Source organism: Hibiscus syriacus, unplaced genomic scaffold (assembly GCF_006381635.1).
Source record: "Hibiscus syriacus cultivar Baekdansim isolate YM2019G1 unplaced genomic scaffold, ASM638163v2 tig00003041_pilon, whole genome shotgun sequence".
Classification (NCBI taxonomy): domain Eukaryota; kingdom Viridiplantae; phylum Streptophyta; class Magnoliopsida; order Malvales; family Malvaceae; genus Hibiscus; species Hibiscus syriacus.
In genome coordinates, this window is record NW_024061960.1 from 7,816,388 (window position 1) to 7,888,476 (window position 72,089).

Consider the following 72,089-nt stretch of genomic DNA (forward strand, 5'->3'; position numbering starts at 1 on the left):
CCGTAATTTAATACTATAGTACCACCCCAACCTTCCCGAGATAAAGGGACCCGACTGTTAAGACCGATATGCCAGAAAAATCCACTCCTTAACTTCGACAAAGCAGTGAAAATACTTCGCCAAGCAAAGGATGGTCGATTACCAAGTGCAAGAAGACAATCCGGGTTTTGGATACAACGCCAAATATTTTTTCCAAGCATCGCAACATTGAACACACGAAAATCATGGAAGCCAAGGCCACCCAAACGCTTCGGTCGATAAAGAGTGTTCCACGAAACTAAAGGCAACCCCCTATTAGCAGGATCACCCGACCACCAATAGGATCGGAGAACCGAAACCATGTCATCTATCACACGATCGGGGAGAAGGTAGAAAACCATAACATAAGTGGGTAGAGCCTGACCAACTGAATTAATGTACATAACACGACCACCATAGGACAGTAAATTCTTCGTCCACTCAAGAACCCAAGAAGCCACTTTATCACAGAGAAACCCAAAAGCAGTACTTCCATTGCGACCAACAATAAGAGGCATACCAAGATATGTCCCGGATCGGTAACACAAGAAATCCCCAGCCAAGCATTGAGACAAGTCTGAACTGGACCAGGTGTAGAAGAACTAAAATAAATGCTAGACTTCGCAAAATTAACCTTCTGAGGCACTTCCCGGACATGCTGAAATTCGACATCAGATGGGTGAAGAAACAACAAAGAATCATCAGCATAAAAAAGATGAGTAACCCTTGGTCCATTTCGGCAAGAGCGCAGACCCAAAATACGGTGATTGCGTTGTTCAGAATGGAGAAGCGAAGATAACCCCTGTGCACAAACAACAAAAAGAAATGGCGACAAAGGATCTCCCTGACAGAATCCACATGAAGGAGTAACCACCTCGGAAAGACAACTATTTATCCGTATTTGATAGGAAACTGACGAAACACATGACATGATCAAGTTGACCCAATTACTAGCAAAACCAAGTCGGAGGGCATCGCATTAAGAAAAAACCATTCAACATGATCATAGGCCTTTTCCATGTCCAATTTAAGAGCCGCGCCACGGCTATTAGCAGAATACCCATCCTTCAAATAATAAAACAATTCATGTACGATTAGAACATTGTCAGAAATTAGACGCCTTGCACAAAAGCCCCTTGATTATCATCAATGCAAACAGGAAGAAATGGTCGCAAACGATTAACTAATACTTTAGCAACAATTTTATAAATAACTGTACAAAGTGCAATGGGGTGAAATTGCTTTAAAAGCGTAGGATCTTTTATTTTAGGAAGAAGTACAAGTACTGTCCTATTAACCGATGAAATGGAATCACGACCCTCCAATAAAGCAAGACAAAGGGTGATTACATCTTCCCCAACCAAAGGCCAAAAAGATCTATAAAAACTACCCGGAAGACTTACGAGGATCAATTTGAAGGAAAGCACTACGGATCTTGTCCCTCGTGTATGCAGCAATCAATGTGCTATTCACAGCATTTGTCACGACCAGGAAGAGCTTTCAAACGTGCAAACTGCTGCAAATCTTGATCAGACATTGGGCCTTGAAGTAAACGGTCAACCTGCTGCCATAACAAAGCAAATTGACCTTTGTGAGCAGCATATTGTACTTGTTGCAAGTCACGTAGTGCATGTCCGATGTCGCTAATTTTAGCGAGAGTAGGAGTAGAAGAGCCTCGCCAAACTTGTTGCACTCGTTGAAGACAATTAGAATCGAAGCTCCAACACTCGTCAAAACGGAAGTAATCTCTGTTAGGACCAGATGGAGGAGGGCGAGAAGAAGTTGTGTCCAAAACAAGATAACAATGGTCCGAAGTAGCAACGAACTCACTGGTAGCAAGACTAAGAGGACATAAAGTGTGACAAGCGGGAGTGGACACAAATCGATGATCAAGACGTTCACAAATTTGTCTTGAAGAGGTGTCTTAACCGGTTTTCGCCCGATACGAATATTTACTTGGCAGGAAATGTAAGATGAATAAATAAAAGATTTTTATTTTTAAAAAATGTTTCAGGAGTCGCCATCGACCTTTTTGGGTTAGGTAAGTCAAATACCTAAAAATAATCTTTTAATTTTTTTTAAGAAAGCATAATTTAAAAGATAAAATGGTCTGCGTATAACAAAAAAAATTTAGTAATAAAAGGGATTCGTGGTACGTTTAAGGAATGATTAACACCCCTATAACGCCCAAAATTGATATCCATTAATTATAAATTATCTATATTATTGGAAATTTAGGAATTCAAAAATATATTTAATTTATAATCCTGTTATTTCAAATTAATTAGTATAATTTCAAGAAAATATATTAATATTTATATTTTTAATATATATATATTTAGGTTTTATAAATAAATTTCAAGAAAATATATTAATATTTATATTTTTAATATATATATATATATTTAGGTTTTTATAAATAAGATATTTATTTACTTAAGAATATCAGAAAAGGACATCTAGTTGCTTTAAGACATCCACTTTCTTAATATTAAAAAATAAATAAATATTAATAAAACATTTCCTTAAAAAATAATAAAAATAATAAAATTAAATTAATATACATAATTTATAAAAGTAAGATATTTATTTATTTAAAAATAACAGAAAATGACATCTAGTTGCTTTAAGACAACACATTTCTTAATATTTAAAAAATAAATAAATATTCAAAATATGATTATTTTCCCAAAAATAATTGATATAAAATTAAAGCAAATATATATATTTTATAAATATGATTTTTAATTAATATCAGAAAATGATATCTAGTTGCTTTAAGACAACCCATTTCTTAATATTAAAGTAAGTAAATAAATAAATATTATTATATATATATATATTTATATGACTAAATAATAATAATAATAATAAAATTACTAAATTAAATACATTGAAAATAAAAGGATAATAATAAAAATAAATTACAATTAAATAATGATAAAAACAAATAAAATTAAAATTATAGGGTCAAAATATAAAGTATTAAAATTAGGAATACTAATTCGAAATACTATGATAAATAATGGTTAACAGTGTAATTTAACCTAATTAATTATTCGTGACTAAATTATTAATTAATAAAATAACAGTGGCTAAATCGCTTATTCACCCTAAAATATATAAAAGCATAGTAGGGACTAAATTATAATAAATTAAAATTCGAATGTCAAATTAAAACATGTTTTTCGAGATTAAATTAAAATATTCTCAAATTACATGTACTACGGGAAGACTTAACCCCTGCGTGAAATTACGCAGAGGTCCCTACCTTAAACGAAGTCGTTCAAGGGAGGGGATTTATACCCTAAACTAATCGGCCTTAAGGCCATTTTTTTATTTCTCTCCTTCCTCATTCTCTCTCTAGAGAGAGAGATAACATTCTCTCTCGCTTCTCTCTAGGATTCCATCACCGAAGGGAATCCGTTTGTCGGTCGGCAGCCACACGCCGTCGGTGGCTGGAAAACACAAAAATTCCCCAAATGATAGATCCGAGCAATCTAAACCCAAATTCGACCCCCGTTTATCCTAAAAAGCCATGGATTTTTGCAAATCTAAAGAAATACCTTCGGTATCTCGACTTCGACGGTGGCGCGTATGGACGCGTGGAGACTTCGGTAGTAAAGCAGCTTCCTCTGTAAGTCTTTCTCTATTTTTTTGTTCTGATATTTGGTGGTTTTAGTTGCTGTTAGTTCTCTGGCTTCTTCTCTATATTTTATTTTGCAGATTCGGTGGTGGCTTTATAGGCCACCACGGTGCTTGCTTCGGACCGGATAATAGAGTCTCATTCGGTGAGTCACCAAACCTAAAGTGGTGACTCACTCTAAGGCCATAACGTGGACGGTCTTCTTTGATTCCTGTTGAAACGGCTGGGCGTGGAACGACAGTTGGCTGAGACGTGGAGCGGCGGCAACCGGCGTAGTCCCTATGGTATCATAATCCTAGGGTTCCTTCTGGTGCTTATGTGGACCGTTGGATCTCATCAGATCCAACGGTGGAAGGTTGATGGTGGTTGGGGATGAGATATAAACCTTAAACAAGTTTAGGGTTACACATTTAGGTCGGTTTGGGTTTCTGGGTTATGTAACTAGGCTGGGTTATGGTTTGGGATTTTGGGTACCCATTTGTAATTGGGTTCTAGTTTGGGCCTGTAATAATAATAATAAAATAATAATAATTAATAATAATAAATAAAATGGATAAAAAAACTGATGTCTACAAGAAGAAAAGCCTTTATGCCATGTAAACCAGCCCCGAAAAGGGCGATGGTACCAAAGATCATTGTGACGAAGAGCCTTCAGAAAAGCCAACATATCAGCTCGAACATGTTGCCGACCACCAGATTTTTCAGAGTTATTCAGGATTTCATTGAAATCACCCCCACAACCCATGGTAATGTGGATTTTTGACGGAGTTGATCAAGTAAAGACCGAGTATCACGATGTCATCGACGATCACTACACCCATGAATTCCTAAAAATCGAAAATGTTGATTATCGTCGGTCATCAAGACATCAATATGCAAGTCCGAATAAGTTAAAAATCTGAACAGAAATAGTAGAACGCCAAAACATTAAAAGCCATATACAAAAGTGACTACTATTTACAGAAAAACATATCGTCTTTCCAATGTATCAACTCGAGGGCGTTGAAGATGAGTTTCGTAGAGAAATATTAGATCAGGGTCCTTGCGAGCAATAAGTTGCTCTAATGCCTGAACTATCCGTGTGTTCCCAAGCCCACGAAAGTTCTAACATATGATTTTCATAATGCCCGAAACCAAAGCAGCATAAGTTTGGACATCCGTGTGATAAACAGTAGCAGTGGGCATAACAGAATTCGACCGGGCCTTCTTGGGAGAATGAACAGGAGGCTCTAAAATGACAAGCGAAACAGAGCGCTTACAAAGATAACCTCCTTTGGATCGTAGACCAATAATTCTACCAGGAATTGGGGGAGTAGACAGTGGTGGCTTGGTCGGATAGGTGGTCGAAGCTGGCAAGTCAGGAATAATTGGAGGAGACTCAAGACGCATTCTCATAGATTCCGAGCTTGAAGCAGATGTCAGGGAAACAATCCCCGAGCGTGGCCGCATGGGAATGCCAGTACTAGGAAGAGGAGGGACCCGATGCCAATCCCCAAATTAAGAAGGGCAGACCTATATGGCCCACATGGTAGCAGTTACATACCCATTTTCCTTTTAAAAAATACCAACACTTAATATATTATATTAAAACTTAAAATTCTGCACACCTTTTTATTTTACTTTTCTGCACACTTTGTTTGTTTTGTAGTTAAAATTTGTGCTCCTTTCTGCATATTTTGTTTTGTAGTTGATACACCACTAACAATGAATCTCCGTATATCTTGAGAAATTTAATTTTTCTTTCTATGTCTGCCTTCAATCCCATGACACAAGTTTTATATTCCGCCATATTATTGGTTTAAAAGAACTCCAATCTGCTTGTAAAAGGATAATAAATATTTTCTGGAGAAATTAACACTGCCCCAATTCCTCGTCCCAAGGCGTTGGATGCTCCATCAAAATAAAGCTTTCAGGATTCATAATTTTATTTTGACTTCTTCATATGTGGATATGCACAACAAATCCTCATATGAAAAATTAAAACTCAGAGACTAGTAATCATCTGATACACGACTGGCCAAAAAATCTGATATGAAACTTCCTTTATTGTTTTTTGGTTGACATATACGATATCAAACTCGGATAATAACATCTGCCATTTTGCCTGTCAAAGCTAGTGATTCCATTAAGAACTTTAAAGGATCAAGTCTAGATATCAGCCAAGTGGTATGATATAACATGTATTGTCTGAGTCTTCCAGTAGCCCACACCAAGGCACAACATAATTTTTGTATTGGTGGGTATCGAATTTCACAATCAGTAAACTTTTATACTCAGATAATAAATGGTTTTTTCTTTCCTTTCAGACTCATCATGTTGTCCCAGTACACATCCCATCTAATTTTCAAAGACTCTTAAGTAGAGAATTAACGATCTATCAGGCATTGGTGATACTAAAATGGGGGCATTGGATAAATATTTCTTAATAATATCCAATGTTTCTTGACATTCATTATTCCATACTTCAGGATTGTTCTTTCGAAGTAACTTGAACACTGGATCACATTTGTCAGTTAATTGAGAAATGAATCGAGATATGTAATTTAATCTTCCCAAAAAGCCTCAAACTTCTTTTTTTGTATTGGGTGGTGGAAGATCTTGAATTGCTTTTACTTTATCTGGATTAATCTCGATTCATTTTTGACTGACTACAAATCCCAAAAGCTTCCCTGACGTTACCCCAAAAGTGCATTTAGCGGGGTTAAGCTTTAATTGATACTTTCTCAATATTTGGAAAAGCTTTCTGAAATTTTGAATATGTTATTCTTCAGTTCGAGACTTGGCAATCATGTCATCCACATATACTTCAATCTCTTTATGCATCATGTCATTGAACAGAGTTACCATTGCTATCTGATACGTTGCCCCTGTATTTTTCAATCCAAATGGCATTACTTTGTAATAGAAAGAGCCCCACATGGTTACAAATGTTGTTTTTTCCATGTCCTTAGGATTCATTTTTTATCTGATTATACCCTGAAAAGCCATCCATGAAGGAAAACCATGCATGACTTGCAGTATTGTCCACTAATGTGTCTATATGAGGTAACAGAAAGCTATATTTCAGACTAGCTTTGTTAAGATCTCTGTAATCTACACACATTCTAACTTTCCCATTCTTCTTTGGTACTGGAACTATGTTGGCTACCCATTCTGGATATTTGGCTGCTTGTAGGAAACCTGCATTAATATGCTTCATCACTTCCTCTTTAATCTTCAACAACATTTCTGGCCTCATTCGTCTGAGTTTTTGTTGAACAGGTTTATATTCTGAACTGATCGAAAGTTTGTGCACCACTATATTTGTACTCAAACCAGGCATATCTTGGTAAGACCATGCGAAGATATCTTTGAACTCTTGGAGGAGATTTATCAATTCTCGTTTTATCTGGGCTAACAAAGTAGTACCAATTTTCAACTCTTTCATTTCTTCATTGGTTCCCAGATTTGCAATATCAATCTCTTCTTTGTGAGGTAAGATTTATTTATCTTCTTTTTCTACCAGTCTTAACAGTTCAGTAGGGATATCACATTCTACCTCATCCTCACACTCATTGATTTATTCCAAACATATGGGCTGCTCTAAATTTATCTCATGATTAAATTTAGGAATAATCATGATATTAACATTGTGACACTTGTAAATTTAAGTCGGATATATTTCCGAAAGAATATAGTAAATTTATGAAATAAATATAAAGAATGAGAAATAATGAATGTAAAAAATGTAAAGTATAAAGAATGATTGCCATTTGAGAATTTAAGAAAACTTCTTATATTTGATATTAAGTAAACTTAACATAACTGCCCTTACAAAAACTTTTCATATTCTTGGGCTAAAGCATAAAGGTTGGTTCTGGGTATTACTCCGAGTTAATATTAAAAACTACAGGGAGATCCTCATCAGTCCAATTGTTGAGTGTTTCCCCAGGAAGACAAGGGAGAATCCCAGCCATGTATTTGCCAGTCTTGTAGTCATTTGTCAGTCTTGTAGTCATTTGTGATCATGTTGATGAACAAGCCTTCTATAGCTTCTTCAACCATGCTTTGATATTTCGTTAATTTTTCTTCTTTAAGAGCATCAACTAGTTGTTGTTCCACATTAACCATTCCTCCAGATTTGAATGTGAACTTCAAATGAGGGAAAGACATACGTCCCCATGCAATTTCTTCTCATTTCAGTCTTGCTCTTCTATCTTCACCTCTTCTTTTCATCTCTTTGCTCCTTTGCTGAAAGTTGAGCTTAAATCTAAGCCTAGAACGATATTTTTTTCATCTTCACCGTTACAGGAACTGAACTTCCTTGAAGATTCTTACCCAAACCTATTTCAATTTTAGCTCATATGCCTAAAGTATGTCGTACAACCATTTTAGTGCAATCAGATAGTCTAGGGTATGGAATTGTACCTCCCTTAACAATAAAAGTTGCATTGACAAACTCCAAGGTTCGAAAAGAACACTCGAGAGCATCTTCATTTGTTTCAATATACGGAGCATCACTTGTCACAGAAGCAATGATTTCTTCCTTAGCTCCTACACATATCAGTTAACTTCAGTTTTTGATGTAACGAAGAATGAACAACTCATGCTGAATGAATCCATTGCCTCCCCCAATAAACAATTATATGTAGGGTGGATATCCATCACCATAAAGTCGACAGTGTATACTACTGGTCCTATTAATAGTGGTATTTCCATTTTTCCCAGTACCTCCTTTTGAGTGCCATCAAATGCTCTCACCACATTATGATAATTCTTCATATGTGATGTATCAACTGGCATTCTTTGAAGTGTGACCAATGGTATCAAGTTGAGGGCAGATCTATTATCAATCAATACTCCTGGCAAAACATGGTCATGACAATGCGTGGTTATATTCAAAGCTTTCACTGATCCCATTCCACCTTCAGGTATTTCATCATCAGTGAACGTTATATAGTTATCAGCGGTTATGTGCCCCACAATCCTGTCAAACTTATTGAGAGATATATCTTCAGGGATAAATGTTTGATTAAGCACTTTCATCAAAACATTTCGATGTATTTCTGAATTCATCAACAAATCAAGAATTGAAATTCGTGATTTCTATTTGTGTAGCTGCTCAACCACACTGTACTCGCTATGTTTTAAGAATTTCAAAAACTCCTGTGCTTGTTTTTCCGTTACGGGCTCATTGACTGTTGGCGGGGATTCATCATTAAATATTTTTTTGTGGTACTACTGTAGCTTTTCCCTTTGCTTTTGCTTGTTCTGATGCATTCGATGTCTCGAGAGAGTAACATCTCCCACTTCTTGTAAAAAACCCCACTTCACTTACTGCTTCAGATATTAAATCCACTCTCTGTGCTTTTTCTTCTGCTTTTTCCAGAGAAACATATCCTCCTACCATTGAAATATTGGTAGTATAATTCCAAGATACCTTGCAGGTATCCTTATATAGAAATGGTAAAGGAGTTGTGATAACCACTTTTGACTTTGTTGGTGCAGGATTCACTGCAGATGGTTTCACAGTGATAATCACATGCTCACTTGTTCTTTTCCTGGGTTTAGAATCTTCTTATGCGCAAACGTCATCTTCTCTTTTTCCTGGTTCTTCTTCAAATAATTCTATCTCTTTATCATTCATCAGTTTTTGTACTAGTCCCCTAAATTCAAGGCATAGTTGAATTACGTGTCCCTTTTCTTGATGGTATTCGCAATAATTTTCAGCCTTCATTAGGCTTTGGCTTGAATTCTTGCTGAATCATACCAGATAAGGAGAGTTGTTGAAATATCCAACCAAAGGGAGATTTAATTTCAGAAACATCAGTCTTTATTTTCCTTCTATCCTCTTCCTGGATTGCATTCACTCTTTTATCTCCATGATTTGGCAGTGGATGATTTGACGTAACTGGTGAATTGAATTCCAATTTCCAGTATTAATCAAATTTTGGACCACCATTTTGAATGCTAAACAATTTTCAATAGAATGACCTGTAATTCCGTCATGATAATCATAGTGCGCTTTTACATCATACAAGGGAGGGAATAGTGGTTGCATAGGAATCAAAGGATAAGGTCTTATTACATTTGCCTTTAACAACGAATCATAGATCTCAGCATAGGGTATTGGTAATGGTGTAAAGGAAAGCCTTCTATTTTTCCGTCGAGGTCCTCTGGATTCCGTTCGATTAGTGTTTGTTTCCTCATTCTTAACCCTTGGCTGGGTTATCGTAATACTTTTTGAGGTTTCCTTGTTGTAAGCATTCTCATTGTTAACTTCGCTCTCCTTCTTTCGATACATGGGCCTTTTGGAACTAGACCCCTCACCTGTTTCAATTTTGCCATTTTTCAAGACATTCTCAATGAGTTCTCCAGAAATGACCAAATCGGCAAAATTTCTGGTTGTGTTTCCCATTAAATGGCCAAAGTATGGAGCCTTTAAAGTGTGTACAAACATCATGGTGGCTTCTTTTTCTGATAGTGATGGCTGAACTTGTGTTGCTGTATCACGCCATCTCTAGGCGTACTGTCTGAATGTTTCATTGTTCTTTTTCTCTAAATTTTGGAGAGTCCATCTATCATGAACCATGTCAGTAACGTGGTGGTATTGCTCTAGAAATGCTTTTGCTAGATCCTTCCATGATCTAATATGAGCTTTAGTCAATTGAGTATACCACTTTAGGGCTGGTCCTACCAAACTATCTTAAAAATAGTGAATCAATAATTTCTCGTCTTTCACGTGACCGACCATTCTACGACAAAACATGGTAATATGGGACGAAGGGCATAGAGTACCATCATATCTTTCAAATTCAGAAACTTTGAACTTAATAAGGAGGATTAAGTCCGGGACTAAACTTAACTCACTGACGTTAAACCCATAGAATGATTCAGTTACCTCTACGGAATTTATTCTTTCCTCCAAGCTCTTGATCTGTCTATTCAATTCTTTATTGGATTTTTCTTTCTCATCCAACTCATTTAGATTTGGAATTAGATGCTCAGCATTAAATTCTCCTATCTTCACATCTGACATAAGCGAATTTTTGTTTGAAGAAGTATGATCACTGGTTGATTCTTATTAGGTTTGGTTTCTTGCAGTGCCGAAGTGCGAGCATGGATATGCACAGGTGTGATACCAGGATGATAAACCGATTCTGGTGTGAAACCTAAATGATATATAGGTTCCTGGTCATTAAATACATGATTTTCATGAATTTTTCCAATAGTAGCTTGCTTCTTGAGCATATCCTCTATTTTATACATCATATTTTCTTGTGAATTTGCAATACTGGCCTCAATCTTCTCTAATTTCATTCTCATTTCTGCTTGTTCTCTATTATCCTATTCCTCGACACATTCTATCTTATCTTCCATTCTTTTAGTCACTTTTCTAGTACCATAATGGTGTTGAGTTTCTTGTTTGGCCAGGATAACTGCGATTGAAAATCTTTTTTATATTATTATTTATTTAATGAATGTTTATTTTAATGTGAAATAAAAATTATACATAAATAAAATAATGCAATGATTATATGTAAAATGAATGTATGCAAAATGTATTGATCCTAAAAAGTTAACTGTCATAGAACAACTTCCATCGGCAAGCAAAAGTTTTCCATATAATAGTTCATAACTACAGATACGACATAGCTTTCCTATTAAGCTCTATGATTTCTTTCATCAGCCATGACATCTTCTTTCCAAACTTAGAAATTGGATCAACGTGATGTTCAATAACCTTTGCTTCAACAGCTAACTTCCCAATATACCTGGCAACTTCGCTCATTTGTATAATGACCTCGACAACCATACTTCTTCTATCTCATCTTCTTTCTTTATAGAAATCAGTCGAATTTTGCCATTGTTCATTACTTCCATCGAGAGTTTGCTATAACTCAGTGATTCTTACTTGACAACTGTGCAAAGTACTTTCAAGATCTCGGATTCGCCTTTGTAATGAAGTGTTCTCCTCATAACTCTCTTTAAGATCACTAGGTCCTAGATGAACCTTGTCTTGGAATAGTGATTCCTCAAGTTGCAAGATGTAAGCATTAAACTCTGTTTTTTTGTTTCTACATTGATCCAAATCCTCTTCAAGTTTTGTTCTTGTTTCTTGTGTCCTTTGATTAAGCTTCTAGATTTGCATATTCTTGTTTCTACATCGTTGCATCCAATTGTTGGCTACCTCTTGCTCTGCTTTGAGTCTGGTATTGAAATTCTTTCTCTCCAAATCCCATTTTTTTCTTTTCAACATCAAACTCTTCAATTCTTTGCCCCCTAACCTCGAGTTCGGAAATCATACTGTTCATTTCAATTTCAAATACTTTGAACATGATGTTCTTCTCGACCTAAAATCCTTCAAGAATACCATTCTTTATATCTTCTAATTCCTTTACTCGATCATCCTATTTCTTCATTTCCTCCATAATTTGGATTCTCTCGGCTTTGTTCTTTACAATTCGCTCCCTTTTGTCAACCTCAAGTTCTTCCATTTTCTGCTTCTCTTTTGTAAGGTTCTTGAGTAAACGATTATTTTTTGCTTTCAAATCTTCGACTCGACATTTCTCAATGTTCAACTCTTTGGTCATCTGTGCTGTTGCTTTGCTCGATCCTGATGCTCTCCGGGATTTTTGCAGCTCATAGTAATTTTTCTTTAACATTTTGAACTCATCATCTACTTTTTCTTTGTTTTCTCTCAGTATTGCACATTGTGCTGTATGAAAGTCAACACGCTCAACATAGCTTTATCTAGTCGCATTTGCTCTAATTCTTTCGACCAACCCTCTCTGCTTCAAACTCAGCTATTAGGATTTCTATCTCTGATGGGACTACTCGAATGCGATCTTCCATAGATATATCCTCATTTTGGTCTGGTAGAGGAATATTTTCATTTTTCTTAACGGACCTCCATTCCTCGTAATCAGGGGTTAACATTACTTTCGCTGCTTTGGCCTGAATACAGAAAGTTGTTTTCCATGCTTTAACTGTATTCAAGATGTTTCTTTTGTAATTGTTGCCATGAAATGCAAACTCAGATGAATGTAGCCCAGCAATAACTGGAAACCCTCGTACTGCCTTATAGCTAGAAGTGATGCATATCCAATTCCTCCCCATAAGCCGAGTAACATCACCCAGTTGTAGTCACCACATTTGTAAAGGAACTCCCTTTGTATTTTCCAAAGGACACGTTAAACGATGTCGTTGCTTTGCAGATTTTGAAGGGCATTCATCCACATGTCTTTTGTGACTTCTTTCGGTTATTCTTTCCCAATAAACTCATTCAAAGGCGAGTAGTATGTACTAAAGCAACGGTATGAGACCTTTTCTGTCCTCCAAAAATGGCTACGGATCCAGACATACAATAGTTGCACACATCCAGAAAATCTGTTCGCCTCCCAGCCTTCTACAAGCGCTCAAAGATTGAAAAGTCTCTGCTAGAATTACAGAAGCAGGATTGACCATTTTTTATAGATGCTCAAATAAATCTACTACTGCAGCTTCGATATACCCCAAAGCTTTTGGGAAGATGACTAGCCCATATATACCCCAAAAAAATAGATCAAATCGTACTTTATCATCTGGATGACTTTGAATGATTTCTTTGATGTTGGTCCAAGAAATTCCTTCACCCTCGCCTTTTTGTTTTGTACGAGATACCACCAATTCCTCACGTACTCCTGTAATCTTTGCTAATTTAACTCAGAAAGATTGAGTTTTGATTGACCTCGAATAAATTCGATTTTCCAACCCTTTCTATATGTATCAAAGTTTTATATTCTTCAATAGTAGGAACCATGTCCTCTTTATTGAAAGTGAAGCAATTATATCCTGGATTCCAGAATTGAATTAGGGCGTGGAGCAATTCATCGTCCACTTCAACATAAAGAAAATACGGAATGTCCCCGTAATACTGATAGAACTGCAGCTTTTTATTTGAATCCCAACTCTCCCAAATGCCTCACAAGTCTTGAATATCATTCTTTTTGAGAGAAACTGGAGCGTAACTGCTAAATCTGGTACATATTCATCTTGCAAACTGTCTCCCACCTGTCTTTGTAATTCTTCAGACCACTATCTTACTTCCGAGTTTGGAACTATTTGATTCGAATACTTTTTATCCATTGACGAATGTTTTCCAATGAGACGATTAACTCGAAGATCAATACCTTTAATCCTGTATGATGCTATACAAATAGCAAAAATAAAAAGAAAAAACGTAAAAAGAAATGAATTAGTTCAAATAATAAGGAAGGGAAAATTAATTTAATAATAATGTCTACCCAAATATTTTTATTTAAACATTCTTTTTATATAGCATACTTTAAATAATACTATAATCTAAATTCTCATGCACTTATTCAGAAGTGAAATAAGTAAATAAATAAATTAAAAGGCAAAAGTTAGAATTCATTTCTCCTTTGTATACACCTATTATGGACAAAATTTCGGCATGGCTTCAGATCGAAAGAGTTGCTAGGGTTTACTATATGCAGAGTTTCAGTTCTAGGAGTAAAGGTACTCGAATTGTCTTTGTTGGTGCCCCATTGGGCTGCCAAACCTTCAATCCTAGTCTATTACAGACTTAAGCGGATCGAGTTCAATTTGAGGGGACACATTTCTCTATGCCTGACACGGAGAATAAATTCTCACAAAGACATAGAGCATATGAACCCCGAAAGCTATTTCTAGGTCTGACACAGAGAATAAATTCTCACGAAGACGTCGCTTTCACTCCCACTTAAAAGGGGAAAAATCTCAAGTATAGAGATTATGTTTATGCAATGTACGTGTTATGTGTGAGGAGAAATATTCAAACCTTTGACAAACAAATAAAGAATGAAATTTAATATCTGAAAATAAAATAAAAACATTAATAAAGAAGAATATATAAAAAATATTATGAAAACCATAAGTAATAAAAAAATTTGAAAGAAAAGAATTATAAATTAAATAAATATGAATTTTTAATTTCTAATTGATAGAGACAATTTATAATTGATTTTAAAGCTTGACCAGTTCCCCAATAGAGTCGCCAAGCTGTCGTAACCGGTTTTCACCCGGGTGCGAATTTTTACTTGGCAGTAAAAGTAAGATGAATAAATAAATGATTTTTATTTTAAAAAAATGTTTTAGGAGTCGACATCGATATTTTTGGGTTAGGTAGGTCAAATACCTAAAAATAATCTTTTAAAAAAAGTTTTTAAGAAAACATAATTTAAAAAATAATCTGGTTTGCGTATAATCAAAAAAATTTAGTAATAAAAGGGATTCGTGGTCGGTTACGTTTAGGGAAGGATTAACACCCTTATAACGCCCAAAATTGGTACCCATTAATTATAAATTGTTTCTATTATTGGAAATTTAAGAATTCAAAAATATATTTAATTTATAATCATGTTATTTCAAATTAATTAGTATAATTTCAAGAAAATATATTAATATTTATATTTTTAATATATATATATATTTAGGTTTTTATAAATAAGATATTTATTTACTTAAGAATATTAGAAAATGACATCTAGTTGCTTTAAGACAACCCCTTTCTTAATATTAAAAAATAAAAAAATATTAATAAAAAAATTTCTTAAAAATAATAATTAAATTAAATTAATATACATAATTTATAAAATTAAGATATTTATTTATTTAAAAATATCAGAAAAGGACATCTAGTTGCTTTAAGACAACACATTTCTTAATATTTAAAAAATAAATAAATATTAAAAATATGATTATTTTCCCAAAAATAATTTATATAAAATTAAAGAAAATATATATATATTTTATAAATAGGATTTTTATTTAATATCAGAAAAGGATATCTAGTTGCTTTAAGACAACCACTTTCTTAATATTAAAAAAAATATTATTATTATATTTATATATTTATATGACTAAATAATAATAATAATAATAGAATTATTAAATTAAATACATTTAAAGTAAAAGGATAATAATAAAAATAAATTACAATTAAATAATGATAAAAACAATTAAAATTAAAATTATAGGGTCAAAATATAAAGTATTAAAATTAGGAATACTAATTCGAAATACTATGATAAATAATGGTTAACAGTGTAATTTAATCTAATTAATTATTCGGGACTAAAATATTAATTAATAAAATTACAGTGGCTAGATCGGTTATTCACCCTAAAATATATAAAAGCATACTAGGGACTAAATTAGAATAAATTAAAATTCGAATGCCAAATTAAAACATGCTTTTTCGGGATTAAATTGAAATATTCTCAAATTACACGTATTGCGGGAAGAGTTAACCCCTGCGTGAAATTACGCAGAGGTCCCTCCCTTAAACGACGTCGTTCAAGGGAGGGTATTTATACCCTAAACTAACCTGCCTTAAGGCCATTTTTTTATTTCTCTCCTTCCTCGTTCTCTCTCGCTTCTCTCTAGGATTCTGTTAAGTTAATCGATTGATGGAATAGGCCAAGAGGGGGTGAATTGGTAATTAAAATTTTGCTAAAAGCTTTTGCAGAAAACTGAAAAGATTTGCACAGCGATTTAGAGTGGTTCGACTTTCTCAACCAAAGTCTACGTCCACAACCTTAGCTATCCACACTAAGGATTTTCCAACAAATTCACTAATTTGTTCTTTCTTTTGAGGACAAAGAGTAACCTTACAACTCCCTCAAGAATTATACCCCAATTCTTGAGCACACTCTTTTTCAAAGAGAAATACACAAATTCGTAAACTTACAAGGAAAACCTCACAAGGCAATATGTTTGCACAATTCTAGAACAAGATAAGAACACTCAAAGATAATTACAATTGAGCACAAATTGTGTTCTTGAAAGAAAAATGAATATTGAAAGGAAATTTGGCTTGATTTGCACAAACTTGATGTTTGATGCTTTCTCTCTTGTTTCTCTATGATTTCTTCTTTCTTGTTTTTGATCAATGGCTTCTAAGCTTGTTTAAATACACCTTCAAATGATTCTGAACATTTGGGATGATTAGTGGGGTCAATAGAGCCGTTTAAGTGTGAAAACAATTAATTAAAGCAGTTGGGAGCGTCAGTGCATCGATGCATACCCTAGGTGCATCGGTGCATCAGTGTAAAATTCAAATATTTTGATCGTTGGACTCTCAGTGCATCGGTGCACTAAGAGTGCATCGATGCATCAAGTGCATTCGATGTTTCAAAATAGCCAGAGTGCATCGATGCATGGCTAGTGCATCGATGCATCAAATGCATTTGATGTTTTCATAAAATCCTCAGTGCATCAATGCATGGTATGTGCATCGATGCATGAAATACATTCGATGTTCAATTTAATTAATGGTGCATCGATGCATGGATTGGTGCATCGGTGCATCACTCTGAAAAATTGATTTTAGGCTTGATTTTGGTTCAAAATACTTTGTGAAAATTGTTTCAAAAATATATTAAGTATAAACACAATTTTACACATTTAGTAAGGTTTGAATTTGAACTTGAAAGACTTGGAGTAATAATTTGATATTCGATTAATTAAATCTAATAAACTTAGAAAATCATTTGTAAAATCTTAAAATTCATTTAAACTTAATTTGTTATATCAAAACATCAAAATGTTTTCAAAAATCTCCCCCTTTTTGATATAACAAAACATATGTGTTATTTTAAGATTTTCTAAAATTTTGAAAAATTATTCCCCCTTACTATAACACTTCTCTTCTCCCCCTTTTTGTTAAATCAAAAAGACTTTAAAACGTTGTGAAACAACTCTTTTTTGAAAAACATAGCCAATTGATTATAAGTAAATATAGCTTAAGCTGCTAAGATCACAATCAAAAGAGAGATTAGCCATTAGTTTCATAATCAATATTCATAAACAAATGTGAAATGGCATAATTGGTCATAATGTAACTAGTATGTAAATGATGCAAAAATAAAATTAATAAACATTAAATTCATGATGAAAATTCAAACCAAATATATATAAATATTAAGTTCAAAAATCCATAAAACAAATAAGTTCAAAACATCCAAAAAACATCAAGTTTAAACATTCAGAAACATCAAAATCAATCCAAGTTTGAAAATCCAAGAAATCATAACAAGGAAACAAATTCATTCCATCGGAGGATCGGGATGAGGAGGATAATGAGCTCGAACTTCAAGAGTGAGCGCGTCCATACGTTCATGCATCTATCGCTGAAACTCTGTAATCTGAGACTCCATGGAGGCAAACCGCAGATCAAACGACTCCAAGAAGGATCGAAAATATAGTGGCATTTGATCTTCTTGCCGTGCTGGTTCCGGTATAGGCTCATCGTCTGGTACGTGATCGTCGATATCTTGCATAAGTTGTTGAAACTCAGGATCATCGTCAGCAGCCGGGGTTTGCTTACCGGGTTGATAAACCGAAAGACTGGTTTCCTCATCTTGTTTCCAATTCGCTTTCTTCAAGGAAGTAAGATTGATTTGATTTTGGAGTGGGATAGGATTGTCGAGAGAGACATCTAGACCGAGTTTGATAAAGAGGTTACTCAGAAGACATCAATAAATCAATGTTTCAACATGTTTTGAAGGAACAATGTTTATGATGTCCACTAGTTAACTGAAAATAATGTGGGGCATATATTTTTTTTATTTTATTTTTAATACAATACATCCACCATAAATCCCTAGCACGAAGTGTGGAGTACCTATATTCGGATGGTGTAAACCACCAAGAGGTCATCAAATGGAGAAAACGATCATGATGAGATCGTAGAGTACTAACACTAGAGTTTGGAACATAGGGATATTCCACATTTCCACTCTCATTATATATCCCACTATCATCTAACCCAAATCGGAAAGCTATAGTCTCGGGGTCAATATTAATATATTGGCCTAAAAGATAGGATCTAATGGCTATAGTTCCACATTGAGTTTCGTTTTGAATACACACCGCATTGGAATAGAAAATGCTGACCAATTGTTGATAGACAATAGGTTTGAGATGAAACAATTTATCAAACTTCCAAGTTTTAAAAATCGGAAGGTATTCAAAGTCCATATCTATCATGGCTTGAAGAAAAGGAATACGCTCTTCACGAATTCTATAAGTTTGGAAAGAATTTCTGTACCTAGAGTACAATTCGTCTTTACGACGCTCAGACATGTTAAAACAAGATCCTAATAGGCTATTAGGAGGTTGAGGAACGGGATTAGGAGGTTGGTTTGAACGAGATCGACTCGATGAAGTTCTAGGGCGTTTGGGATTAGACATGGTTTAGGAATCGGAATAAGAAATATAACCTGCAAATTGAAACACATGTATGCAACTTAATCAATCTCAAAACTCAATTGAGTCTGCAATAATTCAAGGTTCTCTAAACCGAATCCTAATGGGCAAAGTTTTTGAAAACTATTTAAAAATAATTTTTGTAAAATCATAATATGTATAGTTTTCATGAAAACAACATAATTAAATCAAAAACATCAAATTTAAAAATTAAATTCAGATTTTCGATTTTTTTTATTATTTAGAAAATTTTAAAAAAATTCTTTGAAAATTTGTGAGTTTTTGATGAAATTAGTTGTAAAATCTAGTTTTTAATCATCAAACAATCAATGTATGATATAATGTTCATCCTAGAACTAATTAAAACTAGTCCTAAGATCAAAAATCAATAATATAGAGGTTTTTGAAATATTACCTTGAAAATTTCGAATTGATGAGAATGAGATGTTGTTTTGTACGATTTGATGATAAGAGCAGGATAAAAAGTTGAAAAAACTCGAAGATTCTGATAATTTTTTGTTGATTTGAGACAGATGGAGAGTTTAGAGAGAGAAGGGGGTGAACGACCATATGAAGAGAGAGTAGGGTTTTGAGAGAATGAAGGAAAATCAGAGTTTTTAACCAAAAACCCGACGGATGCATCGATGCATGGCCTTGTGCATCGATGCACATTCAAGGCGTGCATCGGTGCACCTTCATGGTGTATCGATGCACATTCAAGGATGCATCGATGCACTGCTAGGTGTATTCGATGCATGAAGTATAAAAATGTCAAAAATCTATTTTAAACACTCAAAATGCTAAATTAATTAGCTCTAGTGGTATTGACAACTCATATATTGAAAATTAATCATGTTCAATCAATCAAATTAATCTTTAAACTACTTTTGAACATAAAATTAATTTTCATCATGCAACATAAACTCCCCCTAACTATTAGCAAAGAATGCAATAAAAAATTATCATTATAAGCATTGTTCATTTATTCTTAAAAGTGCTAAAATTATTTTAAACACTAAGTGAAGATAGGTCAGTTAAACCTAATTCTATCCTAAGTGTCCAAAATTTTTCCTTGTCTAAAGGTTTTGTAAATATATCCGCTAATTGGTGCAAAATATCAACAAATTCTAGAACTACATCTTCCTTAGCGACATGGTCTCTAATGAAGTGATGTCTAATTTCAATATGCTTAGTTCTAGAGTGTTGGATGATATTTTTAGTGAGACAAATAGCACTAGTATTGTCACACTTGATAGGAATGGTACATACTTCAATTCCATAGTCAAAAAGTTGTTGTTTCATCCCTAAAACTTGTGCACAACAACTACCATCTGAAATGTATTCTGCTTCAGTAGAAGATAATGCTACACAATTTTGTTTCTTTGAAAACCAAGAAATCAACATATTTTCAAGGAATTGACAAGTACCGGAGGTGCTTTTCCTATCTAATTTGCATCCTCCATAATCTAATTTGCATCCTCCATAATCCGTATCAGAAAAGGCATGCAAGCTAAAGGTAGAGTCTCTAGGATACCAAAGTCCTAAACTAGGAGTGTCCTTGAGGTATCTAAAGATTCTCTTAACAGCTAGTAAATGTGATTCCTTAGGGCATGATTGAAATCTAGCACATAAGCAAACACTAAATATAATGTCTGGTCTACTTGGAGTTAGATAAAGCAAAGAACCAATCATTGACCTATGTAATTTAACATCCACACATTTACATCCTTCATCTATGTCAAGCTTTGTTGATGAGCTCATTGGAGTGTCATGAGGTTTCCCATTTTCCAGTCCAAACTTCTTGAGCATATCTTTGACGTACTTAGCTTGATTGATGAAGATGATATCTTTTCTTTGCTTGATTTGGAGTCCCAAGAAAAATGAGAGCTCCCCCGTCATGCTCATCTCGAATTCACTTTGCATTAGCTTAGAAAATTCTTGGCAAAGAACATCATTAGTAGAACCAAATATTATATCATCAACATAAATTTGAACTACTAATAAATCTTTACCTTTATGTTTTAAAAACAATGTAGTGTCAACCTTATTTCTCCTTTATAAAACCATTTAAAAACGCACTTTTAACATCCATTTGATATAATTTAAATTCATGAAAACATGCAAATGCTAATAACATTCTAATTGCTTCCATCCTAGATACGGGAGCGTATGTTTCATCATAGTCTATGCATTCTTCTTGAGTATACCCTTGAGCAACAAGTCTAGCCTTATTTCTCACTATATTACCACTCTCATCAAGTTTTTTCCTAAATACCCATCTAGTACCTACAGTAGATTTATTACTAGGCCTTTCAACTAATGTCCATACTTTTTTTCTCTCAAATTGATTTAACTCTTCTTGCATAGCCATAATCCAATGTTCATCATTTAATGCTTCTTTAATATTCTTAGGCTCTATGCATGAGATAAATGCAACATAATTACAAATATTTCTAAGAGAATATCGAGTTGTTACCCCTTTGGATGGATCACCTATGATTTCACCATCCACATAGTTGTACTCTCTTGGGTAAGATATTTTCCTTTCTTCAATGGTTGGATTCTCGAGAGGATCACGAGTTTCCTCATCTTTTGTTTCTTCCTTTGATGATGGTTATCTAACGTCATTTGTATTTATAATGCCTACATCATCATTCACACAAGAATCCTTCCTCGGAAGGAGATTATCATCGAAAACAACATGTATAGACTCTTCTACAACTAAAGTTCTTTTATTAAATACTCGATAAGCTTTAGAATTTAAGGAATAACCCAGAAAAATTCCTTCATCAATTTTAGCATCAAATTTGCCAAGATATTTACATCCAAAAGGATGAAAATAGCTAATGTTAGGCTTTTTATTTTTAAAAAGTTCATATGGAGTTTTCTTCAAAATAGGCCTAATCATTACTCGATTAATAACATAACAAGCGGTATTTGTGGCTTCTGCCCAAAAACATTTTGGCAAATTGTTTTCACAAAGCATGGTTCTAGCAATTTCTTGTGCTGAAAAATTATGGCTAATACCATTAGAATTACAAAACTCAGTAAATCCAAGATTTTCAAATTCAGTTCCATGATCACTCCTAACACTAGTTATAGAGTAACCTTTTTCGTTTTGGATTACTTTTGAAAACGTGATGAATTTTTCTAATGCTTCATCTTTAGTACTTAAGAATAGAACCCAAGTATATCTAGAATAGTCATCTACCAAGACAAATGCATATTGTTTTCCACCCAAGCTAGTAGTCCTAGCTGGCCCAAAAAGATCTATATGGATCAATTGTAATACTATACTAGTTGATACATCGTTAATGGATTTAAAAGAAACTCGCTTATGTTTTCCTTTAGCACAAGCATCACATATTTTATCATTATCAAATTTAAGCTTAGGCAAGCCTCGAACTAAATTTCCTTGAATTAGTCGTTGCAAAACACTCATACTAGCATGTCATAGTCTTCTATGCTATAACCAACTATCATGCTCATCCTTAGAAACTAGGCATAAATTAGTCATATCAATAGAGTCTAAATGCACCATGTAAATGTTTCCTATTCTATGACCAATAAGCATAATTCAATTAGATGCAATGTCAATGACTTTACAACCATTAGTTTCAAACATGAGATTGAATCCCTTATCACATAATTGACTAATGCTCAAAAGATTATGCTTTAATCCATTCACATATAAAACATTCTTAATTTGTATGGAAGAGGTATTACCTATTGTACCTATGCATTCAATGTGACCTTTTGAATTATCACCAAAAGTCACTTCTCCTCCATTTTTGGCGTTAAGCTCTATGAAACGGCTTTTGTCCCCTGTCATGTGTCTTGAGCATCCACTATCAAGGTACCATGAGTTTGAATTTGTTTCCCGTGCCCTGTAGCAATGCTCTTTTTCCTACAAACAAAGATTAATTTCTAATTTTTGGTACCCAAATTCTTTTGGGTCCATATTCATTAGTTTCCAAAATCCTAGTCCCCTTAGGTATTCATTTTTGCATAAAATTGAAAAGATTTGCACAACGATTTAGAGTGGTTCGACTTTCTCAACCAAAGTCTACGTCCATTACCTTAGCTATCTACACTAAGGATTTTCCAACAAATTCACTAATTTGTTTTTTCTTTTGAGGACAAAGAGTAACCTTACAACTCCCTCAAGAATTATACCCCAATTCTTGAGCACACTCTTTTTCAAAGAGAAATACACAAATTCGCAAACTTACAAGGAAAACCTCACAAGGCAATATATTTGCACAATTCTAGAACAAGATAAGAACACTCAAAGATAATTACAATTGAGCACAAATTGTGTTCTTGAAAGCAAAATGAATATTGAAAGGAAATTTGGCTTGATTTGCACAATCTTGATGTTTGATTCTTTCTCTCTTGTTTCTCTATGATTTCTTCTTTCTTGTTTTTGATCAATGGCTTCTAAGCTTGTTTAAATACACCTTCAAATGATTCTGAATGTTGGGGATGATTAGTGGAGTCAATAGAGCCGTTTAAGTGTGAAAACAATTAATTAAAGCAGTTGGGAGCGTCAGTGCATCGATGTATACCCTAGGTACATCGGTGCATCAGTGTAAAATTCAAATATTTTGACCGTTGGACTCTCAGTGCATCGGTGCACTAAGAGTGCATCGATGCATCAAGTGCATTCGATGTTTCAAAATAGCCAGAGTGCATCGATGCATGGCTGGTGCATCGATGCATCAAATGCATTCGATGTTTTCATAAAATCCTCAGTGCATCGATGCATGGTATGTGCATCGATGCATAAAATGCATTCGATGTTCAATTTAATTCATGGTGCATCGATGCATGGATTGGTACATCGGTGCATCACTCTGAAAAATTGATTTTAGGCTTGATTTTGGTTCAAAATACTTTGTGAAAATTGTTTCAAAAATATATTAAGTATAAAACACAATTTTACACATTTAGTAAGGTTTGAATTTGAATTTGAAAGACTTGGAGTAATAATTTGATATTCGATTAATTAAATCTAATATACTTAGAAAATCATTTGTAAAATCTTAAAATTCATTTAAACTTAATTTGTTATATTGAAACATCAAAATGTTTTCAACAGATTCCCTCATCGGAGGGAATCCGTTCACCGGTCGGCAGCCACACGCTGCCATTGACACCGCCGTCAGTGGCTGGAAAACACAAAATTCCCCAAATGATAGATCCGAGCAATCTAAACCCAAATCCGACCCCTGTTTATCCTAAAAAGCCATGGATTTTTGCAGATCTAAAGAAATACCTTCGGTATTTCGACTTCGACGGTGGCGCTTATGAGCGCGTGGAGACTTCGGTAGCAAAGCAGCTTCCTCGGTAAGTCTTTCTCTATTTTTTTGGTTATGATATTTGGTGGTTTTGGTTGTTGTTGGTTCTCTGGCTTCTTCTCTATATTTTATTTTGCAGATTCGGAGGTGGCTTTATAGGCCACCACGGTGCTTGCTTCAGACCAGATAATAGAGCCTCATTCGGTGAGTCACCAAACCTAAAGCGGTGACTCACTCTAAGGCCATAATGTGGACGATCTTCTTTGATTTCTGTTGAAATGGTTGGGAGTGGAACGGTAGTTGGCTGAGACGTGGAGCGGCGACGACCAACGTAGTCCCTAGGGTATCATAACCTTAGGGTTCCTTCTGGCGTTTATGTGGATCGTTGGATCTCATCAGATCCAACGGTGGATGATTGATGGCGGCTGGGGATGAGATACAAACTCTAAATAAGTTTAGGGTTATATATTTGGGTCGGTTTGGGTTTTTGGGTTATGTAACTGGGTCGGGTTCTGGTTTGGGCTTTTGGGTACCCATTTGTAATTAGGTTCTAGTTTGGGCCTGTAATAATAATAATAATAATAATATATTATTATTATTTTAATTATAATAATAATAATAATAATAGAATAAATAATAATAATAATAATAATAATAATAAATAAAATGGAGAAAAAACTGATGTCTATAAGAAGAAAAGCCTTTATGCCATGTAAACCAGCCCCGAAAAAGGCGATGGTACCAAAGATCATTGTGACGAAGAGCCTTCAGAAAAGCCAATATATCAGCTCGAACACGTTGCCGACCACCAACATTTTCAGAGTTATTCAGGATTTCATTGAAATCACCCCACGACCCATGGTACTGTGGATTGTTGACGGAGTCGATCAAGTAAAGACCGAGTATCATGATGTCGTCGACGATCACTATACCCATGAATTCCTAAAAATAAAAAATGTTGATTGTCGTCGGTCATCAAGACATCAATATGCAAGTCCGAAAAAGTTAAAAATCTAAACAGAAATAGTAGAACGCCAAAACATTAAAAGCCATGTACAAAAGTGACTACTATTTATACAAAAACATATCGTCTTTACAATGAATCAACTCGAGGGCGTTGAAGATGAGTTTCGTAGAGAAATATCATATCAGTGTCCTTGGGAGCAATAAGTTGCTCTAATGCCTGATTTATCCGTGTGTTCCCAAGCCCACGGCAGTTCTAACTTATGATTTTCATAATGCCCGAAACCAAAGCAGTAGAAGTTTGGCCATCCGTGTGCTAAACAGTAATAGTAGGCATAACAGAAGTCGACCGAGCCTTCTTGGGAGAATGAACATGAGGCTCTGAAATGACAAGCGAAACAGAGCGCTTACAAAGACGACCTCATTTGGATCGAGGACCAATAATTCTACCGGGAATTAGGGGAGTAGACGGTGGTGGCTTGGTCGGACCGGTGGTCGAAGCTGGCAAGTCAGGAATAACAGGAGGAAACTCAAGATGCATTCTCATAGATTCCAAGCTTGAAGCAGATGTCAGGTAAATAATCCCCGATCGTGGCCGCATGGGAATGCCAGTACCAGGAAGAGGAGAGACCCGATGCTAGTTGTAACATCCTCAATACCAGGTTAGTGACTAAATTATAAAGTTTCAGAAATTGGTGATTAAAGTAGTATAATTGAATAGTTCAATGATTTATTAGAAATATGATGAAGGTTATTAGTAATTATTAAAGGAAATAAAGGGTAAAATGATCATTTGACCAGAAAGATTTTTATCTTTCTTTTAAGGTTATAAAACATGTGGAAAGGGTGAGAAGAAAAGAAAAGTCTGGAGCTTGGGTTATCTCATTCCTCTTATCTTCCCGTAAGCTCCATGGCAAAGGTAAGTTTAATTTCAGTTGGTTAATTCTTGAGTTTTAAGCTTAGTTTTGATTCTTGGGGTGCTAAGAAAGATTATTTAGAGATTAAAGTATGTTGAAACTTCAAAATGGATGAGTTATGAAGGATTAAATATGAATAGTTTTTAAGTGAATTAGTGAAATAGAATGAGTTAATAGATTTTGAAGTTGAATTTGACTTTTCAATGGTTAAATTAAGGAATATGAAGTGCTAGAAGTAGATTTGGAATATGTTGAAAATTTAGTATAAATCTTGAATTACATATGGAGAATAGGATTTTGATGTTAGAAAGGTGATTAATGAATAGAAATGAGTTTGAATATGAGTATGTAAGTTAAGAATAAGAAATGGGATGATATATGAAGTAATTAAGCTGAAAAGAGTGGATTTTCGGGCATAAATTGGAATTATGGGCATCAAGGGTAAATTTCCAGAAATTGTTCAGTGTGTATCGATGCACAGGAAGTGCATCGATGCACCCATTAAAAATGGAAACATCGAATGTAATTAGTGCATCGATGCATAAGGAGTGCATCGATGCATAAGGAGTGCATCGATGCAACCCCTTAAAATGAAAACATCGAAGGTGATTTGTGTATTGATGCATGGGTAGTGCATCGATGCACTTCAAGGGAAATAGAATTATACTTTTCTTTTGGTCTAAGAAATGATAGATTAGTGTATATCAATTGGATACTAATATGTATCAATGAATGATTATATAGATATCGAGCACGAACAAGTCCCGGAACGATTATCAAGTTATGATTCGATCGCAAGAGAGGAAATTATAAAACTGGATTAGAACTTAGTGAGGCCAAGATGAGTGCGTATTATTTTATATATGATGTTTAATAGGAAATACGACTTGTGACAAGTTTATTTTCTATAGTATTGTGCATGAAGTATGAACATGAACATGTGTTTGTTATGAGTGTATGAGTTATATGTTATGGTATGTGTTGACATATTATTGTATATGTATTTTATGGTTGATGTGAATATTTACTATGTTATGATGATATAAACTATATGATATGATAAAAAAATATATGAATATAAAAGAGAAGTTATGTGATAAGATCTTTGAGATATATATAGAAATGGAATATAAGACTACGCGAATACATGATATGGGATAAATTAGGTAATAATATGGGAATATGGTAAAAAGCGAGTTTAGAAGAAATGATAGAAATGAAGTAATCAAATGTAAAGGTTATATAAATAATAAGAATGTGAGTTGGGCAAGTGATAGTGGTATGAACATTTATGTGAAATAGTAAAATAGAATTATATCATTGAATGAGAATTGAAACAAGATAGATAATATTGACCTATATGATGATATGAGAATAATTGATCAAATAGGAGACTTGAACATAAGTGATAATAGGAACATATAAGATGAGCTAGATGGGAAAGATACATATGCTTAAATAAAATTATGATATATGGGTTGAATGATGGATTATATAAACAGGTGAATATATATATATATATATATATATATATATATAATAAGACATAAAAATAAGATATAAACAATGTGACAATAAATGTGAAATAGTATGAAAAGTGGATATGAGCTATGTGATATGTGAAAGTGATTTACGTGTTTATACGTATATGTGATTCAACTTAAGTGACATAATCTACGTGCTATGTGAAAGTGAACTACATGTTTATGTGAAAATGTGAAATGACATAAATGATGATGCCCATGTTATGTGTCATGAGAGATAGGGTATAGTTAGCAAGCCAAGAGTCGAGGGTCTACGAGGTCCTTCGGGACATATATGTATTCTTTGGAACATGTGTGAGGTCTTTTGAGACACATACTTGATCCTTGGCATATGTATATGATTTTTAAGGAATTTTCTACGTGGTCCTTAGGGACAACCTTATATGGCACTTCAGTGCATTTCTACGCGGCAATTCGGTGCATTTCTACGCGGCACTACGGTGCAATTCTATGTGGCACTTCGGTGCATTTATACGAGCTGTGGTGACAACATTAGTGCACAACCTCTATAGACTCACATATCTATAGTTCTCACATGTGTACATGGGCTAATAAAGAAAAAACAACAAATATATTACATGTGACTTGTATGCTTTTGTGCTGTGAATGGTATTATATGATTTATATGATGATATGTGGATTGTATGATTAAATGAGTCAAATGTTGGTTAAAATGCTAGGTATAAGAGGATATGTATTAAGTGATATAAACGATAATAATATTGATAATGAAATAAGGTTAATGATGAACATGATGAGTGATGAATATATGTGTTTATATGTACTTATATGTAATGATATATTGTCTATGTGTTATAGGGATTTGTTACATGAATAAGGGTATGAGTGATAGTAGTAATTGTTCACGCATGATTACAAGCTATAGTTTATATTTTATGTTTATTGCCTCACTAAGTCATAGACTTAGCGTGTGATTGTTTCACACGTAGGTTACCGAAGTGAGAAGAGTAAAGAGCAATGTGGAGCAAGAAATGTCAGTTCTCCTTACCAAAGGCCATATCAGAAGAAAGGTGAATAATATGTATTTTAATACATAAAGTTCTAGTTGACATGTATTCAAAATAATATATTGTATAAGCTCTGAATAGTTCGGTTAAGGTTTTGAATAAGTTATATATAATAATAAATTTTAAATTACTCACTATTTTATACAAGTAAAGGTTTTGAAAAGTCAATGTGACACTTCGGACTCAGATTCGGGTCGGATACGGGTTGGGGGTGTTACACCAGTCCCCAAATTGAGAAGCAACCCTAGAAGCAGGGGCGGACCTATGTGGCCCACGAGGTAGCAGTTACATACCCATTTTCCTTAAAAAATACCAACACTTAATATACTATATTAAAACTTAAAATTCTGCACAACTTTTTTTTTTACTTTTTTGCACACTTTGTTTGTTTTGTAGTTAAAATTTGTGCTCCTTTCTGCACACTTTATTTTGTAGTTGAAATTTATGCTCGTGAGTGAGTAAGAAACTGTCAATCTATTCCATATTTTCAATTAAAACATTATTGATTAAAATAATATATATAATTTAAAAACCTTTCATTTCAACTATTACTAATACTAAGGCTTTTGTTTTGCATTCAAACCACATACTCCAACCCCACTACTACCTAATTCTCATTTCTCAGTCTTTTGTTTGTGCCTAAACCACTCGCCACGAGCCCACGATGCCGTTCACCGGTGAGCTTCCTCAACCAAGTCGCCGGTAAGTTGTTGCTCATTTATTTTCCTCAGATAGTTAGGTTCTTCACTCATTCTTTTACCCTCTTAAATTTAGTTAAATTTATATTTGAGTTTTTAAGTTTTGAAATTTATTTTTTTAATTTGAGTGAGTTAAAATTAAGAGATAAAATTAAATTTTGAATCAATTTAATATATTTTAGTGATTTTATGAAAAATATGTGAACGTTAAATTGTGATATGTAAAATTAATAATATGTATTTTTTGGAAGGAGAAAAAAATGGTATACTAAATTTGTGTAATTTAAGTAGAAACAATTTAGATATTTTAATTTTTAAGTTGAATCCATTAAAATTATTTAATTAGTAATTAAGATCTTACTTCTTTGATAATAAATATAATTACTAATTGTGAATTATAATAAATAATTATTGTGATTTGTAAATTTTGAAATTGTAATAGTAAGAAGATGAATGATGAAAAGATCAACGAAAGAAGAAGAATGGAACGCTTGATTGGTTTGTTCAAAAGTCCAAAAAGAATGATGCAAGTTCTTCCCAAGTGCCAATTTGTGTCTCATCACCGACTCAACCTTCAGCAACTCAAGTCGAACAAGAATTTTCTTTCCCTTCAAATAATATTCCCCAAATTCAAGAAACCGAAATGAGATCTACATGTATTACACAAGATGATAGTACAACATTTGCATCAAGAGAGATGGAAAACCAAGTTAATGATATCTCTATTCCACATGATCCGACTAAAAGAAAAAAATTATTGATTATCATCCAATGGATCGAGAAACAGTGAGGAAAGAATACATATAAAGAGGTGCTTGTCAACCAAAGAAGCACAAATTTCCTCAAACGGACTTTGGAGGAGGTACATTACGTCGCTTTAATAAATCTTGGTTTAATAAGTATTCTTGGCTTGAGTATAGTGTTTCAAAAGATGCTGCATTTTGCTTTGTTTGTTACTTGTTTAAGAATGAAACTACCAAAGCTGCAGGAGGAGATGCATTTTTTGTTAATGGGTTTAGAGGTTGGAATAGGCCAGTTCGGTTTAGAAAACATGTTGGTGGAATTAATAGTGCTCATAATCAAGCTATTCAAAAGTTTGAGAATTTAAAGAACTTTAAGTCATCCTTGAAAGTTTCTTTAGACCAACAAACTGAGCAAGCTAAAAGTGACTACCGAATCCGCTTGACTACTTATCTTCATTGTTTGAGATTTCTTTTACATCAAGGATTGACATTTCGTGGTCATGATGAATGTGATGAATTAAGTAACAATGGAAATTTTCTTGAACTTTTGAATTGGATTGCGGAAAAGAATGATGATGTGGGAAATGTTGTTTTGAAAAATGCACCTAAAAATAATCAAATGATTGCACCTTTGATTCAAAAAGAGCTTATCAATTGTTGTGCAAAAGAAACTACCAAGGTAATTGTGGAAGATCTTGGTAAGGATTATTTTGGAATACTAGTAGATGAGTCAAGTGATGTGTCTCAAAAAGAAAAATGGCTTTGTGTGTCCGTTATGTTGATAAAAAAGGAATGATAAAGGAACGATTTCTTGGAATTGTTCATGTTGGAGATACCACATCTTTGTCTCTTAAAGGATAAATATTTTCTTTGTTTGATGAGAATTCTTTGAGTTTTTGAAGAATTCATGGGAAAGGGTACGATGGAGCTAGTAATATGAAGGGTGAACTTAATGGTCTCAAAACGCTAATCTTGAGAGAAACACAATCTGCATACTACATACATTGTTTTGGTCACCAACTTCAATTAACTCTCATTGCCGTTTCTAAGAAAAATAAAGATTGTGGTTGGCTTTTTAATACACTTAGAGATTTGTTGAATGTTGTTGGATCATCATGTAGGCAAAAAGATTTGCTTAAAGGAAAACAAGCTGAAAAAATTGCAAAAGCCTTTGAAAATGGTGAAATTGTGACTGGAAAAGGTTTAAACCACGAGCTTGGTTATGAATGAATATTTGGTTGGTTATGACTGGAAAACAAGCCGATAATGTGAGTTTTGCAATAGAGTCATTTGATTTCATTTTCATGATTCACTTGATGAAGAGAATATTTGGGATTATGAATGAATTAAACAAAGCTTTACAAAGAAAAGATCAAGATATTGTCAATGCTATGTCACTTGTTACTTTAACTAAAGAAAGATTGTAAAATATTAGGGAAAACGAGTGAGAGTCTTTTTTTGCTACAATCACTTCATTTTGTAACAAGAATGACATTGATATTCTTAATATGGATGTTGTGTATACTCCTCCGGGAAGAAAGAAACGTTGTCGTTTGGATACTACTAATATTCATCATTTTCGAATTGAAGTGTTCTTGGGAGTTATTGATCTTCAACGTCAAGAGTTAAACAACCGATTTGATGAGGTTAGTATAGAGTTATTGACTTGTATGGCTTCTTTGAGTCCACTTGATAAATTTTCTTCTTTTGACAAACAAAAGATACTTAGACTTGCTGAATTATATCCCGATGAATTTACAAATGTTGATAGACTAGCCCTTGATGATCAACTTGATAATTATATTGTTGATCTGCGGAGGGATGATAGATTTTGGGTATTAAAAGATATGGGTGAACTTTCCATGAAGCTTGTCGAGCCAAAGAAGCATCAAGTGTACCAACAAGTCTATTTGCTTATAAAGTTGGTATTGATTCTCCCCGTAGCAACCGCAAGTATGGAAAGAACATTTTCTAAAATGAACATCGTGAAGAATAAGTTGCGAAATAGCATAGGTGATCAATTTCTAAATGATTGTTTGATCACTTATATAGAAAGAGATGTTCTTGTCCAAATCGATGATGAAAAAATCATGAAACGATTTCAAAGAATGAAAGCTCGTCGAGATCAATTGTAATTGTTTCTAGTGTTTAATAATTTTTTGAGCTTTTTGAATGAATTGTTATTTTGGATTTTTAATTATGTAATTTTTTTTATTAATAAATATTATAATATTTATTTTGGACTCCTATTTTTAAATTTCTGAATTTGTCATTGCCTAGAAGTTGTGTTACCTTGAGAGCAAGGAGCTTCAACATGACCGAGTAAGCCACACCTTTTTTTAAATAATATTTTGTATTAAAAAATGTAATAAAGTACACCACCTCAAAACCATCATTAAAAAAATCCTCCCTAATCCTAGACGGAGGAAAAAGAGTAAGCCACACTTAAAACAGAAATGAGGCAGACGTTCATATTTTAAAAGACATAGACGAGGTTGACCAGACGGGCGACGACCGATAGCAAGACAACGTCGAAGCGGTTTTGAAATATCAATAAGAACCCGAACACGGAGATAAGATTCCAAGCGTCCAGCGCCTGGACGAAGATCAACCGCCAACGATGTACCAAGAAACACACCAACAATGCGTCCCATAGACAAGTGAGAAAAGTCAGTCATGCAAGCTGCACTCAGCATCATAGAGGATAAGCGCAAAAAGATCACCGTTGAAGGACCAGGGAGAGCGATCAAGTATGGATTGACGAGCTTCAGAAGATACAAACTGAATCAGAAAATGGGTTTCACTAAGCATAGTGATATCAATCACCCGAGACGATTCCCAAATACTTCGGATTACACTAATAACAGTATCCGTTTCAACAGGAGATGGTGCATATAAACCACCAGCCAAACATAAAATCCGAGGGCACAGCAGATTGAATGGAAGAAGAACCCACAGGCAGAATATCACCAACCTCATCCTCGATGAAGTGGAGATTAGCAAGAAGGGTATGAACTTCGTAAGCCATGAGCAACGGAGACCAACGGTAGGTAGGTGGAAGGTGAGAGAATAGCCAGGTAGTGAAACAATCCCAGAAAATAATCAGAATAGCATATAATAGTCAATTATATACAGTCTTAAGAGAGAGAGAGGAACCCAGTTATGAGAAAGAAGCACGTGGAAGGCAGTTACAGTAAAGTACGAAAACGTGACCCATGTAGGAGTAACCACCAAAACCAAGAAATAAACTGTATGATAACTGCATCGGAAAAGACCGAGCGTAACTGCACCGGAGAGTCCATACCGATCAGGAGAAAGTCGAACAACCCCAAAAACCAAGAAGCGGAAGGAGTCAACCGATTTGGGGAGGCCAAGACTCACCCATCAAAACAACACAAGAAGAAAGAAAGCGCTGCAAAATAGACTAGCGGAGAAACATGAAACGAGAGGAAGAAATATGTGAGAAGGAATAAACCAATGAGGGAAACATACAACAGAACCTGCATCGGCGTAAAGATAAGGCCGCCAATAGCCTTGCCACCCATCCACGAAGGGAGGGCCGAGACGACTAGAGAACACCATTAAAGGGACTTGTCTTTTCTTTAGATATGATTTTTAAATAAGATAGTTGAGTGAAAATGAATTTGCGTGAATAGTTGAATGATTAAATATATAATTTATTTTGATATATTACAATGTTAATTAATTGAATAAGAACATTAATTGATTAACCATCAACATTAACTGTTGAAGTAAAAAATTTAATATGTTCAAAGTGTTGATGTTACAGTATCATATATACATAAACAATGTAATACTATATATTATGTGTAAAAATAGATAATTTGACACTACCACATTATTTTGTTTGTTTATTGATTATATTTATTGTTAGATTAATTTTACTTAACCATTAAGCCAAGTTAATAACATGTATTATATTTGACAAATATAAAGTTATACTATTATATATATAATAACATTTTAAATTTATGAATTGTTAAAGTGACTTTAATGGGAGTGTTATTCTTTCTTGAGATTATAAGTTTGAGCAACTACATGTGTAGAATATGTCTACATTTTTAATGATTAAAAAAATTATAAACAAACCTAACAATATTAGAAAAAATCAAAATCATAACTCAAACAATTCAAAATCGCAATAATAATATTTTCTGAAGTTATATATTAAATTTACTCCAAAACGAGTTCACAAAGAAGCAAAAGTTAGAAAGACTAATTTTTGTGTATAAGAGCGCTCATAATTGACCTATACTAACCAATATTCCAAAAATTTAAAAACATCGAAACGAAGGTAAATATACAAGCATTCAATTTGAAGGAGCCAAATCCAAAGACAGTTTCGACGCCACTGTACACAAATCACATAGCGTCCATTCACCTCCCACGTATGTATGTATATTGTGTTTTGTGTGTCCGAGGTATCCTCATCATTACAGCATATATATATATATCTATATACACGAATCTGGTAGTTTCAAAGCCTACTCTTATTTGGAGACACTGAGCTCTCAAAACTAGACATAAGGCATATCCAGAACCAAGCGATCACAGTTGCTGATCCAGATATGGATCACTTGGAGTCTTTGGCCCGCTTAGGTATCCTCCCACGCCAGAGACAATGTTGCTCACCAATGAACTTCCCCATGCCAACCATCCCGTCTGACCTTGCTGATTACTGGCTTCAACATTGATTCTCCTTTGCTCCTCTGTGATTATTTCCAGCCATTTTTTCGACATGAATTCTTTCACAGCATCAGCCCCCTTGTTCGCTATCTCAGTTGGAGGCACTATAAGAGGATTCTGGTCCAAATTCAGCTTCACTAAGCTCCCAAGGCGGCCGAATGTGTAAGGTAGAGTCCGGATTTGGTTGTTGCTAAGATCAAGTTCCCTGAGATTTGTCAGATCAGCAATCGTATCAGGAACTTCTGCGAAGTCATTGAAGTTACCACTCAGGTTCAGGACTTCAAGCTTCGTCAGTCTCCCAATGGCTTGCGGCAAGCCATGAAGCTCATTAAAATGAGCATCCAGGTACCTCAAGGACCTCATTTCACAGATTGATGATGGCAGGAAGCGGATCTTATTTAGATGGATTGACAGCTTTTCAAGATTCAGGAGACCATATCCAATGTTAGTTGGAAGAAACAACAAGTTGTTAAAGCTTGCATTCAACTCAAGCAGTGAGCTGCAAAGGAAAGATGAATTTATAATTCAGACAAGACGGAACGAACTTGAGGAAATAAATAAAAGCTGGCACCCTCTATATAAATAAGAAAGGTCACAAATCAACTCTCGTTTGAAAATCCTAACTGAACCCCTTTGACTGTGAATAAAGTTAATCTATTAGCCCTCTCTCCCCTATTGGAAGGATATTTCTTAACAATATCAGAAATTGCAACCATTGGATTTTTTTCATTGAAACACTATTTCTCGAATAAGTTATGCCTTCATGCATCGGCCGTGACCTATGATACTAAAATTCAGGGATGATTGTAGGACACGAATATGCCCAATTTTCACCCAAGTTTATTCAAATATTTGGAGGATCATACCCCCATCACCAAGTCCCAATATATAGAGGACACATGAACTTCAGCAAATATTTGGAGGACCATGCCGCCATCACAAAGTGCCAACATTAGCCAAGGCAATATTTCAATCTCGTGAAATACAAACTTCGAATTAATTTCCCTCAAGAGTTCAGAAACTTTTGTAATTGACTATAATTGAACATTTATTCGGTCTTCAAAATTTTGACAATGGGATTGAGATTTGGATTTGGTCTTGTATGTAAGATCAAAACACCCAAACTTGAATCTGTTATCAAAATCAAATTCCAGATGTAGAAAGTTTTCATGAACCTCACCTTCCTATATGTACAACAAAAATTTTCCATATACTTGTTGTTATGTAGATGCAATAGAACCCAAATTCTTTCAATAACAATCCAAAAGAAACGATATTATTGACTATGGAAACTTTGTTCTTCAACCTAGAACAAGAGTTTCTTTAAGTCAAGGAGGCACTTTAGCATTATCAAACGAGGTAGAACCTTTTATCTTGGACGCTTTGTGTATTTCACCCAAGAACAGTAAGTGGAGAATAAAACCAGCACAAGAGTGGGAAAAAAAACACCCTAATACCTGCATCGAGCTATGCTTTCAGGGAGAGCGTTTAGCCTGTTTCCCGAGACATTAAGGATCCTCAGATTAAGCAACAAGCCAATGGAGTCAGGCAGATATTGCAATTGGTTGGAGGATGCATCAAACTCCTCCAGTTTCTTTAGCCCTCCTATCGAATCAGGGATGACCTGGTTCTCATACACCAAGCAAAACAACACTTACAAAAAAATAAAAAAAAAAGAATTCTACAGACTCAAAACCAAAGATTTCATCAATATTATCCAATAACCAATCACTGATCATCATCAATTCAAGAGAACAGTTTTGAATAAAGCAACTACTTATATTGTAAACAATTACAACTAACATATAGACTTGTCTAAGATAAAGAAGCAGCTTAACGCGCAAAACAGAGGAATCGCAATATAATCAGTCTCATGAAGTACGGAAATAATTTTACAAAAGGAAATAAAGCAATTTTAATTCAATAGTGAAAAAGGAAAAAACCAACCGTAATATCATTAAGTCTTTGAATCAATTTGACAAACAGAAGAATTCAAGCATATAGTACCTCTATCTGGTTGCTGGAAAGATTGAGATGAACCAATCCATGAAGTTTACCAAAGGCCTCAGGCAAAAGCCTCAGCCTCCTTCCAGAAAGCTCAACTCTTTCAACGACCCCAGTTTCAGCTTCTTCGAGAATCCTCACGACCTCCTCATTTACTTCAATTTCACCTCTCATTTGCTCCACAGCTGAACGGTAGAGACGACCCAAATTCTCCTCCAACTCGGTCAACTGTCTCTCGAAATCCTCGAGCAACGCTTCCAACCTGATCACGGACTTAAATATCTCGGCCTCCTGTGAGGAAGATTGGGTCTCTTGAATCTGGATTATCTTGGAAGGGCGGCGGAGACAGCCGATGGGTCGGGTCGGGGCCCGAGGGAACGTAGGAGGGAGTGAGTTTGGGTAACGGTGGCAGGAATAGATTGGGAAAGTGAAGAAAGGATCGACGGTTCGGATAGACGGGGGAAACGTGTGAATAAGTCGTGGAAGATGTCGGAGGGAGGGATGGGTAATTGTAGGGATCTTGTCGGGAGCAGATGTAAGAGAGAATCGGGAACTTTGAAAGAGTGGGATCCATCAAAATCTGTCTTCAAGAAAGCAGAGATGGAGAAAACGGAGTTTGGGGGAGCATCGACGGGTGATAATGACGACTATGTGGTTAAGAGCACCGTCTCTGGCGGTGGTGAATGCCAAATGTTGTTACCTCGTCCTGTGGTGTACGCTTGTCCTGGCTCACCGGTTTCCTTTGTTAACATCGTGTACTGTTGTTTGATGGATCTCTCGTTTGGGTGGGGATGGCAAAAAAAAATATGAACCCGACGGGAAAAATTGAAAATCGAATTAAACAGGTCAGGTTCGGGATAATAAATGGGACGGGGACGGGGATGGGTTTGGTAATCTCCGTCCCGATTACCCGCCTTGATTACCCACCTCGATACTCAATCCGATAAATATTAAAAATAATTATTTATATATATATATAATATTAATAAATTTAATTTAATTTAAATATATATATATACCCGGCCCGATTCTTGGCCCAATACCGACCCAATACCCAACCCAATACTCGGCCCAATACCCGTTTAAATAACAGTTTATGCTAAATGGGGATATCCGTTTCCTCGCGGTTTTCCCCGATTACCCGATGGGGATCCCCGTTTAAATCCTCACGGTTTTTTAAACGGGGACAAGGATGGGGGACCAATACCCAGTCCGAACCCGGCTCTTTGCCATCCCTACCTTTGGGCCTTGCCTTCTGCATTTTACCTTTTTCATTAACTGGAGATGGTAGTTTGGGCTTGGAAAAAGGGGCTTGGAGTTGGGTTTTTTTTTTAGAAAAAGTAGTAGTTAATTTTATTAAAAAAAATTAAAACATTTCTTATAATTATTGATATGAAATTATTCACTTACGATCATATAATGATCATACAAAGAAAATATTTAAAGTTCATCCGAAAAACTTAAAGATCATACAAAGAAAATATTTAAAGCTCATCCAAAAAACTTGAATAAAATAAAGATATGAATATACCTGACTGTATTGATAAATGAACCATAACAGGAGATCAAGATATAAAAAAACCACTGATAATTGTGAATCAAATTTAAGCATAGCGAGAAAAGTATCTCCAAACATAGACCCATATATTTTAACTCATTTAAGGATTTAAAGTAAGTTTGAAAATATATAAACATTATGTATTATGGTTTGTATTATTAAATATAACAGAAACAATCAAGATGTAATCATATTTTTTTTAATTAAAGAGTGTTGGAATACATTCATATTTAAAAAAAAAATCATAGAATTTAAATTTTATTTATTTTTTTAATAATTTAATTTTGTACCTCTTAAAATTTTATATTGGTATCTTTAAAATTTTAATATATTTTTTCCTTTTCTAAATGATTTCTAACTAGAGAATAAGAAGGAAATTTTTATTTTTAATGAGCATTAAATCACATCTTAAGAAAGAAGAGTGTCAATTGAAAACTTTTAACCACATGATCTAAAGATTATTGACTCATATAATATAAAAGAAGAGTGTCAATTAAAAAATTTTAACCAAATGATCTAAAAATTATTGACTCATATAATAGAAAAGAAGAGTGTCAATTGAAAACTTTTAACCACATGATCTAATGATTATTAACTCATATTGAAGAAACCCAATTTTATCCTTTAATATATTTACATTACAGATTATTTATTTTATTACAAATATATTATACACATATTTACATATATTTTTTTATTTTACATTGTGTTAGGCCCGGAACCAGATCCCACATGGCCCAACAGACCAAGTCAACCCACGACCCAAAAAGAAACCCTAAGGAAAATTAGGGTTGTTGTTATTCCAGTAGTCGCTCACCAACGCCGCAGGCCTCCTCTCGCACGTCTCTCTTCACTCAACAAGCCCAGTTCCCTCGGTGCATCAACCACCAAATCCCGTAAACTTCGGCGCAAGGAATACCCACACAAAATAACAGAAGATACCAAGGAGCATTAGAATTTAAAATCGAATAGGACTCTGCTAAAGATAGTATTTCATAGGCTATAAATAAGTGTAATCCATTTGGTTGTAACACTACAGTTGATACGAAATAAAAGCCAGAAATTACAAGCAAGCTACGAGGGTATTCAAAGCATTAATTTTCTTTTCGAAAGCAAAGTAAATGTAAAAAGATCTCACCTTTTCGTCTGTGATGCTTGCATGTGGAACTGATATTTGCTCATTTGACGTTTTGGTTCAAATACAATTTTTTTTTTAGTTTTCTTTGTCAGATCTACACTTCCCCGAATATTTTTTTGAAAAAACCGTTTTGATTTTTGGAGAGGAGATAGGAAAAGCTTTTAAAAAAATGAAAAAAGTAAGTTTTGCCGCCAATGAACGACGGTCGGCGCCGTTCAACGGCGGCCGATGAGGCGGCAACGGTGGTCGGAATCTAGAATTTATGGCGGCGCTCATGTGTTCATCAAGAACACAAGAACAAACCAGAGAAAACAAAGGAATGGAGGGGGAGCCTTGATCTCGAAATGAAAACAATGAAAATTAAAAGAGTTTTTTAGGCTTTATACATAGCCCATATTGAACCCGTGCGGCCCGGTCCATTATCAGGTGACCCGCGCATTTTGTAATAAAAAAAGGGTAAATTGTGTTTCAGTCCATCATTATTTTTAACAGGCCTCTTTTGCTCACCAAAATTCGATTTCATCCTCGAAATGCTTCAAAATTGGTCACACAATCCTCTGTTTTTACAATTTAATTCTTTTTCTGGATTTTAACTTTAATTTTCCTTTTTTATCATACATTGCATTATAATATATATATATTATAGTTAATATTATTAATTTTCTTATATTTTATTTTTACATACCCGTACTATTTTTTTTTTTTTATCATTAGTATTATTATATATATATATATATTTATATTTCGTATTTTATATCCTATATTTATATATATATACGTATTTTTCTATTATTTTTCTATTTTCATTTTTTATTATTATATCATACTATTTTTTATTTTATATTTTTTATTATTCTTTTGCATTTATTATTATTATTATTATTATTATTATTATTTATATATATATATTTTTTCTTTATTACCATTATTATATGTTATGTAAATTTATTTTGTAAATTTCATTTTATCTTTTATATCTTCCATTTTTTTTGTATTGTTATTTTTATCTTCTTTATGTTATGCATTTTATTTATATATATCTTTCTTTATATTTGTTTTGTGAATCTTTAATTTTGTTATTTGTCTTGCTTACATTTTCTTTGCATGTGTTACTTTCTCTACTTTATTGCATTTATTTTTTATCTTACCTTCTTCATTTTACTCATTTTTACTATCTTGTTATCTAACACAATTTTTTACTTTTAAAAGGTACATCTTCAAATTAATCAGAGGTAGGTAATTTTGGATCGTAATTTTACCTTTTAAGTTAAACTTACAATTTTCTTAATTAAAGACAATTAGAAATTACACAATACTGAAAGGGTAGTTCAAGGGTGTTAACCCTTCCTTGACTGTAACTGACTCCCGAATCTGACACATCACTGGTAAGACGCATATCAGGTAAGAGATAAGGTATCCGATCAACCCGTTTTATTTTTAAAATAAATGATCGGTGGCGACTCCTAACCCAATCAATTATTCAAGTCGAAGCCCAATTCTGGGGCCCAACTGAAAGACGGTTCCGACAGCTTGGCGACTCCACTGGGGACACAGGTAAGTGAGTCAGGCTAAGGTAATTTCCAGTTGTCTTTTTAACGAAAATGGTAAGTTTAAATTTTAAGGTAACATTTCGATCCTTTTTACTTACTTTTGATTATATTTTCGAGTAAATTGTTGTATTAATCGTTTTCTCATGATTTTAGTCTTCAAATCTTTTTTTCACTTAAGGCTCTCTACCCGAGCTCCAAACCCTATTTTAAGTGAGGGTGAAAGTGACGCATTCGTGTGAATTTATTCACTGCATATGCTTAGCAAGTAGTCTTCAGGATTCATATACTATATGTCTTCGTGTGAATTTATTCTCCGCATAGACATAAGGGAATGTGTCCTCTCGAGTTTAACTTAGTCCACACAAGCCTGTGATGGGTTTAGGACTAAGGGTATGGTAAGCCCAAGGGGGCGCCGGCAAGGAGAACTCGTGTACCGTTTTTAGAACCTAAACCGGGATATTTTTACCCTAACCATGTTTCATTTTTACCCTAAATCGCATTTCAAAACCTAGGATATTTTTACCCTAACCATGTTTCATTTTTGTTTTTCCCTTTCTTCATTTTATATTTATTTATTTATTTTTATTGTACTAACTTTTTGCATGTGTCTATTTTTTAGCATTTGCATCATAACAAGAGGTCATTGATCCCTAAAAAACGTTTATTACGCACAAAATAATCTGAACAAATGGACAAAGGTGTTGTAATACAAGAGATTAAAAACCCTGAGGTACAACTATGGTCCGAGAAGACTCAGAAGGAAAAAGGAGACAGTCTTCAAGGAAGCTATGTGTCAGAGCTGGTTAACTATGCCTCTATCAGCCTAAAGCAGAATGACGTGCAAGAGCTCTGAGATATCTGGATAGTTGGAAGAATGATCAGAAACAGAAGTTCAGCCAACGGTACGGGGACATTGCACTTTTATTTCATATTAAGACTGATGAGCCCTTAATCAGAGCCTTGGTTCAATTCTGGAACCCGAGATACAGTTGCTTTACTTTTAATCAGGAGGACATGGTTCCCACCATTGAAGAATACACTATACTGTTGTACTGTGAAAGTATCATACTAGAGAGGGCCTACCTTAAACACATTAAAAGCCAACCTTTCAAGAATGCACTAGCCAAGGTTGTCGGGGTTGACGAAAAATGGATAACTGACTGGGCTCGATGTAAAGGTAGTGGGGAAGGAATTGTTTGGCTTCATATCAAGCAACTGATGAAGAACCATCCCGATGAGTGGAAGGCAATAGACCTGTTTGCATTGGGTCTGTACGGTCTGATTATATTCCCAAAGACTTTGGGTTACGTTGATGTTGCTGTGGTAGAGTTGTTTGAACAACTCTCGAAGCGATTCAACCCAGCACTGGTCATCCTAGCTGAAACCTTTCGATCTCTCAACCATTGCAGAAGAACTAGCGGAGGAAGGTTCGTTGGGTGTACTCAGCTCCTTCAAGTCTGGATTCACAGCCACTTTTGGAAGACTAATGAGGTGGCCTATCGCCGATTCAGTACTACCTATTCACCTTTGGGAGAATTCATCACTAGAAAATGGTATGAAGGTGCATCAAAAGAAAAGTGGATGAAGGTCTTTACACATCTTCAGGATCGAGATATTACCTGGAGAGCCCCGTGGTTGTTTCTCGACGCGTTCTTTTCCGGTGTGGTGATTCTGATACTATGGCCTTACTTGGACTTTGGGGCGCAGTTGGGTATGCTCCATTGCTAGCACTTAGACAATATGAGGCACGTTAATTTGTCCCAGCAATAAGCGGACTAGCTAAATCAGAGTTCACGTATCACGGTGACAGTTATAAGAAAATGATCAAGGAAACTTCATGGAAGAAAGTATTCAGGATGGATGTTGTAGCTGCCAGAGACATGCTTACTCCAGATTATGTGGAGTGGCGAAGATTAAGGAAAAATGATAACATTCTGGTGCCAGACTGTGAAGACACTCAGACCATGGAGGAACATCTCAAGCATGTCCCTTCTGAACTTGAGATAGCCAAGGCAGAGTTTGAAGCTGTGAATAATGTGCTGAAGCAACGGGTAAGGAACTTGAAGCTGAACGTTATCAATGGAAGCTCGATGCCGACTCTCAGAAAGATAAAGCAGACAAACTAGGAAGGGAACAGAAAAGAGTCTGTTTTGAGCTCGAAGACTTGAGAAAGGGCTATCAAGATAAAATCAAGGATAAATCCAAGTTAAAAGTAACCTCTGAATACTGGAAAGATGAAGCTCACAGTCTGAAAAGGAAGTTCGAGGGGCCTGATGAAAGAGCTTGGAAGAAACAGCTGAAGACTGCTTAAAGACGCTTGGCAGATAGTCAACATCAGAACCAACGCTTGAGAATTCGGGTGGCTGACTTAGAGAAACAACATGAAAAGGATGGTAAGGCAATAGCTGAGTTAGAGGCTATTGTAGATGGCTTCAAGAGGCAAGTGAACGAGCTTCAGATAGTGCCCTTCGATGGAGGTTTATCGTGGCGTTTTCGTTGAGAACAAGCACAGTGAAGGGTGAGGGCCAGAGACGCAACCATCCGAGATTTCCTAGATCAAGTACAGAAGGTGACTCGTCATCTTCACCGCCTGGCAAGGGAAGCAGGAATGGTTCGACAAGGCATTCAACTAGTGACAGATGAAGGCAGAAGACTTGTCAACCTACTAGAAGTTATCAGGGGTCTAAAGGATTTAGTCCGAATGTACCTTTAATTTTTTTTATGTCTCTTAAAAGATAAAACATTTTTGTCTGAATAAAGATTATTTATAATAATGGACACTTTTCTGGATCAATGCCTCCAAATTGCATACATCATACATTGCATATTTTGCATTTTATATTTCATGTTTGTTTTTATATATATTTTCCATGTTTTTACATTCGTATTAACTAACAGAACATGTCTCAGACACCAAGCTTACCATCGCAAGCATTAGATATGTATCACCCGCACAATACTCAAGCAAAAGAGAGATAAATGGAGGCCAGAATGGAGAAGATCGAAGAGAACATGGCAAGACTGCAAAAGGAATTGGAGGACAAAATGACTCAGAACAGTCAAAGTACTATGGAGTCCATCAAGAAAAGTCAGGAATCTTTAGTTGATCAAATCATGGCTAAGTTGTCTGGTTTACAACCACAAGCAAGTGCACCCGGAGTGGGTGCTTCTGAGGGGGTAACCATTTCTCCGACCCCACAAGTGGTTGTCTCATCCGGAATCTTACCCGGGCTGCAAGGTGACTCATCTGCCGCCAAAGGGAAAGTTGTATTGGTGGCAAATTTACAGATTTTTGCGGCAAATCCTGACAGTCATCCAGACGACTGCCTTATCCTGGATTTTGACGAGGAGGATAAGGCAAAGAAAATGGAAGAGAAGATCAGAATGCTCGAAGATCAGATGAAGATGGTCCAAGGAGACCATGATTATTATGGAGTAGACGCATTGAAGCTGAGCCTAGTCCCAGATTTGGTGCTTCCACCAAAGTTTAAAATCCTGAAGTTTGAGAAGTTCGACGGGAACAGCTGCCCTTCAGCCCATATCACTATGTTCTGTCGGAAGATGACAGGATATGGGGGAAATGACCAACTCTTGATCCATTGCTTTCAGGAGAGCCTATCCGGTTCAGCTATCCGATGGTACAACCAGCTTAGCCGAACTCATATCAAGACATGGAAAGACTTAGCCAAGTCTTTCTTAGAGAAGTACAAGCATATCAATGATATAAGACCAGACCGAGTTATGCTGCAGAGTCTGGAGAAGAAGCATAACGAGAGTTTCCGACAGTACGCGCAGAGATTGAGGGATTTATCTGTGCAAGTGCATCCACCATTGGATGAAAAGGAAACTAGAAAATTGTTTGTATAGACCCTGAAGGCACCTTACTTTGGGCACCTGGTGGCAATCACATCGGGAAGTTTCTCATATCTGGTTATGGCTGGCGAAATGGTTGAACTGGCCATAAAACAAGGAAAGATTGACGGAGGTGACTCCGGTAAAAAAACCTCCCATGAAGAACAAGGACCGTGAGATCAACAATACCAACACATACAATGCTAACAAAGGTGTTACGGTCTCGAGTTCAAAAATCACTGCAGCTGTACCACCTGGTACTTCTAATCAAACCCAGAGAGAACCAAGGAGAGAAATGGAAAAGGAGCAGTTCGATCTCATTCCCATGACGTATAAAGAGTTATATCAACAACTCTTCGACACTCACGCTGTATCACCCTACCCAATGGATCCGATAAAGCCCCCATATCTGAAATAGTTTGACGAAAATGCCCACGACGAAAATTCCCACTGTGAATATCATGGAGGTGTGCAGGGGTATTCAATTGAAAACTATCTCGCTTTCAAGAGGCTTGTACAACGAATGCGGAACAAGAATTTGATCCATTTTAACTCCAGAGCACCGAACGTCGCCCATAATCCCTTTCCTAATTATCCAGAGACTGGAATTAACGTAATCACCACCGAAAATGGAAAGAGAGTCAAAACTTGTGTTTCGGGAGTTAAAGCTCCTTTAGCTTGGATATGGAGCCAAATGGTAAAAATGGGACTTCTTGCACCCCAATCACGTACAACGAGGAATGAAGATGGTAACCATTACTGTTACCACAACGAAGAGGGGCATAATGTGCAAGATTCCCCGAATTCAAATCATTAGTCTAGCTCATGATAGACCGGAAAAAGCTGGAATTTTATGAAGAGATTCAAGATTCTTTGGAAGCAGATGTTTGTGCTACCGTAGAATCGTCTGACAAGAAGTATGGTAGGGGTAGTCCTCTGATAATTACCCCTAAAGCGATGACAACAACAACACCAGCCAAGGTGGTGATCACAGCACCTTGGCCTTTTCAATATAAGGACAATCAGTAAGTGTCATGGAAGTATGAATGCCAGGTGAGTACTTCCAAAGGATGTGATAGCAAAGTGGGGCAAAGACCACTTGAGCCATTCAGAGAAGATGTGCTAGTTGTCAATGAACCTATAAAGGAGGAAGAAGCTAAAGAGTTCCTTAAGATCTTGAAGAACAGCGAGTACAATATTATAGAACAGCTCCACAAATTACCTACGCGTGCTTCAATGCTAGCACAATTTTTAAACTTGGAAGCACACCGAGAAGCATTGTTAAAAGTCCTTAATCAAACGTTCGTGCCACAAGACATACCAGTCAGCAAGATGGATTGACTGGTGAACAATATTCAAGCTGATAACCTCATCTCGTTTTCAGATGATGAGATTTCATCAGGAGGAAGAGGCCGAACAAAGGCACTGCATATCACTACGTATTGCAAGGGGCACGCTTTACCAAGTGTATTGATTGACAACGGCTCAGCCCTGAATATGATACCTATGGTGACATTGAAGAGGCTGCCAATAGATACCTATCATATGACAGCTTGTCAGAACGTGGTCCGAGCATTTGACGGGACCAAAAGAGAGGTAGCCGGTAAGATCGATGTACCATTGACCATCAGACCAACCACCTATAATGTTGAGTTCCTTGTGATGGATATCATGTCGTCCTATAGCTGTCTTTTGGGAAGGCCATGGATTCATCAAGCAGGTGCAGTACCCTCATCGCTGCACCAGAAAGTTAAATTTGTTATAGACGGGGCCTTAGTAATTATCATTACCGAGGAAGATATCATGGCAAGTGTGACCATAGAGGCCCCATACATCAAAATAGATGAAGAAGTGGTAGAATTCTCATTCCGCTCCTTAGAATTCGTGAATGCCACATTCGTGGCAGAAGCGAGAAGGATTCTTAAAGCCCGACTCTCCAGTACACTAAGATATAAATCAAGCAAACCTTGGGACGAGACGATAAGACAGGAAGAGGGTTTGGGAAATCACTACAAGGAAGGATAAATCTAATCCTTCCTATTTTTGAAGTTAGATCAGTTTGGGCTCGGTTTTCAGCCTAGTTACCATGAAAAGAGGAAGAAAGTCCAGAAGAACCGAGAAAGAAGACTAGCCAGGTTAACTGGAGGTGAACTTCAACGAGAACCCATGGTATTCCCGCCTCTTTATAATACATTCAAGTCGGGTGGTTATGTGTTCGAGACTACCTCATCCAATCTAGAAGCGGCTCTAGAAGATCTGAACATCAATGTCGTGACCACAAAAGATGTTGACAATGAAGATGGATCCGGGATATACCCTCTACCACCTAGGTTCGTGCATAGCAGTTGGTTGGTGGAAGAACTACCTGTGGTTTACAAGAGTCTTTCAGAGTAATATTCAAACTATCCCTATTTACCTATACCCAGGGTAATAGGTGATCTTTTGTAAGGGTGAATAAACATTTTATTTAAGTTCAATAAAATATGCATTTTTTTCCTCTCCATGGCAAACAAGTTTTCTTCTTTTCATTACTTTTGAATTCATTATTTATTTTCTTCATTCCAGTACTCTATTATATTTTTCTTTCAAATTTAATTCTTTGTTTCGTGTGGGATATTTCCTCTCACACACACATATCTCCTTTGTTCCTTCAGGACCCCAGATAACGATAATGTAGGCACTGATGACCTTGATCCAAAAGTGGATTTTGAAACGGCCATTTGTCTCGGGGAGTTTGATGAATGCGACACTGAAGAAGAGTGCAACTTGCCTCGCAAATTGTTGAGAATGGTAGAAATAGAAGAGAAACAAATACTACCACATGAAGAGGCAATCTAAATCTTGAATCTGGGCACTGAAGATGATAGAAAGTAGGTTAAAATCGGCACAACTCTCTCGGCTGAAGCAAGATAAAACCTGATAGTATTACTTCAAGAGTATAGAGATGTGTTCGCCTGGTCATACCAAGACATTCTGGGACTAGACACGGATATGGTAGTTCATAAGTTGCCAATTAAGCCAGAGTGCAAACCCGTGCAACGGAAACTGAGAAGGATGCGACCTGAGATGCTTCTTAGAATTAAAGAAGAAGTTAAGAAGCAATTCGATGCCGGTTTCCTTCAAGTGGCCAAGTATCCAGAGTGGGTGGCCAACATAGTGCCAGTACCGAAGAAAGACTGGAAGGTTCGCATGTGCATCGATTACCGGGATCTTAACAAGGTGAGCCCTAAAGATAATTTTCCTCTGCCTCATATTGACACGTTGGTAGACAATACAGTCTGGAATGCTTTCTTTTTAATCATGGATGGATTTTTGGGATATAATCAGATCAAGATGCATACCGAAGACATGGAGAAGACCACGTTCGTCACGATGTGGGGAACTTTCTGCTACAAAGTAATGCCCTTCGGATTGAAAAATGTCAGGGCAACATATCAGAGAGCTATGGTGATTTTGTTCCACGATATGATGCACAAAGAAATCGAAGTTTATGTCGATGACATGATTGTCAAGGCACAAACCGAGAATGAACATGTCGAGAATTTGAGGAAACTCTTCCAGAGATTGAGAAAGTTCTAACTGAGATTGAACCCTAGCAAGTGCACCTTCGAGGTAACATCCGGGAAACTATTAGGCTTCGTGGTCAGCAGAAAATGCATCGAAGTCGATCCCGATAAAGTCAAGGCTATCCAAAATCTGCCTCCCCCACGAACACAGAAGGAGTTTCGAGGTTTTCTAGGTAGATTGAATTACATAGCACGGTTCATATCTTAGTTAACCGACAAATGTAATCCAATCTTCCGTTTTCTACGAAAGAACAACCCTGGAACGTGGGATGAAAAATGTCAGATTGCATTCGAGAAAGTAAAGGAGTATTTGTCTCACTTTCCTATCCTTATGTCCCCTATCCCGGCAAACCTTTGTTCTTGTATCTTTCCATATTCGAGAACTCCATGGGGTATGTCCTAGGTCAACGTGATGAATCCGGGAAGAAGGAAAGAGCCATCTACTATTTAAGCAAGAAGTTCACCGATTGCGAGGTCAGATATCCTCCTATCGAGAAGGTTTACTGTGCTTTAGTCTGGGCTACAAAAAGACTCTGACAATACATGTTGTATCATACCACTTGGCTGATTTCCAAGTTAGATCCCTTAAAGTACATGATGGGTGTACCTGCTCTATCTGGAAGGTTAGCCCAATGGCAGATGCTCTTGTCTGAATTTGACATCGAGTACGTAAGCCAGAAAGCAATCAAAGAAAGTGTCATCTCGGAGTTCTTGACAAGTAGAACCGATGAGAATTACGAGCCTTTGGACTTTGACTTCCCAGACGAAGAATTGATGGTTATATCCTTAGAAGAAGCGAGTACTTCAACAGACAGTTCTTGGAGAATGCATTTCGATGGTGCATCAAATGCATTAAGACATGGCATCGGGACAATCCTGATCTCTCCAGAAGGGAATCACTACCCATTACCAGTATACTGAACTTCGATTGCACCAATAACATGGCAGAGTATGAAGCCTGTGTCTTGGGAATCCAAAACATAAAGACCTTGCGGATATACGGGGATTCAGCATTAGTAATCTATCAGCTTCGTGGAGAATAGGAAACCAAGGATACAAAGCTAATGGAATATCTGAGGCTAATACTGGATCTGCTTGAATAATTTGATGAAGTCACCTTCCACTACGTGCCTAGAGAAGAAAATTAAATGGCTAACGCTTTAGCTACCTTGGCAGCCGCATTCAAGGCTGGCAGGGAGTCTGAAATGATGCCAATCAACATGCAGTCGTATGAGTACCCGACTCATTGTTACCAAATTGAAGAAGTGAAAGACACTAAGCCTTGGTACTACGACATTCTACAGTATATTAAGCATCGGAGTTATCCAGAAGAAGCCACCGAAATCGATAAGAGAACCCTTAGAAGGATGGCAGCTGGATATGTCCTTGACGGAGAGGTCTTATACAAGAAGATCCATAATCAAGTCCTGTTAAGGTACGTCGATGCTGAAGAGGCAAAAATAATAGTGGAATAAGTACATGATGGAGTTTATGGAGCACATGCAAATGGACATATGATGTCAAGACAAATAATGAGATGCGGATATTTTTAGTCCACACTAGAAAGTGATTGTATCAACTATGCTAGAAGATGTCATAAATGTCAGATTTACGGAGATAAAATCAATGTTCCACCTTATCCACTTCATGTAATGACGTCGCCCTGGCCTTTCTCAGTGTGGGGCATAGACGTTATCGGCCAAATTCATCCGAAGGCTTCGAATGGTCACCGTTTCATTCACGTAGCGATTGACTATTTCACGAAATGGGTAGAGGCTACATCAAATGCTAGTGTCACTTAGTCCATTATTTGCAAGTTCCTGAAAAAAGAAATCATATGTCGGTATGGTCTACCTGAAAGGATCATCACCGATAATGCTACAAACTTGAACAACAAAATGATGAATGCTGCTTGTGAACTGTTCAACATAAAACATCACAATTCCACTGCTTACATACCAAAGATGAACGGAGCAGTAGAAGCAGTAAACAAAAACATTAAGAAAATAGTGGAGAAAATGACTGAAACTTACAAAGACTAGCATGAGAAGTTACATTTTGCTTTGTTCTCTTATCGAACCTCGGTACGAACCTCGACTGGGGCAACTCCATTTTAACTAGCTTATGGAATGGAAGCAATGCTACCCATTGAAGTAGATATTACGTCGCTCCGGGTCTTGACAGAGGTCAAACTGGATGATGCAGAATGGGTACAATCCAGATATGATCAGCTTAACCTGATAGATGAAAAGAAATTGAAAGCCATTCATCATGGTCAAATCTATCAAAAACGAATGAACCGAGCACATGACAAAAAGGTACGCCCGAGAATATTTTGCGAAGGAGATCTGGTACTAAAAAGAATTTGGTCATTTTCGAGGAAAATGGACGCCAAATTGGGAATGACCTTATGTCGTGAAAAAGGCCTTCTCCGGAGGAGCCCTTGTCCTGGATGAAATGGACGGACCTGAACTGCCACATCCCATCAACTCGGATGTAGTCAAAAAATACTTCGCTTAGAATGAAAACCCGAAAGGGCTTCCTAAGTTGAAAAAAGGAAAAAGAGAAAAAAAAAACGTTTAGGGTGAAAACCCGAAAAGATGCCCTAAATTGAAAAAAGAAAAAGAGAAAAAGAGAAAAAGAAAAAAGAAAAGAAAAATAAGATGGGTTCAAGATGAAAACCCGCAAAGAGCGTCTTGCAACCAACGATAGGTCCAAGTTGAAAACCCGAAAGGGCGATTTGGATATCAGTTTAAGAAATCCAGATAGTGGAAGCATCCCGGCATCTGAATCTCCTACAAACTCAACAAGTCGGAGAAAGGTTGTACTCTCTAGAACGTTGTCGCATTTTCAAAGATCCCTTGGCAAAGGCTGTGTTCAAAGTCACCTGACGGCTTTTCAGCTCAGAAGTGCCCACATTATCGAGATCTCATATTTCATCATGTATTCATTTTTCAAAATGTTTGTCTTGTATTATTTGTTTTTTTCTCTCTTATGAATAGAGACAATCTTTTTCTCTAAATCAATTCCTTTCGAGCATCTTGAATTGAACTTAAACTCAATGATTTATTTACTTATGCAAAAGATAATTGCATATTACTGTACAAAGATTCATTGAAAAGTACAGGTACCCGGAAATCGGACAAGGCTCAGGAACATACTTGAGATGGTCTAGAAGCATTTCCCAAATCAAGAGACAAATAGGATGTGCCCATCAGATTTAAACATTTGAAGAATTCAAGATCAGGGATCAAAACTTCAAGATTTCAAAATCAAGAGTCAACAACAGGCCATCGAAGATCAAGATTTCTCTCCAGAGCCCAGAATAACATATGTTGCATATGCATTTTAGGCATACCTAAGGGCATTGCATCCATCGCATATATGCATCACTTTGCAGGTTTTAGCTAGAGCCAATTTCAACTTCACAGCGAATGATATTGGACTCGAAACAACACAATTTGCTCGAGAGTAGATTTCAACTTCACGATGAAGGATATCTAGCTCGAAGCCAAACTTCATAATAAAGGGGTTATCCACGTTTTCAACTTCACGACGAAGGGAATCGTGCCCACCCGCAACATACAATACTTGGATTTCAACTTCACGACGAAGGATATTCAAGTCAAGGCTCAACTTCTCGACGAAGGGGCCATCCACGATTTCAACTCCACGACGGAGGATATCGCACCCACACATTCACGATTTCAACTCCACGACGGAGGATATCGTGCCATTCAGGGCTCGACTTCACGACGAAGGGGCTTCCCAATTTCATAGCCAATTTTAACTTCACAACGAAGGATATTGGACCCAAGACAACACAAGCTCAACTTCACGACGAAGGGGCGTCTGATTGTCAAATTCATTCAGAGTCAATTTCAACTTCACAGCGAAGGATATTAGACTCGAGACAACACAAGCTCAACTTCACAGCGAAGGGGCGGTTGACTGTCAACAAACAATTGTTCGGGTCCAGAGCCAATTTCAACTTCACGACGGAGGATATTGGACTCGGAGCAATACAACTTACTTGGATTTCAAGTTCACGACGAAGGATATCCAACTACCAGGCTCAACTTCACTACGAATGGGCTACCCGCGGTTTCAACTTCACGACCAAGGGAATCGTGCACACAAGCAGCATCTATCTCTATATCAGGATTTCAACTTCACAACGAAGGATATCCAACTCAAAGAGGGAACATTTGTTAATAAACTTTCCAGTTTCAGAGTCAATTTCAACTTCACGACGAAGAATATTGGCCTCGAAACAACGCAACTTACATTGGATTTCAACTTCACGACGAAGGATATCCAATTCCAAGGCTCAACTTCACGACGAAGGGGCCATATACAATTCTAACTTCACAAATAGATTGAACAAACTTCACGACGAAGGAGTCATCTGTAACACATCCATACCGAAGCCTACGGGTCAAGCTTCACCTTCACGACGAAGTATCTTGAGCCAGAAGATGATCCAGGAGCTACTGGTCAAAGCTTTGAGTTTGATTTCAACTTCATGACGAAGGATTTCATGCTCAGAATTTTTCAGTTTCGACTCAACCTCACGACGAGGGAGTTATTTTATGATTTAAATTGACAAACCAGTCTTAATGTCGGATATCAACTCTACGACGGAAGATATCTGATATTGTTAAAATTTGTGTCTTTTAATCTTTGCTCCATTTTTGTTACACGATAATGAGCAAAGAGAGGCAATTGAAGACACCAAATTTTATCCTTTAATATATTTACATTACAGGTTATTTATTTTATTACACATATATTATACACATATTTACATATATATATTTTTATTTTACATTGTGTCAGGCCCGGAACCAGATCCCACATGGCCCAACAGACCAACACAACCCACGACCCAACAAGAAACCCTAAGGAAAATTAGGGTTGTTGTTGTTCCAACAACCGCTCACCAGCGCCGCAAGCCTCCTCTCGCACGTCTCTCTTCACTCAACAAGCCCGATTCCCTCGGTGCATCAACCACCAAATCCCGTAAACTCCGACGCAAGGAATACCCACACAAAATAACAAAAGATACCAAGGAGCATTAGAATTTAAAATCAAATAGGACTCTGCTAAAGATAGTATTTCATAGACTATAAATAAGTGTAATCCATTTGGTTGTAACATTACGGTTGATACGAAATAAAAGCCAGAAATTACAAGCAAGCTACGAGGGTATTCAAATAATTAATTTTCTTTTCGAAAGCAAAGTAAAGGTAAAAGGATCTCACCTTTTCGTCTGTGATGCTTGCATGTGGAACTGATATTTTCTCATTTGACGTTTTGGTTTGAATACAATTTTTTTTTGAGTTTTCTTTTTCAGATCTACACTTCCCCGAATATTTTTTTGAAAAAACCGTTTTGATTTTTTGAGAGTGGATATGAAAAGCTTTTTAAAAAAAACAAAAAAAGTAAGTTTTGTTGCTGATGAACGGAGGCCGGCGAGGCGACAACGGTGGTCGGAATATGGAATTTATGGTGGCGTTCATGTGTTCATCAAAAACACAAGAAAAAACCAGAGAAAACAAAGGAATGAGAGTGGAGCCTTGATCCAGAAATGAAAACAATGAAAATTAAAAGAGTTTTTTTAGGCTTTATACATAGCCCATATTGAACCCGTGCAACTCGATCCATTATCAGGTGACCCGCGCGTTTTGTAATAAAAACTGCGTTTCGGTCCCTCATTGTTTTTAACAGGCCTCTTTTGCTCACCAAAATTCGATTTCATCCTCGAAATACTTCAAAATTGGTCACGCAATCCTCTGTTTTTACGATTTAATCCTTTTTATAGATTTTAACTTTAATTTTCCTTTTTTTATCATACATTGCATTATAATATATATATATATATATATATATATATATATATATATATATATATATATATATATATATATAGTTAATATTATTCCTTATATTTTATTTTTACATACCCGTACTATTTTTTTATTTTTTTATCATTAGTATTATTATATATATATATTTATATTTCATATTTTATATCCTATATTTATATATATACGTATTTTTCTATTATTTTTATATTTTCATTTTTTATTATTATATCATACAATTTCTTATTTTATATTTTTATTATTCTTTTGCCTTTATTATTATTATTATTATTTATATATATTTTTTCTTTATTACCATTATTATATGTTATGTAAATTTATTTTGTAAATTCCATTTTATCTTTTATATCTTCCTTTTTTTGTATTGTTATTTTTATCTTCTTTATGCTATGCATTTTATTTATATATATCTTTCTTTATATTTGTTTTGTGTATCTATAATTTTGTTATTTGTCTTGTTTACATTTTCTTTGCATGTGCTACTTTCTCTACTTTATTGCATTTATTTTTTATCTTACCTTCTTCATTTTACTCATTTTTATTATCTTGTTATCTAACACAATTTTTAACTTTTAAAGGATACATCTTCAAATTAATCAGAGGTAGGTAATTTTGGATCGTAATTTTACCTTTTAAGTTAAACTTACAATTTTCTTAATTAAAGACAACTGTAAATTACATAGTACCGAAAGGGCAGTTCAAGGGTGCTAACCCTTCATTGACTGTAACCGACTCCCGAATCCGACAAATCACTTGTAAGACGCAGATCAGGTAAGAGATAAGGTATTCGATCAACCCGTTTTATTTTTAAAATAAATTATCGGTGGCGACTCCTAACCCAATCAATTATTCAAGTCGAAACTCAATTCCGGGACCCAACCGAAAGACGGTTCCAACACATATAATATAAAATCTTAGGTTTGTCCTTACATGTAGTTCGGTGATAAGCCATTGGAATCGATATATAACTTGGCTTAGCCTAATTACATGAATGTTAGTGTTACATCGATGGAGGCCTGAAGTGTTGTTAGTTGTGCAATGGCTTCGGGATGTTGGTAAAGTACCCCTGAGACACCGATCGTTTAGCATCGTGTTTTGGTCTTTTAGCGGTTAATCTCGATTCAATCTTGAGTTAGAGATGAAATGATTGATGTGTGTTCAGTATTTGGCACAATATGATGAAAGTCCCAATTTGTTGAAGACAAAGAGGCGACGCATGCTTCATCATTACTCTCAGGTCTTCAGTAAGCCACACACACCGGTCTCTTGCTCCTTATCATCAAATCAAAGGCTTGATGACCTCAATTTCATCAACGGCTGCACCATTTATTGCTTACATAAATTATAATGCAAATCTCCGCTCCTTACCATAAATACACTTCCCAAATTCATGATTTCCCAATGCGAACCTTCCCGACACAGTTTCTTTTATTTATTATAAAAGAAAACGTGACACATGGTCGGGTATGAATGGGATAACCTTAGAATCACTTTATCATTATCCCCTATCCAAACCCCATCGGATTTTAATATTTGTATATCTCCAACATTTCAAGGGAATATTCCTTTTTAAATGAGTGGAGACCTTACCTTCGAATCATCAATACAATCACTTTTAAATAATATCCAACTAATTTGAGTTCCAATTCGTATTTTTCTCATATTTGTCTTGGAACTAATGCCCAACTCTTTTATTAATTAAAAATTCATACAAGCTGTCGAAATGGGACAGTTTGTTTAATAAATCCGAGTGATGACTCATCTGATTCTTCCAATGGTCCCTCCAGAATTTATTGCAATTGCTACTTGGGTTGTTTGATATTGTTAACAACCATTTCTTCGTGCTTCTTTTGCCGTTTTGCAACTAATGGATCGAATCTGTGCTCATAACTGAACCAAGAAAAATAATCAGTAATCAGGAGTTAGCTATGCCCATTGGCTTAGCATATCACATCTTAGATATTCCCACCCACAAACTATATTTATCTGCTTCTGCAAATACTTTTCTTTCTCGTCTCATAAATCTAATATTCATAAAAGTTGATATAATTTATATGATCCAAGTACTGTAAAACGACTCTTTTATATAATCTGTTCATTTTATAATATTAAGATCAGATTTTCTATCGATTATGATCAATGAACTGAATTACCTAATACTAAAGTAAAAGCACTTACCCATTGATGTTAAAACGCCAATCGTTCAAAGACTGTTTGGTGTTTTAAGTCCTCAACTCATTGACCTGCGAAAATCGAATAACCAAAAATATTAACTATCAGAAAATTTGAAAGGATAAAGAACACAAAATATAATCTTCTATTAAAAGGCAAAAGGAAAAAAAGATCAGAACAAGAAATAAAAACAAAAAAAATGAAGTAAAAACAGGGCGATGATAAATCCCGCGAAAATATAACACGCGTGGACCACACGTGTTAATGAGGGGAAACTGTTGAGGATAAGGAAGAAGAACGTGGCACGAGAATTCTGGAAACTGCTTTAATGATTAAGCGCTAATGGAGATCGAGCAGAAGAGAGAATTATTATTGGGGGAAGCTCAGAGAAATTGAAGTTTAGTGGAACTCGGCCATCAAAAACATTCCGAAAGAGAAAAAAGTTGGGGATTTTTGGGAGATGATCGAAAACGAATATAGGAGCTGAGAATTCATTAATGGCTACTCATTAATCAAAACCAGTTCTTAAAGGATATACATTTTCAAATACAAACATCATAATATATGGTTTAAGTTCTTTTTCTTCTTCTATGGGTAGTATTGATCATTACTTGTTCTTCACTAAGGATCACAACTGACTAATAAATCATATGATCTTTCGCATCTTTCCATCCTCTGCTATTGCCTGTAATTCCCGCTGTGAACAAGGTAAATATAACTAGGTTGACCATGGTAACCGTAGTAAGGAATCATCTGTCCGGCCGATTTCTTAGAGCAAAGAGGGAAAGCTACGGGAGACCCTGGGATCTGACGTATGCAGGAATATCTGGGAGTGGATGAAGAAGATGACTTCGAAGACGCAGTCGATGATGAAGGCGGCGAAGAAATCGATTTTCTAGCCGGTTTCGGCGGCGAGGAAATCGATTTTCTGGCCGGTTTCAGCGGCGAAAGGAAGACTCTGATCTTTAAAGAAGACGGAGGCGAAGCCACACGATCGTATTCCTCGATGAGATTCGCGATATCCTCATCGGAAGTGATCGAAACCAGAGCGTCTAAATCCTCCGTCGGCAACTGGCAACGTAGACTCACCGGTGTCCCGCACATCTCTCCCATCTTCATCGATAACTCTGTATATAATATATATTATTTCTCCATGCTTAAAACAACGCCGATTTGACTTCAAAATATTCTACTTCAAATGAAAAAAGAAGGTGGATAAAATAATAGAAGAAATACTAACCCGCGAAGGAAATGGACCGGTCAACGGCGAGTACACGGGTTTCACCGCCGTGATAACGGAGTTTCCCGTCAGGGTAACGAGGGACGATTTTCCCGCCGTAACTGCAGAGGAATTTGATGGTGGGGTTAGTTCCGACCATGCTTTTTGTTGGATTGGGTACAGTTGATAAGAGATCCGGTGTCTGTGAACAGAGAAGTCAAGTATATTTGTCGTTTTCGGCGGCGGAGGAAGAGGAGGAAGATGCTGTTGTGTAGTGGCACCTTCAAGCCTAGGTTTGGTCATCCTTTGAACCGTATTTATAGAGTTTTAGCTTATGCTATTCGGTAACGGGAGAGGGTGAAAAAGTGTAGAGGATCCCACAATGCTAACGTCATAGATTCCAATTCTTGAGGTAAAAGTTTTAATTTTCAAATTCAGTCCAAACGTCCGTTTTGAATTTTTTTTATTAAAATAAACTTATTCTTTTTTTGTTACGTTAGAATAAACTTATTTAATTGACAAGTCGTACGAACTAATATATTTAAATGGTTAAATAATTATTGTTATTTATTAAGATTTTAAATTTAAACATTATATATGCAGAAATATAAACATTCAATATCAAATGCTTGAAATTATTTAAATAAATATTACCTTATATTTATCTCATATTAATTCAAAAAAAAATATATGAGTTGTGAATAATTTTCACAACCAAAATATAAGTTATTGTTAATGAAAACATGAATGGATGTGATCATTTATTTCATATTTGATAAATTTTGATCTTATCCAGTTAATCTTTTATTTTAATAATTTCAATTTAGATCAATTTTTTATGAGTGTAATTGAGTCTGTTGGGATTTCGATGAAGCTTAATTGATCAATCGAATAATTTTTCAAGAGGGGTGAATTGACTTTTTGAGTTTAGGGATTAAAGGAGTAAAAAAGATAACACAATTTACACAAGGATTTATAGTGGTTCGACTTCTCAACCAAGTCTACATCCACTATCATAGTTCCTCACCAAGGATTTTCTAACAAATTCACTAATTTATTCTTTCTTTTTCTAGGAAAAAAAGATAACATTTACAACTCCCTAGTTTTTCAAAGGCTAAGCTAGAACCAATCCCCTTTACAAAAGGAATAAAGATGTAAACAAGAAAAACATCTCAAAAGGAAGGTGTTTACAAATATTTAAGCTCACAAGAAAAACAATTAAAAGATTTGTAATGAGCTTAAAACACTAATATTTACAAGAGAAAGGAAAATAAGAATGAAAAACTCTTATTTTGTGTTTGATTGCTTAGATAGATGTTATGTAACCTTCTTCAAGTGTCCTCAACTTATTTTTATATGTTGGAATGAGTTTGTGGCCATTTCTAGCCGTTGAGGATTAATTTTATGCAAAATAAAACAGTTCAGGAAGGAAGTATCGGTACTCATATAACGAGTATTGGTACTACCTTTGTAATATTTAAATAAACTAGCCGTTAAAAACAGTTGGGCTTGACCAGTATCAATACTATGCTTCATGGTATAGATACCACTGAGTAAAGTAGTATCGGTACCCCTTTGAGTATCGGTACCTATTTTGCATTCTAGAATTTGAGCAATTTGGAAAACAACTAGTAGTATCGATACTACCTAGAGATTATCGATACTTCTCTTACCTTTGGTATCGGTACCACATGAACAATATCGGTATTGTTCATGTAGTATCAATGCTGTAAGAACAATATCGATACTACGTACCCAGAAAACCTGTTTTGTGCTCAAATTATGCTTTAATGGACTTTGAATTATTTTTGAAAACTTTGAACAAATTCAATCATGTCCAAAAACATTTGCCTTAATTTTTTATATCAAAATATTATAAAACCTAGTTCAACAATCTCCCCTTTTTGATATAACAAAACATTTGAAAAATTGTTTTGGAAAAACTTCCCCTTAATAAAACATTTCATGAAAAACAAAAATATTTGGAAAATATTAAAGCTCCCTTTTTTTCATTGTCACACCCCAATTTAGGGGCTAAATTTTAATAATTTTAACTATCGAATTAAAGTTGTAACAAGGGAGAAATTAAGGATCAAATTGTAAATTTTTAAAAGTTGTAACTTGGTTTTGGAACTTGTGGGAAACTCAGGGACTTAAAACTAAATTATCCCATTTTTAATGGTCAGTGAATAATAAACCCCCAAATTTGGATTGAACCAATTTCCCCCCAAATTGGTTATACCCTAATTGGCATCGCCTCTGCCTCAATTCGCCGCCGTCTGACCACCCCAGATAGTGCCCCCTCTGTCATTCAGTTCGTCGTTGACCGACGAGCAGAACCCCCCAAACCCCTTGTCCAAAATCGATACCGTTCATCGTAAAACCTACCGTGAACTTTAGTCGAAAACCATAAAAAAACTCGCATGAAATTTTCGTGATTCTGTAAGATCCGACGACCGTCTCATTTCACCGCCCCAAGTACCAGACTCCCTAGGTGTTTCCGACCAAAACCCGATAGAGACCGTCCCCTTTGTCGTCATTTTTTCCGATCGCCGACGTGGGTAAGTTTGGTTTTAATTTCACGTAATTTTGTCTCGATTTTTGAGTTAATTGGTTTGTAAATGTTGTTTTGGAGCTCCCAGAAGGATCGACCGCCAGAACTGTCATCGTCACGCGCTACCACGTGCCGTCGTGTGGGGCTTGTCCCCAGCTCTAGTTTCTTCTAGAACCGGTCCAGCCGGTCTGGACCGATCTGAAATGAGTCAGCCCGACCCGTTGACTTTGACTTAACCCGTTGACCATTGACCGGTCTGACCATTGACTTTGATCGGTCTGACTGTTGATCTTGAAAAAAAGTCAAATTTTTTTAAAAGTCCTATTTTATGTTTTTCGACGTCCTGAGTCCGAAGTCTGTTTTTCCAAATTTTCACCCGATAAGTTGTTTTTCAATGATTTATCTTCAAAATCAAATTTGGTTTTCTAATTAAGTTCAGTTTCTAACGTAAAATTGTTTGCTTTGTATCCGAGGAATTATTGGAAATTTAATTAAAGTTCGAGGGTGATCGAATGGAGTTTAAATGGTCGATCGATATGACATAAAAATCGAGGTAATACTCTATTACCTTTTGTATACTTTTTGAAACCCATTGATAAATGATAAATGCATGAATGAAAATGATTGGTTCATTAGGTGTATTTAACTATCATTAGACTCGGACAGAAATTGAAATAAAGACGGAACATTGTATAAGACTCTGACGACTTTAAAAAAAAGAAATTGGTAGATCGATCGAAAATAAATATCAGTTTAATGATTTAATCAGTAAATCAATCAATCTTAGAACTTGTAAATTATGATTAATCTCGTTAAAGGTTAAATGTTGGGAATATTTGGATAGAAATTACCAAAAATATCTCTATGGGGTAGAATTACGAAAATGCCCTTGTACTGTAAAAGACCAAGACTTCCCCTGATGGTGAAGAATAACCTAGAAAGAACATACTTGACCAATTATCATAAAAAGTTCATATTGTTTGGATTGAAAGGAATTACATAAATGTCCTCGTGCTACAAAATAACCTCAATTGTTCAAATAACCAAAATAACCTGAACTCTAAAGGAATTAGAATATATTGAAGCCTAAGTTATCATAGGTAATACTACTGACATAATTGAATGAAGTGTAAAAAGGACTATAGATGACTATGATAAGGGAGACGACCTGAGAACTTATATTATGATCCACTTGAATCTTGGAATTACCGATTAAATTCCTGATTTATTTGGAATACCTATGAAGTGTAATATGATTCGAAGTACGTCCAAGATTTGGAATAATTATATACCCTCGGCTTTGAAATGAATAAATCAACCTCGAATACCAAACTGACTATATTATATGATCAATTTGAACTGAATGAAAATATTGTATGTATTCAAATTTGTGAAAACGACCGAATTACTCTGGAAACTCCGAAGTGACAGGGATAAACTTAACTAATAAATGGCCACAATACCCTCAAAGACCTTGTATTAAGGGAATGACTTAGATAAGTATGGAAACGCTGATGAACCTCTTTGTTGTACTGTCTATAAGGGTGTTGAACAAAGAATCAAACACGTTGACATTTCCTGATATCATTGCAATTCCGAAATGAAATAAAGATCCATTCAGTGATGATTCTGAAAATGATCAATTTTACAAGAGTTGTATGTATTGAAAAGTTAATACCTTTGAAGTGCAACGATTTGACCGGTTGACAGGCATCAGTGTTGGGAGTTGTTCAATTCGAGTTAACTCGATATTCTGATAGATCGACACAGTTCTTAAATGCCCTAAATCTTCGATTCTCCCTTATTAGATCAAATCACTAAGAATTCTCCAAGAACCTAATGCCCTAAATGCATCTGATTTTCTGAATAATGGAATTACTCCTATGGTATATGAAAACATAAGTAACTCTGATGCAAAGGATTCTGAATACCTTTTCGATTACATAGTGCCTCCGAAAAATATCCGAATACTATATGATCTTGATAAATCACATTCTGAATAACTGATATCAATTGTTAGACAAATATCATTTGCAATAAATCACATGCATAAACATTTAAATTAAGGTCAAAAATTAAAAATTGTAAAAACAAAGTATTAAAAAAATTAGAAAATGTTTATCACAACACTTTTTAACATACATGAGATAGAAACATAAGATTATTTAAAATCAAAACTCATGCATGCTTAAACTAAATGAGCAACCAATTATGAAGATAATTAAAATAAGCTTAGAGGTTACCCATTCCATATAAAGTGTGGCTTGAGCATTTGAGTATCTTCACTTTCATCACCATTGCTCCCACACACCTACAAGAGACATCTATATGGATTTTGGTATCCAAATTGCTTTGGATCCTTGAACGTTAGTTTCAATGTCCATTGTTCCCTTAGGAATCCATACTTGTTTAATTTTAAAACGTTTTCCTTTCTTTAAAGGACAAGTATGTTCCTTGTGACCATGATAATGAAAATGTGAGCATTTTGTCACTATGAAATTAGATGAATTATTTAAAATATTTTCCTTTTCTTTTGTTAAGCATTTAAACTTAACCTTTAAATCAAAACTCTTTTTTAAAATTTTCATTTTTCATTTTTCATTTTTGAAAGCTCTAAATCCCTTTTCAAAATTTCATTTTGTTTTTCAAAATAAACCTTTGCTTTCAAAAGAAAATCATTTTCAACTTTAAGTTTTGAGATTATTTTTTTGTATTTGGAGTTCATGGACTCAAACTCCAAAAATAATTCATCATATGCATATTGTAACTCATCAAAAGAATATGAATCAGATTCATTAGAGTTATAAGATACCTCGGGCTCTTCAAGAGCCATTAAGCACACCACATTTATTGGTTATTTTTTCTTGTTTTCGTGGATCTCTTCGAGCTTATTCCAAACCTCCTTGGCATTTGAACAAGAAGAAAATCCTTCATAAACATTAGGACCAAATGCAAAAAATAGCATGTGTATGACGTTAGCATTTTGTTGAGTTTTCTTTCGTTCTTGGGCACTCCACTCATTCGTCTTCTTCTTTGGAGAAGAGTAGTCGTTCACGATCATCTCCCATGTATCAAGATCAATAGATTGGATGAATAGTTTCATTATTTCTTCTAATGACGGTAGTTGGCTCCATTGAAGTATAGATGTTTGTCGATCGGTTGAGAGTCTTCCATATGGAACCAGCCGGAGGTGGAAACCATCTTCTCTGTTATGTCAAAAATGGATTGAGCTTCTTCAAGGATCGTCTCAAGAGCTCTGATACCAATTGATGGGATTTCGATGAAGCTCAATTGATCAATCGAATAATTTACCAAGAGGTGGTGAATTGGCCTTTTGAGTTTAGGGAGTAAATAGTAAAAATATGACACAATTTGCACAAGGATTTATAGTGGTTCAACTTCTCAACCAAGTCTACATCCACTACCTTAGCTCTTCACTAAGAATTTTCTAACAAATTCACTGATTTGTCTTTATTTTTCTAGGACAAAGAGATAACCTTATCAACTCCCTAGCTTTTCAAAGGCTAAGCTAAAACCAATCCCCTTTACAAAATAAATAAACATATAAACAAGAAAAACCTCTAAAAAGGAATATGTTTACAAAGATTTAAGTTCACAAGAAAAACAATTAAAAGATTTGCAATGAGATCAAAACACTAATATTTACAAGAGAAATGAAAATAAGAATGACAAGTTTTTCTCTTGTGTTTGATTGCTTGGATAGGTGTTGTGTAACCTTCTTCAAGTGTCCTCGAAATGTTTTTATATGTTGAAATGAGTTTGTGGTTGTTTCTAGCCGCTGGGGATTAATTTTCTACAAAATAAAACTGCTCAGGACAGGGAATATTAATGCTCCTATAATGAGTATTAGTACTACCTTTGTAATATTTAAATAAACTACCCGTTAAAGAACATTGGGATTGACCAGTATCGATACTATGCTTCATGGTATATATACCATTGCGTAAAGTAGTATTGATACCCCTTTGAGTATCGATACCTATTTTGCATTCTGGAAGTTGAGCAATTTGAAAAATAACTGGTAGTATCGATACTACCTAGAGAGTATCGATAATTCTATTACCTTTGGTATCGGCATTGTTCATGTAGTATCGATACTGTAAGAACATTATCGATACTACGTACCCAGAAAACATGTTTTGTGCTCGAATTCTAGTTTAATGGACTTTGAATTATTTTTGAAAACTTTGAACAAATTTAATCAAGTCCAAAAATAATTTGCCTTAATTTATTATATCAAAATATTATAAAACATAGTTCAACAGAGTCGAGTTTGTAGTTAAAGTGAAAAAAAAATGATATAATAAAATTTGACCTAACATAATATTATAATTATCTCTTATATATTTAAAGATCATTGTAACAATATTTCTTATTTTTAAATTAAGTCTTTATTTTACCTCATAAAAACAAATTATATATACGTATATTTAGGTCGAAAATGGATTTTGATTAAAAAATTGAATGAAGTTTTAGATTAGATAAAATCCATTTAAATCAAATCAAATTAAGTATAGATAAATGAGTTTAATTTTTAAATTAAATTTGAATAGATAAAAAGATTCTACATTGATGAGCATTATAGAGACGTATCTTGTAAAATACAATAAACTGTCAGTTTAAAAGGATTGAATTAAGGTAAAAATCCGGATAAGTAATCATCAAATAACTTGTTTTAGCACTAAAAAATATCAAGGATTTGAGGGAAAATATCTCTCGAAAAGCCAAAATGCAATGAAAGATTGCGACGAGGTTACACGTGTGGGGCATAAGTAACAAATCTTGGTTTAACTGTAATTATCTTTTTATTGAAGAATTTAAGAACTACAAGTAACACTAACCTAATCAATCCAAACGTATTATTCTACGTACTCTTCTTAAAATCAATTATTCTGTTCGATTATGTTAGTTGAATAAATGTAAATATAACTACAAAATCTTAAATAAGTATAATTATGTATTTCACAGTTTTAAACAGAAATATATATTTTAATTAGAGATTTTAAATTCAAATAATTATGATTTTTAAGATATATGTTTATTATTAATAGATTAAAAATATATAAGAATATATGCTACCTTATAATTATTCCAAAATATCAAAAGATTAGGCTTAATATAAAAAAAAGTACTCAAATTATTCATATTTTCTCACTTAAGTGTCTAATTCTTTTTCCCATTCAATCTAGATATCTAATGTCACAAATGTTATTGTTTTAAGTTCATCGATCGTAACTGACGTTAAAAAACCTATCATCTTATATTTATCATATTTTATATATTTTTAAATTTTTATTTTTTAAAAAAATTAAAAATATTATTATTAAAAAAATCATATTTTTTCAAAAATCTCAAATATACCCTGAATGTTTTAAAATTCTTTTCAATCCCTAATTGTCGTCGCATGTCATCAAAGCCATCAATCGGCCACTAATGGTGTAAGGTGGTGTTTGTTTTCACTGTGCAAGCTCTTCAAACCACTTATGTCTACGTTGTGCAGACATTAGACTTCGTAGACTGTTTGTTTTTTAGAAGACAGAAGCCCTTCAAATGTCTGCGCGAGCTCTTCTTGGTGCAGACTTGGTTTTATGTCTTCAAAGGTCTTCAAACCTCTTCAAAAATAATTATAAAATATAGTTATTTATTAAAATAATTTTAAATAATTTAATAAGGTTATTTATTTTAAAAGAATTTATTATAAAATATGGATTGATTTATTTTAAATAATTTATTAGTATAGATTTATTTATTTTAAAATATGGATTGATTTATTTTAAATAATTTATTAGTATGGATTGATTTATTTTAAAATATGGATTGATTTATTTTAAATAATTTATTAGTATCGATTGATTTATTTTAAATAATTTATTAGTATAGATTGATTTATTTTAAAATATGGATTGATTAATTTTAAATAATTTATTAATATGGATTGATTTATTTTAAAATATGATTGATTTATTATTGTAGTTGTATGGATTGATTTATTTTAAATAATTTATTATTATGGATTTATTTATTTTAAAATATGGATTGATTTATTTTAAATAATTTATTAGTATGGATTGATTTATTTTAAAATATGAATTGATTTATTATTGTAGTTATATGGATTGATTTATTTTAATTAATTTATTAGTGTGGATTGATTTATTTTAAAATATGGATTGATTTATTTTAAATAATTTATTAGTATGAATTGATTTATTTTAAATAATTTATTTGTATGGATTGATTTATTTTAAAATATGGATTGATTTATTATTGTAGTTGTATGGATTGATTTATTTTAAATAATTTATTAGTATGGATTGATTTATTTTAAAATATGGATTGATTTATTTTAAATAATTTATTATTGTAGTTGTATAGATTATTTAAATTTCAGTATTGTAAAACTAAAATTATTTAAATCTCAGTATTGCAAAACTCTTTTAAGTTTAAAAAATCAGTTTATTTATATTTCAGTTCATTTTAGCAGTCTGCAGACGTTAAACAACAAGCAGTCTGCAGACGTTAAATAACAAACAGTCTTCTTCTTGCAGACTGCAAACTTTTGGTCCATCTCTTCTGCTATAGATGCCTGCAGATGTGGTCCGCAGACTGCAGACCTTTTACCTCTGCAAAAACAAACACCACCTAAATGAATGTGGATGTAACATGATTGTTGTTTCCATCCAGAGGTTCGTTGACGATCAGTGATTATTGTTGGGATTTAGGGATTGTGTATTTGATATTTTAGGGATTTATAGAGTTTTGGGAATTTAGGGGTTTCAGACTACAACAAAGGTGATGATTGGTCATAGGTGGCCAGTCAGCGATGGATGGATGGTGGGAGATGATCGACGGTGGAAGTAAAGATATTATAATTAGAGATTTTAAGAATTGGAGTTTCTTTTTCAAAAATTTAAAAAAGTTTAAGTTTTATATATATATATATATATATATATATAATAAAATTTTATAAATTTTATAAAATTGGTACGTGTCAAATAACAAATTTTTTACATCTGTTACTATCGAGACACCTAAATGATAATAATAATAATAATAATAATAATAATAATGTTAGACATCTAAATTAATCGAAAAATTATACACTAAATGAAAAAATGTATAATTTAAGTGTTTTGTTTTTTGTATTAAGCCAAAAAAATTATAATTCTAGCGTAAGGTTACTTATAATATGGTAGTAGTTAGTGGACACTTGTTTTTTTTTTCTCTCTCAATTCCGCAAGATTTTTTCCTTATTAATTTGAACCAGTTCGTGTCGTATACTTGATTTTGATAAGTGAGTCTCTTAATAAGGATTTTTTATATACACAAAGTCTCAAACTCGAAACGTGAGCGATACAATACTGCTTACCCCTTGAATCAATCTCATTTGTGACACTTGTTTGAGTCATTCTCTTAAAGGTTTAATTACTTGTAATACGTATAAATATTGTCCGAATATCTTAACATAAAAATTAAAAGTAATTTAAAGGAACTTTGCTGGGCGATATATTTAATTTTTGTTGATTGTAGATGAAACCAACTTTCCCCCCTTTATTTCCACATATTTTGTTTGGGAAATGGTTAGTTTGTCCAACCCCGAATGACAATCTGTGCATTTTGTTCCACGCACAGCGGTGGATGGAACCACTTTTGTATATATATAAAACAGAAATTCCAAGTCCACAAGAATTGTGCTTCTAAATGGGAAATAGAAAAGAATATTTTATAGTTTTCTATTACCAGCCACATTATTCTTTTTTTTCTTATTTTTCATTTTTAATGATCTACATCATTTGAATTCTTCAATATTTCGTGAAATATATTTATATTTGAGTTAAATATTGATTGGCATTCAATAAGACATTAATTTTGTATAAAAGAAATTCTTTAAAAAATGATCGAGTGGTTTAAATGGTAAAAAATAATAATTATTTTCCTAAAAGTTTCAGATTCAAGTAGTTTTATCTGTCGGGTGTGTGTCATCAATAAGTTAGAAAGTTTTTAAATTTTTTTAGATCTTCTACTTTTACTTATTTATTTTTTATTTTTGATATATATATATATATATATATATATATATTAAACATTTTAATAATGTTATATATATATATATATGAAACTTTTTATTTTTTCCTTAAAAACTAATTAAGCTGTCAACCTTTCTAAAAATTAATTAAACTTTTATTTTTTTTAAATAATCAATTAAGCTGTTCTTCCTTTTCATCATCTCACTATCATAAACAATTGTATCACCACTATAACGTTTAATAATTTTTATTATTCAAAAAAATAATTTGATTTTTTCTTTGACTAAAAAGAACATCGGATATAAAAATAAATTTAAATAACACATTAACATTCTCTTTTCAAATGCTCGAATTACTCGTATACCATTAAAACAAAAAGTTATATCTTCTATACATATAAACATGTTTTAAATCAAATTACGAAATTATAATCGAAATAATCAGAGTTAAAGTAATAAGAAATTTTAAGTATATTCTAAAATCCTAATAATGACTTTCTTCCGTAAGTTTTTATTTTCATTTACAAATTTTAAATCTAATATTAATCTTATCTACAGAGGAAGAGAATAGATGATTGTAAGAAAAAGAAGGAAAGTGTTCCTAATGGAATTTAGAACTCATGACCTAAGAAATATAAGAGAACAAAGATTGGTAACTTGATCAAACTATGGTCCATTTGATAATATTTTCTAAAAGTGCTTTTAGCTGAAAAATGTATTTTGAACGCAAAATCAATGTCAAACGTGTAAAAAAAAGGAGAAAAAATTGTGGTGGAAACAATGATTTCAAACCAATAGCATAAACTAGATTTATAGCCTTTTCATTTTTAACTTTGCGTTTTGAAAGCAAATTATAATTTTACTCTTACTAATATATGAACTCCAATTAAATATGTATTTACATTTTATTTTAATAAGTTACTACTAACATCATTAAAAAGTAATCTATTACTTAATAATTTATTTCAATTATTTAAAATAAAATAAAATTTATGGTTTATATATTAAAATATTAATTGTTAGTTATTATAAAATATATTTTTATTATAATTATATTTTTCATATTTTTAATTTACAACATAATATCTCTAATGAATATTTTATCTTTTCAAATTTATTTTTAAACTGTATTTTTATATCTCTTTTCAAAATTTGTTTCTACAATATTTTTTAAAAAGTGACTTTTTTTTAAGTTATACTAAACTGATTCTATAAGTACTTGATTTCGTAAGTTATATATATATATATAATCAACTATTTAACATTAAATATTTAATTATCCTTGCAATCGTTTAGTGTATAGTATGAACTAAAGAAAAAATGAAACAGCGAAAGGTGATTCCTTTAAACCAAAGCCTTTTGGATGCTGAACAGATGGTCCCGCAGGCCATTGGAGTCATAATCGGTCACTATTTTCTCTTACTCATCGCTTCGAATGACGCCATTTTAATCTGAAAACTTATTTAATATTCGTATAAATCATTTGTATTTTTAATCAGATTTTATTAGGATCATGAATCGAGACGCAGTGGATCAACGACAAGAGCCTCACCGTTTGTGGAGGAAGAGTGACGATGCATGTTCCTAACTCACTCAACATATTTCTAACTCACTCAACATATTTCATATTGTAAAATTGAATATGACCTTGTGGAAACGATTTCTTTTTTTAAAAATATTTAATTTTAATTAAGTGTGATTTAAAAAAAATATCGATTCAAAAAATTTGGTGCTTTCTTTTTGAAATAAAAAATTATTCGATGAGTCGTCACCAATATTTGATTAGGTGTGATTGAGCACCCAAAACGATTGTCATTTTAATAAAATATTTATTTTAATTTTATTAAAACAACATTTTTAGGTTTACATTCCGAAAAATTGAGTTTTGAAGTCGATTATGCATGGGGAAGGATTAGCACCCCACAACGCCTTAAATCAGTACCTAGTCGATTAATTGATTGTCTTTGCAATGAAATTTACAAGTACGAATTTAATTTAATTTAAGATCCCCTTAAATAACATTTATTGAATTTTAAAACGGAATACAATATTATTCAATTATTTCCTATCGAGAAGAAAAAAACCTCTCATGCCTTAAAACAGTCAATTCTTACTCCAATCGAAATAAAGAAATATTAGCATTCCGTTCAAAAATTCACCATTGATTCGAATTTTAAAATGCATGAACAATGATGAAAAATAAATTAAGATAGATTAAATAAAGAATTTATCAATCCTTTTAGAAAGAAGAAGAATATTCGATTATTTAAAAACGTCGAGATCGGACCTTTTATAAGTTCTAACGATATTTTCTCGATGAATTTAAATAAAAGAACATTTTTTCTCTCGTTCCCAAATTTAAGGTGTGATCAAATTTTAAGGTTTCACTTGATGGGGCATACTTTCATTTTAAAATCATCGAAAGCGACTTTCTTATCACTATCCACAAAACCCGACTAAAAAAGGACCCTAAGGCTCCCTTCTAAACTTCGAATGACCGAAAATAAAGGGGACTTAGGGGCTACCTTTAACTGACGAAAGGCTCTTCTTGCTCCGGTGAAAATGACGATGGAGTGTTCGAATAGGGTAATGGTTTTTTGTTTATCCTCTTTTTCTGGTATATGGTTGCTCGAAAAGAAATGAGACTCTCATCTCTTCTTTGTAATATGTTGTGTTGTGTAACAAATGATATGAAAGGTGACGATTTTCTTTTTGTTTGGTGCTTTTGTTGTTCGAAAGAAAATGTATTTTTTCTCCTATGGATTGATGATATCCTCTTTTTTCCCCTTTGTTCTTATGCTATGTTGTTATATTTTAGGGTAATCTATGTCAAATACCACTAACCTTTATGATCGGGATCGAAAATGCCACTGATGTTTCAATTTTGCCAATTTTAGCACGGACGTTTATGTTTCACTTCAATTTTGCCACTCCGCATTTAATCCGTTAACGACACGATGACATGGCATGGACGGGCCGTGACGACGATGACATGGACGGTTTATTTAAGTTTTTTAGTCCACATAGGATCGTTGTTGGCATTTGATTGGTATTTTGTGTGATATAAGTACCTAATTTAACCCTAAATTACCTCATTTACTTCATTTCTCCTCTTATTTTCGGCAGCAGAAGAAATAGGAAGAAGGAATAAGTTCGCCGGTGGAAGAAGAATAATAATAGAGCAATCTCTTGCATATTCAGTCTGTGGGTGTGGATATCCGGCTCAACTGAGGACATCATGGTCCAGTGATAATCCCGGGAGAAAATTTTTTTGCTGCAAAAACTATGGGAGTTTGGTTCTATATAGTTGTCGATTTTTCTGCTGGTTTGACCCTTCAATGACTCCACGAGCACGCGTTGTTCTTGTGGGATTGTTGAAGAAAATCAAAGCAACTGAAATTAGGAGGAGGAATGAGAGAATTATTTGGAGTTTTTTTTATTTTAGGGTTTGTATTGGGTTGATACGTACAACAATGGTGATGGAGATAAAATTTTAGGGTGGAATTTGTGATGATAGTACTTTTGGTTTGTAATGGGACGAAAAATTAAGGGTGAAAATTTTAGGATTAACGGGTTGGTGCTTGTTAAAAACAATGGTGCTTGTTAGATGGTTTTGTAAAATTAACTGCTGAGCTTTGCTTGTTAAAAAAACTTGGTGATTTGGTGCTTTGATGCTTACAGTTTTTTTATCTTTAAAATGTAAAAAATGAATGATAAACAAAATAAATTTTATTCAATTAGAGTTG

General features: G+C 34.4%; 3 protein-coding genes, 1 long non-coding RNA gene and 1 pseudogene across 5 annotated transcripts; 2 read left to right on the top strand and 3 right to left on the bottom strand.

Moving 5' to 3' along the window:
- The first annotated feature begins 25,544 nt into the window (after nt 1–25,544).
- LOC120173794 lies at nt 25,545–31,318 on the top strand. Its single transcript, XM_039180873.1, has 3 exons — nt 25,545–25,732; nt 30,266–30,786; nt 31,005–31,318. Exons 1-3 carry the CDS (start codon nt 25,545–25,547, stop codon nt 31,316–31,318), a joined length of 1,023 nt encoding a protein of 340 aa, XP_039036804.1.
- Nucleotides 31,319–31,596: 278 nt separating this feature from the next.
- On the top strand, nt 31,597–32,223 carry LOC120173805. Its single transcript, XM_039180879.1, has one exon. The coding sequence runs from the start codon at nt 31,597–31,599 to the stop codon at nt 32,221–32,223; it is 627 nt and encodes a 208-aa protein (XP_039036810.1).
- Nucleotides 32,224–34,641: 2,418 nt separating this feature from the next.
- On the bottom strand, nt 34,642–37,405 carry LOC120171024 (annotated as a pseudogene).
- An 18,571-nt stretch (nt 37,406–55,976) lies between these two features.
- LOC120167438 lies at nt 55,977–56,647 on the bottom strand. Its single transcript, XR_005520045.1, has 2 exons — nt 56,530–56,647; nt 55,977–56,241 (listed from the first exon to the last, which is right to left on the bottom strand). It is a non-coding gene; the product is annotated as an uncharacterized LOC120167438 (long non-coding RNA).
- Nucleotides 56,648–57,102: 455 nt separating this feature from the next.
- Nucleotides 57,103–58,019, bottom strand: LOC120171033. 2 transcript variants are annotated; one of them, XM_039178847.1, is made up of 2 exons: nt 57,769–58,019; nt 57,103–57,655 (listed from the first exon to the last, which is right to left on the bottom strand). In XM_039178847.1, the coding sequence occupies exons 1-2, from the start codon at nt 57,900–57,902 to the stop codon at nt 57,202–57,204; spliced, it is 588 nt and encodes a 195-aa protein (XP_039034778.1). In that variant the 5' UTR covers nt 57,903–58,019; the 3' UTR covers nt 57,103–57,201. The 2 variants fall into 2 exon arrangements, with proteins under 2 accessions (XP_039034778.1, XP_039034783.1); XM_039178852.1 differs by having other exon boundaries at nt 57,103–57,650; nt 57,764–58,019.
- Between the last annotated feature and the right edge of the window lie 14,070 nt (nt 58,020–72,089).

Coding starts and splice junctions, on each gene's coding strand:
- LOC120173794 (XM_039180873.1), top strand. CDS start 25,545: ATGACAAGCGAAACAGAGCGCTTACAAAGACGACCTCATTTGGATCGA. Junction 25,733..30,265: donor AAGCTTGAAGCAGATGTCAG/GTAAATAATCCC, acceptor GCTTGAGTATAG/TGTTTCAAAAGATGCTGCAT. Junction 30,787..31,004: donor GGTAATTGTGGAAGATCTTG/GTAAGGATTATT, acceptor TTCATGGGAAAG/GGTACGATGGAGCTAGTAAT.
- LOC120173805 (XM_039180879.1), top strand. CDS start 31,597: ATGGATGTTGTGTATACTCCTCCGGGAAGAAAGAAACGTTGTCGTTTG.
- LOC120171033 (XM_039178847.1), bottom strand. CDS start 57,902: ATGGTCGGAACTAACCCCACCATCAAATTCCTCTGCAGTTACGGCGGG. Junction 57,656..57,768: donor GTTGACCGGTCCATTTCCTT/CGCGGGTTAGTA, acceptor ATATATATTATA/TACAGAGTTATCGATGAAGA.